This window comes from Triticum aestivum, chromosome 5A (assembly GCF_018294505.1).
Source record: "Triticum aestivum cultivar Chinese Spring chromosome 5A, IWGSC CS RefSeq v2.1, whole genome shotgun sequence".
Classification (NCBI taxonomy): domain Eukaryota; kingdom Viridiplantae; phylum Streptophyta; class Magnoliopsida; order Poales; family Poaceae; genus Triticum; species Triticum aestivum.
Window position 1 is genome coordinate 103,264,276 of NC_057806.1, and position 72,089 is coordinate 103,336,364.

Below are 72,089 nucleotides of genomic sequence, written 5' to 3' on the forward strand. Positions count from 1 at the left end.
GAAGTGCATCATTTCTCCGTTCGACGGCGCCGAGGCAGCACGTCCCGATCTGCGGTACACACGGTTCTCTCTGACCAAGCTCCGGTGCGGCAGGGCCTATGCCACCTGCTCACAGATTCCGCCCGCCGCCGCTCACCTAGTTACATCCCGACGACCTCCAGGTATCCCCTCCGGCCTTGCTCCACTGCCCGTTTTCCCACGTCGCTGCATGTGGATCTTCCATAGTTCTTTGCCCAAAACATCGCTCGTCCGGCGTACTTTCCATATTGCATTCTCGTCCTCACACCGTTTTAGACAAACAACCGTGTTGTTATTTTCCCTTAGGACAAGGAATATGCTTCTTTTTTGTCGTCGCATGTGTCATCAACTGTTATTGGCCAGTAATTGTTTCCTTTCTACCTCTTTTTTGCAATCAGGGCTATCCATTTCACGTCGTTGCTATTCCGACCTTTTGGTGAACTGCACAAATCACTTTTTTCTTAAGAGTGTTCTGTGGAGTTGTACTAAAATGTCACACGGGCAACATCTCTACATTTCAGTGCGACTGCACAAAGGGAGATTGGTTTTGCTCTATCCTCCTCATCCAACTCCGAGCCTAATCTTCTCCAACTAGTTAGTCTTAAGAGAGACTGCAAAGGTGACCGGAATCACACTTGATATCGTAATCACACTTGATATCTTTGTAACAGCGACGCTCAGCTCTATTTTAGTGGAACTGCACAAAATGATCGGAATGTTGCATGCTCCAGACAGCTACATTTTTTCCCAACATGCCTTGTTGATTTAGACAGAGCTGGGGGGACGTTGCTGCCAATGAAAGCATGGATCAATTTTAATTTAACACCTTCTCACAACTTTGTCTTCAGTTGTCATGTAATTATTAGCTCTGATCTGCTAATAATTGACATGCATTAGCAAGGAAGTTAGTTTTTTATTGTTTCTGAAAGAGCATCGATGGCAAGACATGCGAAACAAAAGCTGAAAGCTCACACCATTGTACAATTTCATGTCGCTGGAAAATTATTTGTATAGTACGTAAAGTATGTAAACAAATGTGTTGACACACAAACACGTCACGTGTACCCTCGACGCCGGGGGTGATGCACTGCAGCTCATGTCGAAGGAGACCAGACCGACAGTGCGATACGCAAGACAGCCGACGGGCGCTTTTGCAGACCCGAAACCCCACACCCCCGGGAGGAACCCCGTCAGGGAGTGCGGAGGCTATGGGCTGCCCTAGGTCGATTCGCTCGCCCCTAGAGCCTCGGGATTCGCAGCTCTCGAACACGAAGAACAGTGAAGAACGAGATAGAAAAACGGTGGAGAGATAAAACGTAGATGAAAAAGTAGTATATTGATTTGTTCGATTGTGTGTTGTTCAATCGGCCGTCACCCCCAACGTATATAATAGGTGGCTGGACTTCCCGTACAAGTAAAGGATTCATCTAGGCTTTCCTTACAAGAAAAATTACATCAATTCACGTCCTAGAGTCCTAATTCTATTCCAACTCGGATTCAGTCTGAATCTGGCCCAAACTCTGTCTTCCTTCTTGCGCGGGCCGCCGGTCTTGCATATGATCTCCGATCGAGACGGCCCAAATATCAAACTTGTGCGCCTCGATGATACGAACAATTCTCATGTTGATCACTTTTTCAAATAAGGCCATCTTGAATACTTTTCGAGGTCATCTTTATCTTCTAGTCGGACTCGGTCTTGCAGTAGACTGGATTATCCGAGTCTCGTAATGAATTTGTAGGCTATATATTATCTCTGATGATGATGACTCCAAAATCAAAGTTTACCGTCTTGATGATACGCACAACTTCTGTATTGAACACTTATTCATCCAAGGTCATTTTGATAAACTTTCGAGCACATGTTCAATTTCACTCGGACTTGAGCTCATCCACTCGGATATTAGATACTTTCACTCGGATCGTCCGATTGGACTTTTTCACTCGGAAGACAATCTTTCACTCAGATGACTATATTTCCACTCGGAAGGCACTATCTTATTCAATCGGCAAGTTTCCGTCCCGATGGTAATCTTTTCACTCGGAATATTTTCACTCGGACGACGATTTCACTCGGATGATCATATTTCACTCGGGTAACTATATTTCCACTTGGATAATAATAAGTTCATCCGGTCAGCAAACTTCCACTCGACCGGGAAATTTTCACTCGACCGTAAACTTTCACTCGGATGGTAAACTTTTCACTCGGATTTCCGACTGAAAACATAGCCTGATCTTGATTTATCTCTCCAGGCCTCATACGATCTCGGATTGAGACGAATTATATATGAAAATCGATCGGCTCGACGAGACGAAACTTTTCCGTGTTGAAGGTTTTTCGATTCAAGGCCTTCTTGATGGCCGAATTACTCGCGCAACCTATCAGACAAGTGTCTGGCACCTCGCGCCATATTTCCGTTGAGGTTCGGTCTGCAGTATATTGCCTCTAACTTTTGCATATGAACTCGGATTGAGATGATTTATATATCAAAATCAATTGCCTCGACGAGACGAAGAAAATTCCTTAAGAGTGCTCCTTCATCCGAGGTCATATTGAAGACGTGATTGGCCAAAAAAACCACTCGAAACATTGAATTATGCCACTCGGAGTATAGTTTCGGTCCGTAAGATAAAGTCGAATGAATATAACCGAAACATCAAAGTGGTTCCAGTCGGTGACGTGAATATTTTTATGCTGAAAACTCGTTCACTCGAGACCATCTTCATTGCAATCTGTATCTTGCCAAAATCAGGTGTCAACACATGCCCCCCTGTTTTTCGGCAAAGCTTGCACGCCGAAAAATAATATGCATAGTGTTTGTTCTAAGGACGATATCAACACTCAATCGGCCATTTATTTTTCTCAGGGCGATAATTATGTATCGGCCATGTTTGTGCTAAGGGCGATAATCGTATATCGGCCATTGCCTACTTAGGCTTCCTGCCACACACTCGGGTGGTAGTTCTTCAAATATTTGCCATTGAGAGCTCGAGGTAACAATGCCCCTTGTATTGATTCCACCAAATATGAATTTCTGGGAACAACTCTTGTAATTCTAAAAGGACCTTCCCAACTTGGAGACCACTTCCTGAATTTTCTATCCCTTGAACCAATTGGTAGAATCACTTTCCAGACGAGATCACCAACTTGAAAATTCTTCAACTTAACTTTCTTATTGTAAGCTCTTGCAACCCTCAACTTGTCTCTCTCTATGGACTTCAAAGCAACCAAACGTTTATCAGCAACCTCATCAATATTGTCCATCATCAAGTTATAAAAGTCTACTGCCGATAAATCGTTTTGTTTGGCTATTCTCAAAGCATTCAAATTTACTTCCACCGGTAAAACAGCCTCCTGACCATATACTTGCTCATATGGAGTCACTTTCGTAGCACCATGCCTTGAGATTCTATGTTCCCATAATGCCTCAGACAACAAGTCATGCCATCTCCTTGGATTATCCTCAATCTTCTTATTGATGAGCTTGATTAAAATTTTATTGCTAGACTCAGCTTGTCCATTAGCTTGGGCATAATATGGAGAGGAATTGAGCAACTTTATGTTATAAGATTCGGCAAACTCCCTGACTTGGTGTGACATGAAAGATGAACCTTGATTTGTAGTTAACGTTTGAGGAATACCGAATCTATGAATAATGTGCTCGGTTATGAATTGAATTACCTCTGTATGTGTCATGTTCTTGAGAGGTACTGCTTCAGACCATTTAGTGAAATAATCAGTTGCCACCAATATGAACCGATGCCCTTTTGAGGAAGACGGATGGATTTGTCCAATGAAATCTAAATACCAACCTCCGAAAGGCCACGGTTTGATAATAGGATGTAACATAGTAGTAGGAGCCAATTGAATATCACCAAACTTTTGACAAGCTTCACACCCCTTATAATATCTGAAGCAATCATTAATCATAGTCGGCCAATAAAACCCAGCACGTCGCAATAACCATTTCATCTTGGGAGCCGACTGGTGAGTGCCACAAATACCTTCATGCACTTCTCCCATAGCAACTCTTGCCTGGTCCTCGTCCAAACACTTTAGAAGAACATCATCGACGGTTCGGCGATAAAGACCATCATCTCTTATTGTATACTTGAAAGCCGTATGCCGAACAACCCTGTCCACCCTTTCACTCGGATTGCACAAGTAATCAACAATGGGCTTCCTCCAGTCGGGATTGCCACCTGCACTAGACTTTTTGTTAATGGCCGAATCAGTGGGTTCAGGTTCGGCCTCTCCCATATTGGCAAGACAAGACATCGGTCTTTGAGAGATATGAAACATGCCATGATCAACATGATATCCGGATGCTTGTTGTGCCAATTCATTTGCTTTCCAATTGTCATGTCTAGATATATGAGCAATGCTAAAGCAATCCAAAGTAGAAATTATATCTAGACATCTATCAAGATAAACATTAAGTGATTCGTCCAAACACTGAAAGACTTTGGATATTTGCTGCACCACTAGTAACGAATCACCATAAGCCTCAATATGTGTAGCACCTATAGCAAGTAACATCTCTAGGCCGAATAACAATGCTTCATATTCGGCTTGATTGTTTGTGCAAAAATATTCTAAGCGGCATGAGGCTTCAAAAACAGCACCATGAGGAGATATATAAACAATACCAACACCTTGGCCATTGCTACAAACTGAACCATCAAAGTATAATCTCCATGGTACTAATGAAACAAGGTCCATATCAACATCATGCTTGTTATTAACCCGATGTTCAACAATGAAATTAGCAACAATTTGGCCTTTCATGGATTTTAGAGATTCATAAGCCAAATCATATTCAATCAAAGCATAAGCCCACTTTCCAATTCTACCACTAAGAATTGGCCTATGCAACATGTATTTAATGACATCGGTTTGACAAGCTACTACACAAACACTTGGCACTAAATAATGTTTCAGTTTTGTGCAAGCATAATATAAGCATAGACATAATTTCTCAATAAATGTATACATTGTCTCTGCGTCCAATAAGCGGCGGCTCAAATAAGTGATGGCATGCTCTTTTCCTTCGGTCTCTTGAGTTAGAACAGCACCAATAACTCCTTCCTCTGCTGCAATGTAAAGTCTTAAGGGTTCCCTATGCTTGGGTGCTCTCATCACCGGAGGAGTGCACAAATAATTCTTGATCATATCAAATGCTTCTTGCTGTTTTGCCCCCCCCCCCAAGTGAAATCAACATCATTCTTTAACCGAAGGATAGGAGTAAATGCATCAACTTTCCCTGATAGATTAGCTATGAACCTTCTCAAATAATTGACCTTGCCAAGGAACTTTTGCATATCTCTCTTGCGTGTTGGAGCCTCCACTTTCTGTATAGCCTCTATCTTTTTGGGATCAATCTCTATACCATCTTCATGAATAATGAAACCCAAAAACTTGCCTGCTGACATGCCGAAAGAACACTTCAAAGGATTCATTTTCAGTCCATACTTTTTCATTCTTTCAAAAGCTAAACGCAAATCGGCGAAGTGAGATTCAAAAGCATCCAATTTGACAACAATATCATCAATATAAACTTCAAGTATGACACCGAGTAAATCATGAAAAATCAAATTCATAGCCCTTTGATATGTGGCACCAGCATTTTTTAATCCGAATGTCATCACTGTCCACTCGAATAAACCAAGGAAACCAGGGCATCGAAAAGTTGTCTTGTACATGTCCTCTTCGGCCATAAAAATTTGGTTGTATCCGGCATTACCATCTAGAAAGCTAATAACCTTATGTCCAGAAGCATCATTAATAAGCATATCGGCTATTGGCATAGGATACTCATCTTTGGGTGTAGCCCTATTCAAATCTCTGAAGTCAATGCACACCCTCAACTTACCGGACCCTTTCTTCTCCACTGGGACAATGTTAGAAATCCACTCGGCATATCTGCAAGGTCGAATGAAATTAGCATCAAGGAGTCGACCGATCTCTTCCTTGATCCGGTCATATGTTTTCAGATTAAATTTTCTGGCCGATTGTTTATAAGGTCTAAAACCGACCTTTATAGGCAACCGATGTTCCACTAGCTCTCGGCTTAATCCTGGCATCTCATGATATTCCCATGCAAAGCAACAAACATATTCTTTCAATAGCTCGATTAACTTAGCCTTACAATCGACTTTCAAATTTTTGTTTATAAATGTCGGTCGAGTGACTGAACCATCTCCAATATCTACCTCTTCTAACGGATCGGCTGATGTAAAACCTTGTCCAAGTTTATCCATGTCGTCCAACTCCTCTATAGACTCATACATATCGTTCTCATTGGACCGATACTTTACAAGACGTTTTTGTAACCACTCGGAATTAGGATCCATTTAAACATATCATGCCTTGGAGCCGATTGCATTCACTCGACTTTAAAGAGACGGGCACAAAACCATTCTTGGTTGCGCTGAGAAAATCAAATTCTGATAAGTCACGTCCCGTCAAGCAAGTAGCATTGGGATGTTGCTAATCCACCGATGCATCAGCCAAAGCAACACAGGCCGAGTTATCCGCGTGAATAACTTCCACTTCATCATCAACCCACTGATCAAAAACTGGTGCATAGTAGATGGCACGCACTGGTTTGCATGAACCCAATCGCGGCCTAGTATGACGTTGTAGTTACCTTGCACCTCAGCGACAAAGAATGCAGTAGCCAAAGTTTTGCTTCCGACTGTAAGCTCCACATACATCACACCTTTGGCTTCAGTTTTCTCTTTTCCTTCAAATCCATTGAGCACCATATTGGTCTTGATCAATTCTTCATCAGGCAAACCCAATCTCTTGAAGACCGAATAGGGCATAAGATTTACCACAGCACCACCATCAACAAGCATCTGAGTGAGCGGCGACCCATTGATATGACCTTTGAGATATAATGGTTTAAGATGCGTTACTGGTTCTTTTGGCTTCTCAAATATTGTGTTTTTAGGGCCAAAATCCAGCTGAGCCACCTCCCCTTCTTCATCTACAGCACGAAACTCAGCAGGTAAGTAGTACACCATATTGATATCCATACCTTCATGAACCGGCGTATACTCATAGTCCAACATATCAGCCTCCTCCTCGAGTGCATCCACCGATTCTGAAATTTGTCCGAGTGAAGGATAAGTAAGAAGTGTCGCAGACGATGTCATATTTGTTGCATCGTCCTCCTTTGGTGATGTAGGTATTGCTGTGATAGATGTAGAAGCTGCTGTATCTTGTATTTGTTTAGGCCTCCACACTTGTTTTAGTGGAACCATGGGTCGAGTGTCATTGAACAACTTATCCCTTTGTTTCTCAGCCTCCTGTTCTGCCATCTCTCGACTCCTTAACCCCTGTAGTTTCCTCTTTTGTGTCTTTGTTAGCCCTGGAGGACACCACTTTGGCTGAGTGTATTTAGGATCTCTCGTCTTTACCTGGCTGGTGCTTGCCTCATGGTCATTAGCCGAGTTCTTTGGCGCGATAGCAAGTATCGGCTCAGTCGGATTGCTATGCACAATCGGCTGATGTATGGCAAATGTTTCGGTGCCCAAGATAAGTGAGTCGACATCCATTTTCTCCTTGCCTTTTCCCAACTCAACTGCTGCAACACTTGGTGATTTAACATGCCATTCTTTTTGACTTTCCAGATGCATGAAATTTCCACTCGGGCGCACCTTTTTACTCTGATGGAATCCACTCGGATGGATATCACTCGGATGGAATTCAGTCGGATGGAATCTACTCGGCCACATTTTTTCACTCGGATAGCTTCCACCTGGGTGCATTCTTACACTTGGATAATTTCCATCCAGTCGCATGTTTTGACCAGCCGACCGATAGTTACCGATGTTCAGTCGGCCTCTATATGAATAGTCAAGTCGATCCCAAACAGATTGCGTATGCTCTTCTGGAAACGGCACCCTTGGTCCACTCGGTTTCATATACTGACTGAACATATCAGCTGATGGTGACCTTGGTCGCTTCAGATGAGTCGGCCGATTAAAGCTAGAACCGGCCGACTGGTTGGTGTACTTGGACAACAACATATCAAAAGTTGGCTTGATCCACTTGCGCTGTACTTTAACTTCATTCCTTTTCCACTTGCCAATTTCTGGACTCTTGGGCTTGACAAATCTCACACGAGCATTTTCTTGCACTTGCAGTTGCCCCCCGAGTGTAGGATTCTTGATGGTGATTTTGATCACTTCCTTGCCATCGGGTTGCTTACCAAGCACAACCCGTCTCCCCAAGACCTTGTTGTCCTCCTTGTCTTTCCTGGGCTCACCAACAATGACATTAGCTTTATTAGCATATTCGGCTACCTCCGGCCGAATGAGTAGCTTCTTGCCCTCCAAATCCATGGTATTCATTGGAAAAGGCTGTTTATCAACTTGCATCTCAGAAAAGTTCAATCGTCCATCATTAATGGCCGATTGTATCTGTCGTCGAAAAACATGGCAATCAGTAGTAGCATGAGAAAAAGAATTATGATACTTGCAATAAGCACGCCGTTTTAGCTCTTCAGATGGCGGTAAAGTATGAGATATTCTAATAATCTTAGCCTGCAGCAAAGCATCAAATATTCTATCACACTTAGCAATGTTAAAAGTAAACTTCATCTCTTCATCACGATTCTTATGAATCGGTTTCAGATCATTGCAAGTAAAGGGTTTGGCCTTAGATGGTCAAACAAATTCAGTAGCAAAAACATCACCCTTATCGTCCGAGTGATCACTATCATATTCCACCATATTCATCTTCGGACGATCGGCTTTGTATCTATGTACTTCTTTGAGGTCTTTGCTTCGGCTTTCCTGAGCCAAAGCCCTTTGTAAGACTTGGTTGATATTTAAAAACTCGTAGCCTTCTAGCTTTTCTCTAATGGGAGTTCTCAAACCACTCAGCACTAGGTTTGCCAAGTCCCTCTCGGTTATCACCGAACTAAAACACCGGTTTTTTGTTTCTCTGAATCTCTTGACGTAATCGGGGACCGATTCATCATGCTTCTGTTTAACTGATGTCAAATGTGACAACTTGAGTTCATTGTCGCTGCTATAAAAGTGATCATGAAACTTCTGCTCTAGCTGCGACCAAACCCAAATGGAACCATGTGGTAAAGAAGAAAACCATGAAAATGCGGTACCAGTTAATGATAAAGGAAATAAACGCACTTTCAATTCATTCAATGAGCCTGCCTCACCCAATTGTGCTAAATATTGACTAAGATGCTCCCATGTGGTTTTTGTGCCCTCTCCATTGAACTTAACAAAATCTAGAATCTTATATCCCGGAGGGCATTGGATGGCATCAAAGTACTCGGGGTATGGCTTTTGGTAAATCCGATTCCGAGGTAACTCAACTCCAAAATTCTCTCGAAGCATCTTAGCCATCTCTTCTATAAGATTAGCTAGACCATCATCCATAGTGGACGATGAAGCTTGTGGCAGTGGCATAAGAGGAGTAGGGTTACTAGCTGTAGGTAGGAATTGCGGCATGTATGTCAACCCATAATTTGGTAGTGGTCGAGTGATTGTAGCTGTAGGTAGAGTTTGGTTCGGCGTTGCCACCGAACCTGTCATGCTCATAATAGGATTAATGGGTGTAGCCACAATCTGATTTGTTTGCGTAGGATAATAAGTCATCGGCATGGGAGGCACCGATGCAATAGGTAAAGCCAGATTAGGGTTTTGCACACTAGAAGCTACACCATTATTACCACTAGCCGATTGAGATATATTCTTTTGAGCATTAGTATTTTCTATGAAAGTTTGATAGAATAGATTGTTACCATCAGCAATACGACTCTCAATCTCAGCCCACTACTTGGGAGAAAAAGTAGTACTCACAGAGGGTTTAACCTGCTCGGCTTGAAGAGGAGGGAACTTGATTTCTTCAATCGGAGTGATGTTGCCTTGGCGATCTTTCTTGAGTTTTGCAAGGAACTCCTGCAGGTCCTTCTCCTCGCGTGCCTTCTTGTACTCCTCATAGACTTGGCGATGATCGGCCGATATCTCATCAAGACTAGGCTTAATGATGTTATCGGCATCTACCTCAGATGGCTTGGGAAGATCGGACATGGTGGATGATGACGATTGATCTTCGATCCCCAGCGGAGTCGCCAAAAAGTATGTTGACACACGAACACGTCACGTGTACCCTCGACGCCGGGGGTGATGCACCGCAGCTCACGTCGAAGGAGACCCGATCGACAGCGCGATACGCAAGACAGTCAACGGGCGCTTTTGCAGACCCGAAAACCCCACACCCCCGAGAGGGACCCCGTCAGGGAGTGCGGCGGATATGGGCTGCCCTAGGTCGATTCGCTCACCCCTAGAGCCTCGGGATTCGCAGCTCTCAAACACGAAGAATAGCGAAGAACGAGATAGAAAAATGGTGGAGAGATAAAACATAGATGAAAAGTAGTATTTTTATTTGTTCGATTGTGTGTTGTTCAATCGGCCGTCACCCGCAACGTATATAAGAGGCGGCTGGACTTCCCGTACAAGTAAAGGATTCATCTAGGGTTTCCTTACAAGAAACATTACATCAATTCACGTCCTAGAGTCCTAGTTCTATTCCAACTCGGATTCAGTCTGAATCTGGCCCAAACTCTGTCTTCCTTCTTGCGCGGGCCGCCGGGCTTGCATATGACCTCTGATCGAGATGGCCCAAATATCGAACTTGTGCGCCTCAACGATACGAACAATTCTCATGTTGATCACTTTTTCAAATAAGGCCATCTTGAATACTTTCCGTGGTCATCTTTATCTTCCAGTCGAACTCGGTCTTGAAGTAGACTGGATTATCCGAGTCTCGTAATTAATTTGTAGGCTATATATTATCTCTGATGATGATGACTCCAAAATCAAAGTTTACCGTCTTGATGATACGCACAACTTCTGTATTGAACACTTCTTCATCCAAGGTCATTTTGATAAACTTTCGAGCACATGTTCAATTTCACTCGGACTTGAGCTCATCCACTCGGATATTAGATACTTTCACTCGGATCGACCGATTGGACTTTTTCACTCGGAAGCCAATCTTTCACTCGGAAGACTATATTTCCACTCGGATGACTATATTTCCACTTGGATGACTATATTTCCACTCGGAAGGCACTATCTTATTCAATCGGCAAGTTTTCGTCCCGATGGTAATCTTTTCACTCGGAATATTTTCACCCGGACGACAATTTCACTCGGATGATCATATTTCACTCGGGTAACTATATTTCCACTTGGATAATAATAAGTTCATCCGGTCAGCAAACTTTAACTCGACCGGGAAATTTTCACTCGACCGTAAACTTTCACTCGGATGGTAAACTTTTCACTCGGATTTCCGACTGAAAACATAGCCCGATCTTGATTTGTCTCTCCAGGCCTCATACAATCTCGTATTGAGACGAATTATATATGAAAATCGATTGGCTCGACGAGACGAAACTTTTCAATGTTGAAGGTTTTTCGATTCAAGGCCGTATTGATGGCCGAATTACTCGCGCAACCTATCAGACAAGTGTCTGGCACCTCGCGCCATATTTCCGTTGAGGTTCAGTCTGCAGTATATTGCCTCTAACTTTTGCATATGAACTCGGATTGAGATGATTTATATATCAAAATCAATTGCCCTGATGAGACGAAGACAATTCCTTAAGAGTGCTCCTTCATCCGAGGTCATATTGAAGACGTGATTGGCCAAAAAAACACTCGGAACATTGAATTATGCCACTCAGAGTATAGTTTCGGTCCGTAAGATAAAGTCGAATGAATAAAACCGAAACATCAAAGTGGTTCCACTCGGTGACGTGAATATTTTTATGCTAAAAACTCGTTCACTCGAGACCATCTTCATTGCAATCTGTATCTTGCCAAAATCAGGTGTCAACAAAATGATGGAGGCCTGATAGCATTGCCAGAAGCCTCTTCATCATCCGGGTCCATGTGCCATGCACAAAATTATACTCCTTCGTTCCTAAATATTTGTCTTTTTACAAATTTCAAACGGGCATATTTTAGAGTGTAGATTCACTCATTTTGCTTCGTATGTGTACTCCCTCCGTTCCTAAATATTCTATTCGTCTTAACAGAGATTTCAACAAGTCACTACATACGGAGCAAAATGAGTGAATCTACACTCTAAAATATGTCTATATACATCCGTATGTGCCAGTCCAATTGAAATCTCTAAAAAGACAAATATTTCAGAGAGAGAGTAGTCACTCATTGAAATCTCTAGAAATACAAATACTCCGGAGTATATTTAAGAACCGAGGGGGTAGTGCACAACCGCATGGGAGACTCAGCCCGGTCGTTGTGCCGCATTAATAGTGAGTAATGAGCAGTCAAATCATAAGCCCCACCTTTCCCACTGTAAGTTACTCTAAAGAAGAAACCATCAATACGCTCTTCTTTGAATCCGCTCATACTACTCCATCCGTCACTGTTTATACAGTGCGCTTCAGAAAAAAGGAAAAAATCTGTGGGACCAAGGCGATTAGCGATCGGCCTGAGAAATAGCATTGGTAGTTATAGCACGGCGTCTATTACTAGAGGGAATAATGCGTACACACATGCATGTAGTGCTTCCACCCCGGGTACACACATGCATGCACTCCGTAGTAGTACAATACATGGAGAGAAAATTGTGGACTTGATTGCGGTTACCATGCCCTAATTAATTAAGCATTATACCAAACCCGTCTAAAGTCTCTCTGGTGGTGGAAATGCATTGAGAGAAATGCATCATAATGAAGCGCGCCCTGTAAAATGTGACGGAGGTTGGAGTAGTATGAAGGTGCAAAACCAAGTACGCGTACTACTGCGCTTGGCTCTTCGCCCCTTCGTGAAGTCGAACAATGATGGTACTCCGCATGTTGGGTACTACAGTGTATGCCTCTGACAATCTGACACCAAATGGACTGATGCATGTCCACCGAGGGTAGGTTGCATTAGTCAAAAGGCGTAAGCGAGCTTCACCCTGTCCTGCAAGCTTCTCCTTGTTCTGCGAGTTGACGGGACACACCAAAAAGTAGTGCTAGTCCATACTCCCTCCTTTCCGGTTAATATGGCTTAATCTTTTTTGTGGGTAAATGAGAGAGCTTTATTCATATATAAGCATTCTTAGGACGATCAGCCAAGACACTGGTCACTAGGAAGCGAGGTACCCCGCAAAAAAAGTAGGAAGCGAGGTGTTTCATCAAGCCAGCTCTCGGCCACATTCAAAGTGCAGCAAGCACGGTTTGCACGAAGATGCGCCGCAAGGTTTGCTAACCTGTTTACATGCTGAATAACAAAAAAGAGGAAATATTACTGAGCGCTACTATTTGTAACATGATATGAGCCAGAATTAAGCAAGAATTGTGGCGAGTGTTCCATGCAATCAACTTCCATTATCACATGCGAGAACCCTCGAAGAGAACCAAATGTGTTGAAGATTGCTTTATCACATTTTAAAATTATAATAAGAGTGCAGACGCTCCTCCATCCGGTTCCTAGTACTAGTATAGTATGTACCTTTATGGACTATAGTAGTAGTACTAGTAAACTTTGCGCTTGGCTGTTCGGGAAGTCGAACAATAATAGCACTAGTAGTATAGTGTATGCTTCTGGAAATCTAACACCGAATTAACTATTGCACGTCCACCGCCTGAGCGAGGGAGAGCTTGCATTAGTCAAAAGTTTCTCCTTGTCCTGCGAGCCACCGCGCGCAAGCTTCTCCCGCCCTGCAACCTTCTCCTCATTCGGCAAGTTGACGAGACACAACAAAGTAATGCTAGTCCATGCTGCCTCCTCTCCGATTAATATGGATTAATTTCAAACGAGATAAATACACTGTCTGTCACTGTATATTTGTAAAAATACAGTCAGTGGACTTCATAATACGCTCATTGCGCTCAATATATATATTTTTCGGTGTTCATACGGTCACTAGCTCACCCTGACAGAGTATGTGTGTGCATGCACGTGTAGGTTGAGCACTTGAGCGTGACCGTGTGTGTTCCGTCGTGTGCTCGAACATGCATGCATTAGGGCGCCGTGCGCGTTTTTGCGTCCATGTGTACGCGTGACTGTTGCATACACGTAGGGGGAGTACGTGTAGGGGCCACTAAGGAGCAGTCAAATCACACAGTAAGTTAGTTGGAAGAAGCAACCATCATTTCACTCTTGAATGACACGTGCACAATTTAAAATGGTTGATATGTAGAGAAAAAGAAAACCACTATATATACACTAGCAGGAGCCTAAGCTACAAGCCTGCTTGCTTAGGTTGCTCTCTTCACAAGCATAGAACGACGGTCCTGATCCCGCAGCTGGGGGAAGGAAAAATGTTCTGCGTAGACGCGGTCGACATCGGCGAGGGAGAAAACCCACAGTCAGTGCGTCCCAATCGGGGGTCACTGCGGTATGGGCCGATGCCGCGTCCCAACCGCCCTTCCCGATATTGGAAGTGCTATGGAACAACCGCGGTACAGCCCGACGTCCCAGGTAGTCCATCTTCCTTTTGGAGCCGGCTTGCTCCACTGCCGTAGCTCCATCTCCATGTCGATCTTTCTCTACTTCTACCGGCTTCTATTTGTGATGAGTTTATGTCTCATGAACTAGTGCTAGTACTATTATTCTAATCACACTTCTTCAATATCTTCACCATCAAGGATGCTCAGGTCGATTTTAGTGGAATTGCACAAAAGCATCGTTTGATCCATGGGTGCTAGTCGTCTTTCCTTCCCGACATTGGAAGTGCTATGGAACAAGAGGTACCAGAAGGTGGAGAACAAAAGAGTGTTGCTTCTATTGTTGCTGACATTCTCACCAAAGAATCTCCCTCTAGCACATTCTTTCGACGGGTTCTACCTGGCCAGGAAATTAAATCATGTTTAGGGTTTAGGGTTTAAGTCGTAGTGACCCCATCAGTACTTTTTCTATCGTACACGCTCTCACAACTTTTTTCTTTAGTTGTGAAGTAAATATTGGCTATGATCTGTGAATCATTGAGATGCATCAGCATGCGTGTTAGTTTTCCTTTGTATTTGATGGAATGTTGTAATGGGGCAACCTTGTAATAGGAATGAAAATGGAGTGGAAAAGTTTCCGTTTTTCTGGAGAAAAAATGGAAACCGAGAGAAACCAACGTTTCGTTTCGTTGGATCGCGCCATCGAGCAAAACCAACGCTTAAATCACGTCTGTCGTGTTCGTGTCTCACCCTCCTCCACGACTCAACCCCACACGGTCGCTCGGCATGCCACTCACCGCAAACCGAGTAGTATACCATAACTTTCCCGCCTTTTTGTCAATGGATCGCGCCATGGAATACTAGCACTACTGGAAGAGATTGACGAGTTGGGGGAGGATAGCTAGCTGTAGCACGGACTCCCAAGAACTTACTGCTGGAAGAGATCGCGCATGTTGTACCCGGCTATTGCGACCTTTGAACGCGGAGCAGCCACGTGCACCCGGAAGCGGCGTGGGCAACGCTCTCTTGGTCGGTGTGCCGCAATCAATGCGGGCGCCAGTGAGAGGTCGCGTCCGCTCTGGCTGGGCATGAACGCGGCACTGACCGTTTCGGACGGGAAGCACGCGCGGGTGATGAAGAGGGTTCGGGTTGGTCAGGACCGTCCGTGGCAGCGGTCCGGACGTGCGCAAACAAGAGATGATGTACGTTAATATTGCTGCGTATATAATTAACAACGTAAATAATGTGCCAGTTGGACAAATATGATTGGAGATGGAGATGGAAATGGAATTTTACGTAAACACGGATATGCATGTCTATGTCTATGTGTGTGTGCGCGAATACTCTCGCGACCTAGAAGCGGGGACGTGTTTTTGATCGAGTTTTCTTTCTTGGTACGTTAGAGAATCAGTTTGTCTAATTCACATCTAGATGTTATTTAAGGATATCACATCTAAGCTCCCACAAGTATATAATGTAGCAACAAGAAACAAAAAAAACTAGGAAAACACCACAAACAGAGTGGACATCAACTTATATGTGACATAACTATGTCACATCTAGATGTGTCCTAGACAGACCCTTAAAAAATTGTCCGCCAGTTTTCGTTTCTTTTTTCCGAGCACGCGCGTATTCTATTTAAAACCACTTCTATGGAGAGATTTTTTTACTCCATTATAGCCTCTTGTTTGATAGAGTTTCTCGCGTCTCGCTCTCTCACCCTCTCCATATCAAAACAAGATGACAGTGTCCACTCTATCTCTCTCCTCACCGGTGGTCACAGATCCGGCCGAATCCCGTCCGCTGCGGGAGGTGAGGAGGTGCGGCGTTGACGTTGTCGCCGTCGGCGACGGAGGAAGCCGATGCACACCGTCCTCTCGGAGCCGGCGCTGGCGCGGACCAAGATCCTCCGCGCCCTTGTTCGCTGCCGTCGTGTGGGCAGATCCCACCCGCCCGCGTAAACGACATCTCGCCCACCTGAGGTATAACTTCTTGTACTGGTCCAGCTCCCCAGGTCGTTGCGTGCGGGTTTTCTTCTATGCGACTACTCCCCAGCTCCCCATGCATATTAGCTAGGGTTCGTCGACTGGTCCAACATCACCTACTAGTACTATTATAGAGGAAATGCCACTCAAAAGGTTGTCCTGATTTATGCCTCGGTGGAGGTATACATGTTGTTTCGACAAAAAGTACATGGTGGTTGTGCGGTCATTGTCCATATGGTGGTAGTACTATCACTGGTTAAATGAAGAAATGCTTTTTTTCTCGGGTATCCTGGTTTAGTTCCCATCAAGATAATTATGATGCTTCTATTTGTTGGTGTACTTTTCATTAATTCTTACTGACAATTGAGATGTCGTTGCTAACCCTTTTTTATATTTTTGGAAACAGCTATGTGTGTCTCCATACCCGGGCATGTCTTCCTCAATTTTAGTGGAACTACACAAAATTGGATGGCCATTGTTTTTCCGCCTCACTGTCCTCTGCCACGTGGTTCTTCCTTCCTCGAGCTTGATTACTAAGAAGAAACAGACCACGGTGAGGATTTGTCAAACTTCTTAGGTGCCTCACCCAAACTTGATGCCAAATGCATGACGCATCACCACGATGACCTATCGATGGTCATGGTTGCGCCTCATGGTTGCGTCGGCTGGTGAAGCTGATCGATTTTTGACGAAAAACAAGTTGTCTTCCATCATTGCTCTTTGCTTGTTACGCACAAAGATGATATTGAAGGAAATATGCCCTAGAGGCAATAACAAAGTTATTATTTATTTCCTTATATCATGATAAAAGTTTATTATTCATGCTAGAATTGTATTAATCGGAAACATAATAGATGTGTGAATACATAGACAAACAGAGTGTCACTAGTATGCCTCTACTAGACTAGCTTGTTGATCAAAGATGGTTATGTTTCCTAACCATAGACAAAAAGTTGTTATTTAATTAACGGGATCACATCATTAGTTGAATGATTTGATTGACATGACCCATTCCATTAGCTTAGCACCCGATCATTTAGTATGTTGCTATTGCTTTCTTCATGACTTATACATGTTCCTATGACTATAAGATTATGCAACTCCCGTTTGCCAGAGGAACACTTTGTGTGCTACCAAACATCACAACATAACTGGGTGATTATAAAGGAGCTCTACAGGTGTCTCCAAAGGTACATGTTGGGTTGGCGTATTTCGAGATTAGGATTTGTCACTCCGATTGTCGGAGAGGTATCTCTGGGCCCTCTCGGTAATGCACATCACTTAAGCCTTGCAAGCATTGCAACTAATGAGTTAGTTGCGGGATGATGTATTACAGAACAAGTAAAGAGACTTGCCGGTAACGAGATTGAACTAGGTATAGGACACCGACGATCGAATCTCGGGCAAGTAACATACTGATGACAAAGGGAACAACGTATGTTGTTATGCGGTCTGACCGATAAAAGATCTTCGTAGAATATGTAGGAGCCAATATGAGCATCCAGGTTCCGCTATTGGTTATTGACCGGAGACATGTCTCGGTCATGTCTACATTTTTCTCGAACCCGTAGGGTCCGCACGCTTAAGGTTACGATGACAGTTATATTATGAGTTTATGCATTTTGATGTACCGAAGGTTGTTCGGAGTCCTGGATGTGATCACGGACATGACGAGGAGTCTCGAAATTGTCGAGACATAAAGATTGATATATTGGAAGCCTATGTTTGGATATCGGAAGTGTTCTGGGTGAAATCGGGATTTTACCGGATTACCGGGAGGTTACCGGAACCCCCCGGGCGCTATATGGGCCTTAGTGGGCCTTAGTGGAAAAGAGAAGGGGCAGCCCAAGATCGGCCGCGCGCCCCTCCCCTCCCTTGGTCCGAATAGGACAAGGAGAGGGGGCCGGCCCCCCTCTCTCTTTTTCCCCCTTCGCGAGTCCTATTCCAACTAGGATTGGGGGGGGGGGGGTCCTACTCCCAGAGGGAGTAGGACTCCTCCTGGCGCGCCTCTCCTAGGCCGGCCGCACCCCCCCTTTAGTCCTTTATAGACGGAGGCAGGGGAACCCCAGAGAGACACAAGTTGATCCACGTGATCTTATTCTTAGCCGTGTGCGGCGCCCCCTGCCACCATAGTCCTCGATAATATTGTAGTGGTGCTTAGGCGAAGCCCTGCGACGGTAGTACATCAAGATCGTCACTACGCCATCGTGCTGATGGAACTCCTCCCCGGCACTTTGCTGGATTGGAGTCCGGGGATCGTCATCGAGCTGAACGTGTGCTAGAACTCGGAGGTGCCGTAGTTTCGGTGCTTGATCGGTCGGGCCGTGGAGACGTACGACTACATCAACCAAACGCTTCCGTTGTCGATCTACAAGGTACGTAGATCACACTCTCCCCTGTCGTTGCTATGCATCACCATGATCTTGCGTGAGCGTAGGAAATTTTTTGAAATTACTACGAAACCCATCAGTGGCATCCGAGCCTAGGTTTTATATGTTGATGTTATATGCACGAGTAGAACACAAGTGAGTTGTGGGCGATATAAGTCATACTGCTTACCAGCATGTCATACTTTGGTTCGGCGGTATTGTTGGACGAAGCGGCCCGGACCGACATTACGCGTACGCTTACGCGAGACCGGTTCTCCCGACGTGCTTTGCACATAGGTGGCTTGCGGGTGACAGTTTCTCCAACTTTAGTTGAACTGAGTGTGGCTACGCCCGGTCCTTGCGAAGGTTAAAACAGCACCAACTTGACAAACTATCGTTGTGGTTTTGATGCGTAGGTAAGATTGGTTCTTGCTTAAGCCCGTAGCAGCCGCGTAAAACATGCAACAACAAAGTAGAGGACGTCTAACTTGTTTTTGCAGGGCATGTTGTGATGTGATATGGTCAAGACATGATGCTAAATTTTATTGTATGAGATGATCATGTTTTGTAACCGAGTTATCGGCAACTGGCAGGAGCCATATGGTTGTCGCTTTATTGTATGCAATGCAATCACGCTGTAATGCTTTACTTTATCACTAAGCGGTAGCGATAGTCGTGGAAGCATAAGATTGGCGAGACGACAACGATGCTACGATGGAGATCAAGGTATCGCGCCGGTGACGATGGTGATCATGACGGTGCTTCGAAGATGGAGATCACAAGCACAAGATGATGATGGCCATATCATATCACTTATATTGATTGCATGTGATGTTTATCTTTTATGCATCTTATCTTGCTTTGATTGACGGTAGCATTATAAGATGATCTCTCACTAAATTATCAAGAAGTGTTCTCCCTGAGTATGCACCGTTGCAAAAGTTCTTCGTGCTGAGACACCACGTGATGATCGGGTGTGATAGGCTCTACGTTCAAATGCAACGGGTGCAAAACAGTTGCACACGCGGAATACTCAGGTTATACTTGACGAGCCAAGCATATACAGATATGGCCTCGGAACACGGAGACCGAAAGGTCGAGCGTGAATCATATAGTAGATATGATCAACATAGTGATGTTCACCAATGAAACTACTCCATCTCACATGATGGTCGGACATGGTTTAGTTGATTTGGATCACGTAATCACTTAGAGGATTAGAGGGATGTCTATCTAAGTGGGAGTTCTTTAAGTAATATGATTAATTGAACCTAAATTTATCATGAACTTAGTACCGGATAATATCTTGCTTGTTTATGTATGATTGTAGATAAATGGCCCGTGTTGTTGTTCCGTTGAATTTTAATGCGTTCCTTGAGAAAGCAAAGTTGAAAGATGATGGTAGCAATTACACGGACTGGGTCCGTAACTTGAGGATTATCCTCATTGCTGCACAGAAGAATTACGTCCTGGAAGCACCACTGGGTGCCAGGCCTGCTGCTGGAGCAACACCAGATGTTGTGAATGTCTGGCAGAGCAAAGCTGATGACTACTTGATAGTTCAGTGTGCCATGCTTTACGGCTTAGAACCGGGACTTCAACGACGTTTTGAACGTCATGGAGCATATGAGATGTTCCAGGAGTTGAAGTTAATATTTCAAGCAAATGCCCGGATTGAGAGATATGAAGTCTCCAACAAGTTCTATAGCTGCAAGATGGAGGAGAACAGTTCTGTTAGTGAGCATACACTCAAAATGTCTGGGTATAATAATCACTTGATTCAAATGGGAGTTAATCTTCCAGATGATTGCGTCATTGACAGAAATCTCCAATCACTGCCACCAAGCTACAAGAGCTTCGTGATGAACTATAATATGCAAGGGATGAATAAGACTATTCCCGAGCTCTTCACAATGCTGAAAGCTGCGGAGGTAGAAATCAAAAAGGAGCATCAAGTGTTGATGGTCAACAAGACCATTAGTTTCAAGAAAAAGGGCAAAGGGAAGAAGAAAGGGAACTTCAAGAAGAACAGCAAGCAAGTTGCTGCTCAAGAGAAGAAACCCAAGTCTGGACCTAAGCCTGAAACTGAGTGCTTCTACTGCAAGTAGACTGGTCACTGGAAGCGGAACTGCCCCAAGTATTTGGCGGATAAGAAGGATGGCAAGGTAAACAAAGGTATATGTGATATACATGTTATTGATGTGTACCTTACTAATGCTCGCAGTAGCACCTGGGTATTTGATACTGGTTCTGTTGCTAATATTTGCAACTCGAAACAGGGACTATGGATTAGGCGAAGATTGGCTAAGGACGAGGTGACGATGCACGTAGGAAACGGTTCCAAAGTCGATGTGATCGCGATCGGCACGCTACCTCTACATCTACCTTCGGGATTAATATTAGACCTAAATAATTGTTATTTGGTGCCAGCGTTAAGCATGAACATTATATCTGGATCTTTTTTGATGTGAGATGGTTATTCATTTAAATCAGAGAATAATGGTTGTTCTATTTATATGAGTAATATCTTTTATGGTCATGCACCCTTGAAGAGTGGTCTGTTCTTATTGAATCTCGATAGTAGTAACACACATATTCATAATGTTGAAGCCAAAAGATGCAGAGTTGATAATGATAGTGCAACTTATTTGTGGCACTGCCGTTTAGGTCATATCGGTGTAAAGCGCATGAAGAAACTCCATACTGATGGACTTTTGGAACCACTTGATTATGAATCACTTGGTACTTGCGAACCATGCCTCATGGGCAAGATGACTAAAACGCCATTCTCCGGTACTATGGAGAGAGCAACAGATTTGTTGGAAATCATACATACAGATGTATGTGGTCCGATGAATATTGAGGCTCGTGGCGAATATCGTTATTTTCTCACCTTCACAGATGACTTAAGCAGATATGGGTATATCTACTTAATGAAACATAAGTCTGAAATGTTTGAAAAGTTCAAAGAATTTCAGAGTGAAGTTGAAAATCATCGTAACAAGAAAATAAAGTTTCTACGATCTGATCGTGGAGGAGAATATTTGAGTTACGAGTTTGGTATACATTTGAAACAATGTGGAATAGTTTCGCAACTCACGCCACCCGGAACACCACAGTGCAATGGTGTGTCTGAACGTCGTAATCGTACTTTACTAGATATGGTGTGATCTATGATGTCTCTTACTGATTTACCGCTATCGTTTTGGGGTTATGCTTTGGAGACGGCCGCATTCACGTTAAATAGGGCACCAGCAAAATCCGTTGAGACGACGCCTTATGAACTATGGTTTGGCAAGAAACCAAAGTTGTCATTTCTGAAAGTTTGGGGCTGCGATGCTTATGTGAAAAAGCTTTAACCTGATAAGCTCGAACCCAAATCGGAGAAATGTGTCTTCATAGGATATCCAAAGGAGACTATTGGATACACCTTCTATCACAGATCCGAAGGCAAGACTTTTGTTGCTAAGTTCGGAAACTTTCTAGAGAAGGAGTTTCTCTCGAAAGAAGTGAGTGGGAGGAAAGTAGAACTTGACGAGGTAACTGTACCTGCTCCCTTATTGGAAAGTAGTGCATCACAGAAAACTGTTTCTGTGACACCTACACCAATTAGTGAGGAAGCTAATGATAATGATCATGAAACTTCAGAACAAGATACTACTGAACCTCGTAGATCAACCAGAGTAAGATCCGCACCAGAGTGGTACGGTAATCCTGTTCTGGAAGTCATGCTACTAGATCATGATGAACCTACGAACTATGAAGAAGCGATGGTGAGCCCAGATTCCGCAAAATGTCTTGAAGCCATGAAATCTGAGATGGGATCCATGTATGAGAACAAAGTGTTGACTTTGGTTGACTTGCCGAATGATCGGCAAGCAATTGAGAATAAATGGATCTTCAAGAAGAAGACTGACGCCGACGGTAATATTACTGTCTACAAAGCTCGACTTGTCGCAAAAGGGTTTCGGCAAGTTCAAGGGATTGACTACGATGAGACCTTCTCACCCGTAGTGATGCTTAAGTCTGTCCGAATTATGTTAGCAATTGCCGCATTTTATGATTATGAAATTTGGCAGATGGATGTCAAAACTGCATTCCTGAATGGATTTCTGGAAGAAGAGTTGTATATGATGCAACCGGAAGGTTTTGCCGATCCAAAGGGAACTAACAAAGTGTGCAAGCTCCAGTGATCCATTTATGGACTGGTGCAAGCCTCTCGGAGTTGGAATAAACGCTTTGATAGTGTGATCAAAGTATTTGGTTTTATACAGACTTTTGGAGAAGCCTGTATTTACAAGAAAGTGAGTGGGTGCTCTGTAGCATTTCTGATATTATATGTGGATGACATATTACTGATTGGAAATGATATAGAATTTCTGGATAGCATAAAGGGATACTTGAATAAGAGTTTTTCAATGAAAGACCTCGGTGAAGCTGCTTACATATTAGGCATAAAGATCTATAGAGATAGATCAAGACGTTTAATTGGACTTTCACAAAGCACATACCTTGACAAGATTTTGAAGAAGTTCAAAATGGATCAAGCAAAGAAAGGGTTCTTGCCTGTGTTACAAGGTGTGAAATTGAGTCAGACTCAATGCCCGACCACTACAGAAGATAGAGAGAAGATGAAAGATGTTCCCTATGCTTCAGCCATAGGCTCTATCATGTATGCAATGCTGTATACCAGACCTGATGTGTGCCTTTCTATAAGTCTAGCAGGGAGGTACCAAAGTAATCCAGGAGTGGATCACTGGACAGCGGTCAAGAACATCCTGAAGTACCTAAAAAGGACTAAGGACATGTTTCTCGTATATGGAGGTGACAAAGAGCTCATCGTAAATGGTTACGTTGATGCAAGCTTTGACACTGATCCGGACGATTCTAAATCACAAACCGGATACGTGTTTACATTAAACGGTGGAGCTTTCAGTTGGTGCAGTTCTAAACAAAGCGTCGTGGCGGGATCTACGTGTGAAGCGGAATACATAGCTGCTTCGAAAGCAGCAAATGAAGGAGTCTGGATGAAGGAGTTCATATCCGATGTAGGTGTCGTACCTAGTGCATCGGGTCCAATGAAAATCTTTTGTGACAATACTGGTGCAATTGCCTTAGCGAAGGAATCCAGATTTCACAAGAGAACCAAGCACATCAAGAGACGCTTCAATTCCATCTGGGATCTAGTCCAGGTGGGAGACATAGAGATTTGCAAGATACATACGGATCTGAATGTTGCAGACCCGTTGACTAAGCCTCTTCCACGAGCAAAACATGATCAGCACCAAGGCTCCATGGGTGTTAGAATCATTACTGTGTAATCTAGATTATTGACTCTAGTGCAAGTGGGAGACTGAAGGAAATATGCCCTAGAGGCAATAATAAAGTTATTATTTATTTCCTTATATCATGATAGAAGTTTATTATTCATGCTAGAATTGTATTAATCAGAAACATAATACATGTGTGAATACATAGACAAACAGAGTGTCACTAGTGTGCCTCTACTAGACTAGCTTGTTGATCAAAGATGGTTATGTTTCCTAACCATAGACAAAGAGTTGTTATTTGATTAACGGGATCACATCATTAGTTGAATGATCTGATTGACATGACCCATTCCATTAGCTTAGCACCCGTTCGTTTAGTATGTTGCTATTGCTTTCTTCATGACTTATACATGTTCCAATGACTATAGGATTATGCAACTCCCGTTTGCCAGAGGAACACTTTGTGTGCTACCAAACGTCACAACGTAACTGGGTGATGTAAAGGAGCTCTACAGGTGTCTCCAAAGGTACATGTTGGGTTGGCGTATTTCGAGATTAGGATTTGTCACTCCGATTGTCGGAGAGGTATCTCTGGGCCCTCTCGGTAATGCACATCACTTAAGCCTTGCAAGCATTGCAACTAATGAGTTAGTTACAGGATGATGTATTACAGAGCGAGTAAAGAGACTTGCCGGTAACGAGATTGAACTAGGTATAGGATACCGACGATTGAATCTCAGGCAAGTAACATACCGATGACAAAGGGAACAACGTATGTTGTTATGCGGTCTGACCGATAAAAGATCTTCGTAGAATATGTAGGAGCCAATATGAGCATCCAGGTTCCACTATTGGTTATTGACCGGAGACATGTCTCGGTCATGTCTACATTGTTCTCGAACCCGTAGGGTCCGCACGCTTAAGGTTACGATGACAGTTATATTATGAGTTTATGCATTTTGATGTACCGAAGGTTGTTCGGAGTCCCGGATGTGATCACTGACATGACGGGGAGTCTTGAAATGGTCGAGACATAAAGATTGATATATTGGAAGCCTATGTTTGGATATCGGAAGTGTTCCGGGTGAAATCAGGATTTTACTGGATTACCGGGAGGTTACCGGAACCCCCCGGGAGCTATATGGGCCTTAGTGGGCCTTAGTGGAAAAGAGAAGGGGCAGCCCAAGATGGGCCGTGCGCCCCTCCCCTCCCTTGGTCCGAATAGGACAAGGAGAGGGGGCCGACCCCCCTCTCTCTTCCCCCCCCCTTCGCGAGTCCTATTCCAACTAGGATTGGGGGGGGGGAGGAATCCTACTCCCAGAGGGAGTAGGACTCCTCCTGGCGCGCCTCTCCTAGGCCAGCCGCACCCCCCCTTTAGTCCTTTATATACGGAGGCAGGGGAACCCCAGAGACACACAAGTTGATCCACGTGATCTTATTCTTAGCCATGTGCGGCGCCCCCTGCCACCATAGTCCTCGATAATATTGTAGCGGTGCTTAGGCGAAGCCCTGCGACGGTAGTGCATCAAGATCGTCACCACGCCGTCGTGCTGGCGGAACTCTTCCCCGACACTTTGCTGGATCGGAGTCTGGGGATCGTCATCGAGATGAACGTGTGCTAGAACTCGAAGGTGCCGTAGTTTCGGTGCTTGATCGGTCGGGCCGTGGAGACGTACGACTACATCAACGAAACTCTTCCGTTGTCGATCTACAAGGTACGTAGATCACACTCTCCCCTCTCGTTGCTATGCATCACCATGATCTTGCGTGAGCATAGGAATTTTTTTGAAATTACTACGAAACCCATCAGATATCCTTCGTCAGTTCACCTTGGTTGCGTTGGAGACGCAATCGTCTTTCACCTTGGTGCATTTTTCGCTAGGGTTTTACGACAGGTGGGCCCAAAATGTGGCTGGCTCACCTGTCATATAGCGAAAAGCAGGTGCAGTGAAGGCACCGGAGCTCAGTCCGTACTACAGTAGTATATATATAAGCAGGAGCCTCAGCGCTTGTTCTCTAGGGTTTGCACTCTCCACATGCTCGCCGCACAACATATATGTTACTCCCTCCATTCCGAATTACTTGTCTTAGATTTGTCTAGATACGGAGGTATCTAGCACTAAAATGAGTCTAGATACATTTGCTAGGGTTTGCTATATTCACAGTCTCCCACCCTCTCTTCACCAGATCTAAACAAGACTGCGTTGGCCTCTTGTCTCTCTCTCTCTCTCCCCTCATAGCTGGTGAAGGAGGCATCCGTATCCCGCCGCACCGGGAAGGGGAGGAGGTGCAGCGTTCATTCTATCGCCTTCGGCGAGGGAGGCAATCCACTATCGGCTGCGCTGTTCTCTTTCACCCAGCGCCTGTGCAGGAGGGCCACTGAACCCTTCTTCCTCGCTGCCGTACTTAGTGTGGGAAGATCTAGCCTCCCGCCGCACGCCTTGCCACATCCCGACAACCCTAAGGTATCAGTTTCTATGAAACCGTTGTTGCTCTAGCTGCATGTGGATCTTTTTCAATCTGTAGTCGAATCTAGGTCTTGGTTCAAAGTGGAATGAAGGGTGGGGTGGGCTAGAGCAAGAATCTAGGACGTGGTTCAATGAGGAAAGGAGGGGCGGAAAGTAGTATAGATTGGCTATCCAGCCACTTAGTAGGTCGAAAAGGGAAAAAGGGGGTAACCCAGTACACACATCTGTAAGGAACCGATCTCTTTGTTGAAAAGGGAAAGAAACTGGGGGGTCGGGTAGTTTGTGCACGACTAGAGTTGCTGCCCTCACATAGGAAGAAGGTTCAAAGAGAACAAATATGGGACCAGCGCATATATGCTGCTTGGCTACATACTCTGCATCACCCATTTATACGCGTGGGCGCACATGGTGCTGGCATGTCCCATGCAGCTATTTTGCTGTTGTTAATCTCAGAATTAACTACTGATCTGTTTTAAAAGAATTTCTCTGTTAATATGAATCAATGCAATCATTTTAGAAATGCTACTGTCCTATACTTTGTTTTCCATCAAGATAAGGTAGATGCTTCTTTTTGTGGCCGCATGTTTCATCCTCCTTTATTGGCCAGTAATTGTTTTCTTTTTTGCCTCTTAAAATAGGGATATCTATTCAACTTGTTGCTATAGAAAAGTTAAATCTCACACCGACAACTTTGCTTGATTTCAGTGCAATTGCACAAAACTTGATTGGATTTCCTATTCGTGTTGGTAGATTCGTATTTTATGTTGGTCGTCTCATGAAAGGTCAGTACAGGCCTTCATCCACATGATTGTGCAGTGTGCTTTGAGATGATGTGCTACTGGTATTGGTACTGTTTTAAATAAATGATGAATTGAAGCTATTGTATTATTGTCTTTTCGCATTAGGTAGTGAACAAAAATGGGAGCAACCCAGACATGATGCTTGTTGCTTTGTTACAACAAATTCAGCGTCACCCCCTTTATAAGCCAGTAATTGATGCCACTCTCAGAATTAACTACTGAATCATATTTCAAAACTAGAACACTTGTTAGGGATTGGCGGGATTACCATTTTTGTGGCCGAATGTTTCATCCTCCTTTATTAGCCAATAATTGATTCCTTTTTTGCCTCTATTTATATAGCGATATCTATTCAACTTGTTGCTATTGTGACATTTTGCTTCGCTACACGAAACACTTTGCTTGATTTCAGTGCAACTGCACAAAACGGGATTGGATTTCCTATTCGTGTTGGCAGATTCGTACGTGATCTTGTGTGCGTCATGACAGGTTGGTACTTGCCTTCATCCACATGATCGTGCAGCGTGTTTTGAGATGTTGTGCTACTTGTATTGGTACTGTTTTAAATAAATGATGAATTGAAGCTATTGTATTGATGTCTTTTCCCATTGAGTAGTGAACAAAAATGGGACCAACCCAGACATGATGCTTGTTGCTTTGTTACAACAAATTCAGCATCACCCCCTTTATAAGCTTTGTCGTTCTTTATACATGTTGAAACAAGGCATTGTTGATATTGTCTCAGTCATATTAATGAATCACACTGATGGAGAATTGCTACTCTCCTGCTTTGTTTCCCATTAAGATAAAGTAGATCAGTAGATGCTTTTCTTCTGGGAGTACAAGTCATCAACCGTTATTTCTTAGTAATTGTTTCCCTTATACCAATTATTTCTTACAGGGATATCAAAATTAAAGCTTGGTTTTATTCCGACTTCGATTTTAGTTGAACTGCACAAAAGGAGCCAATGTGTAAGGCAAACTACTGCATTACTGGGTCTAGTTGGTCGTTCCACTTTGCAGAAAGAAGTAGTCACTGTTTGCACTACATTACAGAAGGAATGACCGAGAAGCTTTAGGGAGTATTATTAGACACCGGTGACATGACTAGTCTATAGAGACCATTGGCAATTTAACAATACATGGAGTGCCCTGGGCAAAAAGTGCCCAAACAAGTATAAAAGCTACGACAGGACTCCATGATCATAGGCATTACATATTTTGAATGGGAAAAGCTTGTAAAAGTTTAATCATTGATGTTAGCAAGAAGACGTTAGTTTAATATATTGGAATTGGAAAACCTTGTCAAAATTTGCTCATTGATGTTAGCCAGAAGACAAGCATTTGATATTTTTGAGTGGGACGCCCATGCTGTGAGCAGCGTCGAGTGTTTTTTCCTATTCCTGTGTTCAGATTAGAAGTAAATAGTTACTCTGCTAAGATATTCCTGTGTTAAGAGTTTGTTCTGTATATTGTCGATGTAATGCCAGGCCTTGTGTTTCATTGCAAAGTTGAGCTTGGAATGTTGTGGCATGCGGCATCACGAGCTGTTCACCGTGCCTCCTGAGAATAATGCTTCGTATTGTTTTGCATGTCGATCTAATGCCAGTGATTTGCTTGTTAAGAAGATCATCCTCTTCTGTTGTTTCTGTGCTTAAGAAGTTCATCGTCTGATGTTTCATTCATAGCCTATACGACAAGTCGGGTAGGTTAGACGTGAAACCATATGATCTTCTGACCAACTCATGATATTAGGCGATGATTGGATTGTCGTTTTCCAACCAAAACCACTTGTAAAACTGAAGCTTGTAAATTAAAGCAGATGATCTCGGGCGAAGGCGCTTGGTTGGTTGATTTCTACTAGTAAAATATCAGAAGTACTTGACACATGATAAAAACGTTGAACGACACTCGGACGATTGCTAATCCAGCCGTTAGCTGTTGTTTCAGCCTTGCCCATGGATGGCATGATACGCACGTCGTGCATGTATCATCTGGTAATGTCGTCCATATAGCAGTGGTCGTAAAATATACACTGGTCTCTCAAATTACACGCGTAACCCACTGGTTTTACTTACAGACCTCGGGCCCTCGGTTTCATTACGCCTGTATTTTACGCGTTGTTTTCCATGGCGAGTAAATTACACTTGTATGTTAATACATGTTTGAAATAAACCAGAGCTCCCAAGCGCGGCCTTACCGTTTCATGCCGTCTCAGTTTCTCGGAGGTGCTCATAGGTGTCCGATGATCCTGGCTTCGTGAATGAGTAGCGGGCGCTGTATCAGACCATCCGTAGGGCCCGCGAGGCCCTCTCCGTTGTCCTTCGAGTTATTGCGCTCGCCATGGTGCCGAGCATTGTTAACATCGTCAACAAACATGAGGATTCCAGAGATGACTTTATTTTGACTGGATGACACTAGGGACCCACTAGGGCCATAGCCGTACGTACGCAAGTGCCTCCTTATTATGTACAACTATATGTTTTTTGCTTTCTCCTGGTTTCGTGACATCACGGTCCCACACCATTGTCAACTTATGTAGTCAATATAAACGAGAGAATTGCACAAGGTGCGGCTGACAGCTGGTACCAAGCAGCTCGAGCAGTATTTGTGTTTTTGAGGCGTGAGCACTATAGAGTTTTTCTTGGCGATGATTTCGTTGTTGTTCAGAGGAGAGCAGGGTATTAACTGGGCGGGCTGTGGCCCGTCTAGCCCAGGCCAGATGAGGGGGTCCTGGATTGGGGGGTCTCCGAACAGCCGGACTATATCCTTTGGGCGGACTGTTAGACTATGAAGATACAAGATTGAAGACATTGTCTCATGTCCGGATGGGACTCTACTTAGCGTGGAAGGCAAGCTAGGCAATACGGATATGTGTATCTCCTCCTTTGTAACCGACCTTGTGTAACCCTAGCCCTTTCCGGGGTCTATATAAACCGAAGGGTTTTAGTCCGTAGGAAAACAGATAATCATACCATAGGCTAGCTTCTAGGGTTTAGCCTCTCCGATCTCGTGGTAGATCTACTCTTGTACTACCCATATCATCAATATTAATCAAGCAGGACGTAGGGTTTTACCTCCATCAAGAGGGCCCGAACCTGGGTAAAACATCGTGTCCCCTGCCTCCTGTTACCATCCGCCTTAGACGCACAGTTCGGGACCCCCTACCCGAGATCCGCCGGTTTTGACACCGACATTGGTGCTTTCATTGAGAGTTCCTCTGTGTCGTCGCCGTTAGGCTTGATGGCTCCTACGATCATCGATAGCGATGCAGTCCAGGGTGAGACTTTTCTCCCCGGACAGATCTTTGTGTTCGGCGGCTTCGCACTGCAGGCCAACTCGCTTGGCCATCTCGAGCAGATCAAAAGTTACGCCCCTGGCCACCAGGTCAGGTTTGGAAGCTTAAAATAGACGGCCGATATCCGCGGAGACTTGATCTTCGACGGATTCGAGCCCCTGCCTTGTGCGTCACGCGGTCACGATGAGAACGATTTAGCTCTACCATCGGACAGTGTTCAGGAGGTCGCACCGGCAGCCGCTCTGACCCTCAATTTGGAGCCAGTTGCGCCGTCCATGGACGGGTCGATGGACCCCGCCACGGAGGCCTTATCCTCAGCGGCGATTGAGCCGAATATCGACCTTACCCTGCACCAGAGCTGTGTTGTCAAACTGCCGGATCCTTCTCCAGCCACGGATTCCGAACCGCCTGTGCTCGTTCCTAGCGAATCCGATTGGGCGCCGATCATGGAGTTTACCTCCACAGATATTTTTCAGCAGTCGCCCTTTGGCGACATACTGAACTCATTAAGGTCTCTCTCCTTGTCAGGAGGATCCTAGCCGAACTATGACCGGCAGGATTGGGATGCGGACGATGAACAAATTCGACGCCCACCCACCACCCACTTAGTAGCCACTGTCGACGACTTAATCGACATGCTCGACTTCGACTTCGAAGACATCGACAGTATGGACGACGATGCGGGAGACGAAGAGGAACCACTGCTAATAGGGCACTGGACAGCCACCTCATCATACGATATATACATGGTGGACACACCCAAAGAAGGCAATGGTGACAAGACAACGGAGGATGACCCCTCCAAGAAGCAACCCAAGTGCCGACGTCAGCGGCGTCGCTCTAAGTCCCGCCAAAGCAAAACTGGTGATACCGGCACAGGAGATAATACCACTCTGGATAGTGCCGAAGATGGCAATAATCCCCTCCAGCATGATTTAGGGCAGGAGGATGGAGAGGCCAGCCCTCCTTAGAGAGCGGCAGACGAGGGGGATGATAATTACACGCCTCCCTCCCAAGACGAGGCAAGCCTTGACGATGACGAATTCATCGTGCCAGAGGATCCCGTCGAACAAGAGCGCTTCAAGCGCGGGCTTATAGCCACGGCAAATAGCCTTAAGAAAAAGCAGTAGCAGCTTCAAGCTGATCAAGATCTGCTAGCTGACAAATGGACTGAAGTCCTGGCGGCCGAGGAATATAAACTTGAACGCCCCTCCAAGAGTTACCCAAAATGCAGGTTGCTACCCTGACTGGAGGAAGAAGCGTATGACGCGGCTGATCGGCCACCCCGTGGCCGCGACAGAGAGGCATTCCAGCCAAAATCTTAGCCCGCACCCCGACGCCATTCAAATAAAAAGGCATGTGGAAATACGCCAGACCTGCGAGACGTATTGGAGGAAAAAGCAAAACATGCAAAATCGATCTATGGATCACGAGGGTGCGCCACTACGCGAGACGATAATCGTCACGCTGGATACAGTAAAAGTAAATCCGGCCGGGCCGAGCACAATGGACAAGAATCATTGAAGCTGCGTCACGACATTGCCCAGTACAGAGGCACCGCACACCCCTTATGCTTCACAGACGAAGTAATGGATCATCAAATCCCAGAGCGTTTTGGACCCGTAAATATAGAATTATACGACGGCACAACAGATCCTGCGGTATGGATCGAGGATTTCCTCCTGCAGATCCACATGGCACGCGGTGATGATCTACACGCCATTAAATACCTCCCACTCTAACTCAAAGGACTAGCTCAGCATTGGCTCAATAGCTTGCCAGCAGAGTCCATTGGCTGTTGGGAAGATCTGGAAGCCACATTCTTCGACAACTTTCAGGGCACTTATGTGCGACCACCAGATGCCAATGACTTGAGCCACATAATTCAGTAGCCAGAGGAATCGACCAAACAATTCTGGACACGGTTCCTAACAAAGAAAAATCAAATCGTCGACTGTCCGGATGCAGAGGCCCTAGCAGCTTTCAAGCACAACATCCGCGACGAGTGGCTAGCCCGGCACCTTGGTCAGGAAAAGCCGAAATCTATGGCAGCCCTCACGACGCTCATGACCCTCTTTTGTGCGGGAGAAGACATCTGGCTGGCTTGCAGTAATAACATATCAAAGAACCATGGTACTTCGGAAACCAAGGACGGCAATAGCAGGTCACGTCGCAACAAACATAAGCGCCGCATTAGCAGCGATAATACCGAGGATACGACAGTCAATGCCGGATTCAAAGGCTCTAAACTTGGTCAGCAGAAAAAGCCATTCAAAAGAAGCACTCCGGGCCCGTCCAGTTTGGACCGTATACTCGATCACTCGTGTCAAATACGTGGCACCCCCGACAAGCCAGCCAACCACACCAACAGGGATTGTTGGGTGTTCAAGCAGGCCGACAAGTTAATTGCCAAAAACAAAGATAAGGGGCCACATAGCAATGACGAGGAGGATCCCCGGCAACCGAATACCGGAGGACAGAAGAGGTTCCCCCCCAAGTGCGGACGGTGAACATGATATACGCAACCCACATCCCCAAGAGGGAGCGGAAGCGTGCGCTCAGGGACGTGTATGCTTTGGAGCCAGTCGCCCCAAAGTTCAACCCATGGTCCTCCTGTCGATCACCTTCGTTCACAGGGACCACCCCACTAGTATCGTCATGGCGGGTTCGCCGCACTAGTCCTAGACCCAATCATTGACGGATTTCACCTCACTCGAGTCCTTATGGATGGCGGCAGCAGCCTGAACCTGCTTTACCAAGACACAATGCACAAAATGGGTATAGACCCCTCAAGGATCAAACCCTCAAAAACGACCTTTAAAGGCGTCATACCAGGTGTAGAGGCCCATTGCACAGGCTCAGTCACACTGGAAGTGGTCTTCGGATCCCCGGATAACTTCTGAAGTGAAGAGTTAATCTTCGATATAGTCCCATTCCGCAGTGGTTATCATGCACTGCTCGGGCGAACCGCCTTTGCGAGATTCAATGCGGTACCGCATTATGCATACCTCAAGCTCAAGATTCCAGGACCTTGGGGGGTCATTACAATTAATGGAAACATAGAGCACTCTCTCCGAATGGAGGAGCACATTGCGGCCCTCGCATCGGAAGCGCAAAGCAGCCTCTTAAGGCAATCCACTAGTTCGGCGTTTAAGGACCCGGACACCTTCAAGCGCGCCCAGAGTAATCGGCAATAGGACCGCCTGGCACGTTCTGAGCTTGCATAGCAATGCGGCCCCCACCCCGGTCCCAGCCAAATGGCGAAATTCGTGCCACGTGTACATAATTATGCATTAAAATACCATGGGCACAGGCGGGGAGGGGGGAACGACAGCAGCACGCTCCAGGACGCGGCTTAAACCGCACTAGGGGCTTCTCGCTTTGGTATTTTTCTCTTTCAGGACTTTAATCTCTGGAAACCTGTCCGGCAGTATGATTGTCGAACACATGATGCAGCAACCAAGGAGGCAGAAAGCTACGTCACACCACGGAACTCCCAGGTGGATTACGATAACGAGTGAGATATTTGCTTTAATATTATTCCGCAGCTTGCCCTTGGAAGGGACATGTCAAACAGTCCTACTTTTTGCTTATCGCACTACTTGTATCATTCTAAAGACTATTATTGCATTCTTCTTTATATATATATATATATATATATATATATATATATATATATATATATATGTTCATTCGTGACATCCAGCACCCGTACACTCTGGTACGGCCAATACGCTAGGGGCTTAAGCATACCCCATAATACAGCGTGAGAAGTCCGAACACTTTCAACAGTGTGGCACCCCGAATTTATAGCATTATATGCATCAGCTCCGAATCTTGTCTTGGGTCAATAGTTGGGTTTGCCCGGCTCCCATGTTTTGGTACCTTACGTTCCGCTATATTGTCTAAGGTAGCACTGGGAGAACTACTCCGATTGTGCCCCGGTTCTGCTGTAGAGAAAGCTAAAACTGACTGTCATGATAAGGCGAGAGACTGGTCGCTGTTCGAGAGGTTTTCGAGTCCTTAAAGACTTATCCCGCTTAGAGCGACGAGTCGGCCCTGTCCGGCTTAAGGCGTGTATCGCGCCCCAGATTCGGCCTTCCGAATACTAGGGGCTTCACCGAAATTTAAAATTATAGAATTCTATGGCTAAGTGAGAGTGATAACGCATTATAGTCCGATTGCCTTGTTCGTTGTGTTGAGCACCTCCCTCAAAGGACCCAAAACTGGGAACAAGGGTGCTCAGGTTTATCCCGAACACCGCAGCACTCGTGGCATGGGGGCAGAAGCCAACGACTAGCCATCTCTCAGATTTGATAAACGGCCGAAAAGAAGGTAATATTTTAAATTCAAACAAGCGTTGCATAGCGCATATGAACAAGTTTTCATAAATACAGGATTACACGAACGAATTTACTCGAATATTGTATCTTTGGTATAGTTGTCCGCTACGAGACGGGCACCCTTCATGACACCCTCATAGTACATCTCAGGGTGGCGATGCTCCTTGCCCTACGGCGGCCCTTGATCAGCTTCACGGCATCTAGCTTGGCCAATTGCACCATCACACAGGAGAAAGCCCAGCGTGCACCTTCGATGCAGACGGACCGCTTGACGACTTCCAGCCGTGGGCAGGCATCCACAAGCCGCCTCACCAGGACGAAGTAGCTGTTCGGAAGGGCGTCGCCAGGCCACAGCCGGACTACAAAGCCCTTCATGGCCTATTCGGCCGCCTTGTGCATCTCGACCAGTTGCTTCAGCTGGTCGCTCAGAGGCATCGGGTGTTCGGTCCCAGTATACTGAGACTAGAACAACTTCTCCGTTGAGCTTCCCTCCTCGGCCTGGTAAAACTATGCGGCATCCAACACGTTGCGGGGCAAATCTGCGAATGCTCCTGGAGAGCTCCGGATCCGGGTAAGTAATAGGTAATTTACTTTGACATGCTTGCTTTGCATATAGAATGCCTTACCCGCCGCTATCTTCTTCATCGCATCAATCTCCTGGAGGGCCTTTTGGGCTTCGGCCTTGGCATTCTTGGCGCTCTCAAGGGCCGCGGCAAGCTCGGACTCTCGCGTCTTCGAGTCAAGCTCCAATGCCTCGTGCTACGTCACGAGAGCTTGGAGCTCTTGCTGCACCTTGCCCACCCGCGCCTCTTGTTTTTCCCGCTCGGCACGCTCCCGGGCCACTTTGTTTTCGGCCTCGGACAACGCTTGCTTCAGGGCTGCCACTTCGGTCGTGGCCCTTGGCAAATTCATGATGATCCTGTCATTTTGCAATCGCATATTATATATATATATATATATATATAGACTAGGTATTACTTACCTTTGTTCTCCTCGAGCTGCCTCTTAGCAAGGCCGAGCTCGTCCTTGGACCCTTTAAGGTCCTACTTCAGTGTGGCGACCACCACAGTTAGTGCATCAGAGGCCAGCTGCGAAGCCTGCATACGCATATTGACATACTTATATTAAACACATGCGATATTGTTTGATCCTCCGTTCGGCTTTTCTTTGTGAACACCGAATAGGGCATCAGGGGCTACTGTCTATGCGGTAATATTTCTCCTATATTACAAACACTTACCTCAAAGCCTGTTAGAAGGCTAGCACAGGCTTCAGTCAGTCCGCTCTTGGCGGACTGAACCATCTGGACCACCGCACTCATAATAGTGTGGTGCTCTTCGTCGATGGTAGCACTGCGAAGCGCTCCCACCAGATTGTTCGGTGCCTCTCTATGGACAGAGGTCACCAGCACAGGCGTCTTGCCCCTTTTGGAAGGAGGCCGCCTGCCCGAGTCCGGAACCGCTGGGGGTTCCGGCGCGGTGTTCGGCTGAGGGCCGAACTCAGAGCCCTCGGGAGCCTTGCTCCCTCTGCTCCCGGAGTCTTGAAGGTCGCCTTGAGGCGCCTCTGGGACTGTCTCCCCTCGACCCGGTGCCTCTTGGGACCATACCTCGGCATTGTCCGTAGGGCCAGGGGAGGTGGCGGTCGGAAGTGGATCGCTATCCATATCCGACGAGCCCAGGGAGCCGTTCGACGATACGTCGATATAGGCTCGTGGCGGTCTGCATAGTCATAATTCGGCGTTAGGAAAGGCAGTGCGACAAAGGTATGCTATGAGTTGCTCTGGCATCCGAATACTTACGACTTCGCCAAGGGCTTGTCCCTGAGCAGCCACTCGTCTTCGCCTACGACGGCGGTGGTGGAGTAGTCCAGAAGGAGAGTCCTTCCCTTCTTGGACCCTTCGGCCTCCCCAGTTGGGGCGGCCTTCCTTTTCTTGTCTCCCCCGGCTGGAGGGGGAGCATCTTCATCTTCCTCCTCGTCTTCGGGAGTGAGCGCATCACAGATTTACCAGGAAATGAGTCCGATACCACCTGGCGCCGGGAACTCTTTCGGGTTCCCTTGGCCTTCTTGGTCTTCTCCGGCACCTTGTAAGGAGCCGGAGTCAGTATCTTCGTTAGGAGAGCGTCTGCTGGGCCTTCACGGAAAGGAGCCGGACAGTTGATCTGTCCGGACGTCTCCTGCCAGTCCTGTCAAAGGTACGTGAGCTTAGATCCCGCATAGAGTCAAACTATGAAAAACGAGTATCTTGTAAGAGGTAAAACAGCTTACCGCACTGGCTTGCCGCTTCGCGCTGAATCCGCGATCCTCGGTAGTGGGAGGGGGAACCTCGGCACCCTTGAATAGCACCTTCTAGGCATCCTCGTGTGTTGTGTTGAAGAGCCTGTTCAGAGTTTGGTGATGTGCCAGGTCTAACTCCCACAAGTTGAAAGCCCGTTGTTGACACGGGAGGATCCGGCGGATGAGCATGACCTGGACTACGTTGACGAGTTTGAGCTTCTTGCTCACCATGTTTTGGATACATGTTTGGAGTCCGGTCAGCTCTCCCGAACTACCCCAGGACAAGCCCTTCTCTTGCCAGGAGGTGAGCCGCGTGGGGATGCCAGATCGGAACTCGGGGGGGCGCTGCCCATTTAGGGTCGCACAGCTCGATGATGTAGAACCACCCCGATTGCCACCCCTTTCTGGTCTCCACGAAGGAGCCCTCGAGCCATGTGACGTTGGGCATCTTGCCCACCATGGCACCTCCGTACTCCACCTGGCGGCCGCTCACTACCTTCAGCTTGACATTGAAGGTCTTCAGCCATAAGCCGAAGTGGGGCTTGATGCGGAGGAAGGCCTCGCACACGACGATAAACGCCAAGATGTTGAGGATTAAGTTCGGGGCCAGATCGTGGAAATCCAGGCCGTAGTAGAACATGAGCCCCCAGACGAATGGGTGGAGAGGGAATCCCAGTCCGCGGAGGAAATGGGTAAGGAACACTACCCTCTCATGGGGCCTGGGTGTAGGGATGAGTTGCCCTTCATCTAGGAGCCGGTGCGCGATGTCGTCGGGCAGGTATCCAGCTATGCTCGGCTTCTTGATGTGTCCCTCTGTGACGGAGGAGACCATCCACCTGCCTCCCGCTCCGGACATGGTTGGTGAAGGTTGAGGTGGGAAGTGCGGACTTGGGCGCTGGAGCTCGAGTGTGCGAAAATGGATGAGCAAAGGAGCAAGAAGGCGTGAATGAAAAGGTGAAAACTTATCCCTTTATATGGGCGGCCGAAACTATGCGCCCCCACTAGCCTGGTAAAACTCGCTTATCCCCCAAGTGCCGTAATCGATGGCGTGGTTGGGTTACTCACGCCCGTATTGATGAGAATCCTGTAATAAGGTGGAACACGATCTCTGCTTTGCCAAGACGTGTCAAGGAACTGCCTCGCGTTATGTGCGGGGCTAGTAAAGGGAAACGGTTCGAATAATTACTGAGCCATGGCATAATGTCATGTTGCCAAAACGCGTCAGTAGATTAGATTTGCGGAAATATTATTCTCTCTACGGTGGTATCTGGAACTTATTTTGCAGGGTCGGACACTATCCTTGTATTCAAATTCTTCCATGATGTATTCGGAGGAGGAACCCGCCTTGCAATGCCAAAGACAATACTGCGCGCTGGACTCATCGTCATTGAAGCCTGGTTCAGGGGCTACTGAGGGAGTCCTGGACTGGGGGGTCTCCGGATAGCCAAACTATATCCTTTGGCCGGACTGTTAGACTATGAACATACAAGATTGAAGACTTTGTCTCGTGTCCGGATGGGACTCTACTTGGCATGGAAGGAAAGCTAGGCAATACGGATATGTATATCTCCTCCTTTGTAACCGACCTTGTGTAACCCTAGCCCTTTCCGGTGTCTATATAAACCGGAGGGTTTTAGTCCGTAGGAAAACAGACAATCATACCATAGGCTAGCTTCTAGGGTTTAGCCTCTCCGATCTCGTGGTAGATCTACTCTTGTACTACCCATATCATCAATATCAATCAAGCAGGACGTAGGGTTTTACCTCCATCAAGAGGACTCGAACCTGGGTAAAACATCGTGTCCCCTGCCTCCTGTTACCATCCGCCTTAGACGCACAGTTCGGGACCCCCTACCCGAGATCCGCCGGTTTTGACACCGACACCAGATATCCAGCCCAGATACTAATTTTTTCAAGATGAAAATGGCTAGCCTAGCTATACGTCTTTTTGAGGAATACCCACGCAAGGTCAACTTGTTACTCTCCGCCCCGCTGGGCTGCAAATCTTTCATTGGGATGTAATTATAAATGGGATGTAATTATAAAAACTAGGCAGTAACTATAAAAAAATGGACCAAACACGAAATTAGTTTATAAAATATTATTTATGTATTTTGAAAATCTTAAATTTTCATTGTTGCACGCGCAATGTTTCGTTGGATTTTTATGTAATACAAATTTATATTTAATCTGACTAGAAATTTCGGGATAAAAATATTTCGGAGCCCATCAAAATGTGGGAAATTTTATTGAATTTTGTCTTCAACGGTCGGTTGAAATTATTAATCATTGTCCTAGCTAGAAAATGGGCTGTACTTTTAACAAACTGTAAATGGGTTGTTGTAAATTCCATTAGAATTCCAAAATGGGTTGTACATTCTTACAAAACGCAAATGGGCTATAAGTTCTCTGCCACACACTTGTGGGCCTACTAAGTGACGCGTCCCCTAAAAAATAAGTTGACGCGTATGCAAGGCTTTGCCAACTTATTATAGTCAACACATAGTTCTAGCAGCAGTGGCCGTTGGATGTCTATCCAACGGATGTCGTGATTCTTCTTCAATCTCGGATATTCTTAGCTTCAGCCGCCCAAAAAATGATTCCTCCCCCTGACAGTTGGAGCGTACCAAGGGCTTTGTCAACTTAGTCAATAATAAACGTTTCTAGCTTTAGTGACCGTACGATGTCCATCCAACGGCCGTAGTGCTTCTTCAACCTTTGGTCTTCTTGGTCCAGCCGCCCAAAGCAGCGCCAGTCGTGCCGCCTGCTCCTGCCTCCCGTGGCCGGCTGTGCTATCGCGGAGGCCTCACCGCCCCCATACTACTCCCACCGCTGGCCAAGCCATCCCTCCACTCACCCACACCCCCTGTTATTCTGCAGCGACGGCAGCCTCACATCGCAGCCGAACCAGTGAACCCTCGTACTCCTCTCCGCGCGGGCTTCCGCTGCTGCGTCTTCCCCGGCTCCGCGTCATCCCCTTCCCAGGCCTCGCCGTCGTCCAGACCACCACCCTGGTGCTCTCGGCGCGGCGTGGTCAACGTGGTCAACGACCGACTTCCATCGGAAGAGTACTGTACATGGAGAGGCTGACAGCTGGGTCCAGGAGACCGCAAGGAAGTGCCTCCTTATTACACGCAAAATAATTATTCCTCCACCTTACAGCAGGGACCCACCGGACGGGCCACCTTATTTCACGAAAAAAACGTTTCCCCCCTGACTGCTCGGACCCACCGGACGGGCCAGCGTATTTCGCGAAAAAAACGTTCCCCCGCTGTCAGCTCGGACCCACCGGAAGTTCCTCCTTATTACGCACAAAAAAATGAATACTCCCCTGCTAGCTGGGACCCACCATGGTGGGAGGCTGACTTGTGGGCCTACTAAGTTGACTGGGACAGGGGCCTTTGTCAACTTTAGTCAATATGAACGATTCTAGCTCCAATGACCGTACGATGTCCATCCAATAGCCGTAGTGCTTCTTCAACCTCTGGTCTTCTTGCTCCAGCTGCCCAAAGCAGCGCCGGTCGTGCCGCATGCTCCTGCCTCCCGTGGCCGGCTGTGCTACCGCGGAGGCCTCACCACCCCCTACTATTCCCACCGCTGGCCAGGCCCTGCGGTGACGGCAGCCTCACACTGCAGCCGAACTAGTGAACCATCGTACTCCTCTCCGTGCGGACTTCCACTGCCGCGTCTTCCCCGGCTCCCTGTCGTCCCCTTCATAGGCCTCGTCGTCGTCCACCGCCCTGGTGCTCTCGGTGCGGTGTGGTCAACATGGTCAAGGAACGACTTCCATCGGACGTGGACTGTACGTGGAGAGGCTGACAGCTGGGTCCACGGCCACAGCAAGGAAGTGCCTCCTTATTACATGCAAAATAATTATTCCTTCACCTGACAGCGGGGACCCACCGGACGGGCCACCGTATTTCGCGAAAAAAAACGTTTCCCCTGACTGCTAGGACCCACCAGCTACACCTTCGCACGCAAGGAAGTGCGTCCGGGCAAAAAAACAAAACGATTTGCCCCCCTGACTGCTGGGACCTACCAGCTACATCTTTGCACGCAAGGAAGTGCCTGACAGTCAGGCCCCAGCTGGTCGAAGCGTACGTAGCATTGTCATTCTAGTCGCGAACGTGTACGTACATATATACTGGTCAATGTAGAGGCGCGCACGTGTCTTAGTAGAGGCGCGCACGTAGCATGTACACGTCAGCGGTCATGGTGCAAGAAAGAAAATACGACCACGTATGTGTACATGATTATGCTAAGCAATATGACAATGATGAATGTGTCATGATAAACGGAATGGTGGAAAGTTGCATGGCAATATATCTCGGAATGGCTATGGAAATGTCATAATAGGTAGGTATGGTGGCTGTTTTGAGGAAGATATAAGGAGGTTTATGTGTGAAAGAGCGTATCATATCACGGGGTTCGGATGCACCAGCGAAGTTTGCACCAACTCTCAATGTGAGAAAGGGCAATGCACGGTACCGAAGAGGCTAGCAAGGATGGAAGGGCGAGAGTGCGTATAATCCATGGACTCAACATTAGTCATAAAGAACTCACATACTTATTGCAAAAATCTACAAGTCATCAAAAACCTCGGCACTACGCGCATGCTCCTAGGGGGATAGATTGGTAGGAAAAGACCATCGCTCATCCCCGACCGCACTCATAAGGAAGACAATCAAATAACACCTCATGTTTCAAATTTGTTGCATAACGTTTACCATACGTGCATGCTACGGGACTTGCAAACCTCAACACAAGTATTTCTCAATTTCACAACTACTCAACTAGCATGACTTTGATATTATTACCTCCATATCTCAAAACAATCATCAAGCATCAAACTTTTCTTAGTATTCAACACACTCATAAGAAAGTTTTATTATTAATCTTGCATACCAAGCATATTAGGATTTTAAGAAAATTACCATGCTATTAAGACTCTCAAAATAATCTAAGTGAAGCACGAGAGAACAATAGTTTCTATAAAACAAATCCACCACCGTGCTCTAAAAGATATAAGTGAAGCACTAGAGCAAAACTATGAAGCTCAAAAGATATAAGTGAAGCACATAGAGTATTCTATCAAATTCCAAATCATGTATGGCTCTCTCAAAAGGTGTGTAAAGCAAGGATGATTGTGTTAAACTAATAAGCAAAGACTCAAATCATAAAAGACGCTCCAAGCAAAACACATATCATGTGGTGAATAAAAATATAGCCCCAAGTAAAGTTACCGATAGAAGTAGACAAAAGAGTGGATGCCTTCCGGGGCATCCCCAAACTTTGGCTATTAGGTGTCCTTAGATTATCTTGGGGGTGCCATGGGCATCCACAAGGTTAGGCTCTTGCGAGTCCTTGTTCTGTAATCCATCAAATCTTTACCCAAAACTTGAAAACTTCACAACACAAAACTTAAAGTAGAAAACTCGTGAGCTCCGTTAGCAAAAGAAAACAAAAGACCACTTCATGGTACTGTAATGAACTCATTATTTATTTATATTGGTGTTAAACCTACTGTATTCCAACTTCTCTATGGATTATAAACTATTTTACTAGCCATAGATTCATCAAAATAAGCAATCAACACACGAAAAACAGAATCTGTCAAAAACAGAACAGTCTGTATTAATCTGTAGCTAGCGCAAGATCTGGAACCCCAAAAATTCTAAAATAAATTTCTGGACGTGAGGAATTTATCTATTGATCATATGCAAAAAAATTAACTAAATAGCACTTTCCAAATAAAAATCACAACAGTTCTCGTGAGCGCTAAAGTTTCTGTTTTTTACAGCAAGTTCAACAAGACTATCCCCAAGTCTTCCCAACGGTTCTACTTGGCACAAACACTAATTAAATACAAAAAACACAACCAAAATAGAGGCTAAATAATTTATTTATTGAATAACAGCAAGGATAAATATTGGGTTGACTCCCAACAAGAGCTTTTCTTTTTCTTTAAAGCCTTATAGCTAGGCATTGATAATTTTAATGATGCTCACATGAAAGACAAGAATTGAAGCACAAAAAAAGCATCATAAAGTATGTGACAAACAAATTTAAGTCTAACATACTTCCTATGAATAGGCATCTTATAGGCAAACAAATCAAGGCAAGCAAAAACTAGCATATGCAAGGAAGTGGAAAGAAACAATAGCAATCTCAACATAATGAGAGGTAATTTAGTAACATGAAAATTTCTACAACCATATTTTCCTCTCTCATAGTAATTACGTCTAGGATCATAAGCAAATTCAACAATATAGCTATCACATAAAATATTCTCATCATGATCCACATGCATGCAAAGTTGGCACTTTTCCGAAATAGTGGGATTAAGATTAACTAAAGTCATGACTTTCCCAAACGCACTTTTATCAAAAACTTCATAAGATTGAAAATTCTCCAAATATGTGGGATTTAAAGTTGACATTCTTCCAAACCCACTTTCAGTATTATTGCAAACATTATAATCAATCTCATATTCATCATGGGGCTTAAATAAATTTTCAAGATTAAAAGAAGAATCACCCTAATCATGATCGTTGCAACAAGTAGAGGACATAGCGAAACTAGCATCCCCAAGCTTAGGGTTTTGCATATTATTAGCACAATTGACATTAATAGAACTAGCGGAGTCACCCACGCATTTGCGCGGCTAGATTGACTATATATATTGTTATGCTTGGTACTATTTTTCCCTCTTGACTATATGCCATCTTGCTCAAATATTATATTATTTAATTTCCACTAATTATATCATATAAATATATTCTAATCAAAAGGCGAGGACCAAGAAAACATGGTTTGATTACTGCATGCATTATAGTTCCAGTTTGTTGATAAAACATATTGTTGTGTGTGAGTTTGAAATACCAAAGAAAACCATATATAAATTCTTTATCAATCTTCACTTTTTTCCAGTTTGATCCACTCCGCATCCCTTGTTAGTTATCTTCACACCAATATGTTTTCAAGAAATTTCCAACCAAGAATTAGCTCTAAATACAAATGGCTTCTATGCAAACAAATTATTCCATTTTTCCACCCAAGCTTATCACCGGTTGCATTTTTCCTTGGCTTTCTTGACCGACATGTTATCTTGATTTACAAAGTTTTTTTCTGTTGTTGTCTGAACCTTCTACCATCAGCCATTCTTTGTGTGTATTTTATTGCCAAACCTTGATCATCGAATGTGGTGCCTTCTTTTCCAATCCGTCTTTACTATTTCTTCTACCATGTTATTTTATTGATTTTAACCATTCTTTATAAGTTTTTTTTACTATGGTAACTGGTAGATATATTCATGTATGGTGCTTCTGTGATCCCTATTCACCCCATCGACTGATTTCTTACATGCATGGTACTGCCATGCATCTAAAACCTCTCGCATGTGCATGCCCTTCATCAGATCGTGTGAAAATACAAGAGGAACAAACATATATAAACTATTTGAATCAACTTGATACCTTCAGCTCGAACAATTTTTTGATGGAACTGCACTCTAAACCTGAGTCGATGTCCAAGATCAGAAAAAATATATCTGAATCCAATCCATGCAAACCGCCAAATCGTATATTGTTGTATGTGGCATGTCGCACCGGCACCTGTGTTTGTCGTCTTTGGGGTTGCCCTCTATCAAATAACCTCATGGCCTTTTGGCATTGTCGCCTCTTGCTAGATCGATGGCGCCATATGGGACTCTTGTTGGACCGTGCCTAAGTCTTGGGGCCTGATTTCATGGCTGTTCGGCATGGTATACCATGTTGTGGCTCAAAATGCATTGTCTGTTCGTTTGTTGCATCTTCGCTTCTTGAACTCATCACATAATTTATGTTGAGCACCAACAGGGATTGTTGTCATCTCAAGATTCATTTGAAAGTGTTAGGGTTGGTACTGTTCATGAACCTTGAGATATATTCTACGACTCCTCGTTCATGCAGAAATTACTCATATGTGATGCTTGCTCATTGATTGATCTGATTAAAGCAGCAACATGACTTATTTATCAGAAAGAGATCATACATAGGTGTATCAGTGAATTAGCTTTTTCTGTTGTACGAAGTATTCCTAGTGTACACTGTACACCATGCATATATCCTTGGTGTATCAGTGAATCTCCACCATTGATTTTCTATCACTAATAATATAATATATTGCTTGATGCATATTGATATACGTATATGTTCTCTCTGATCCAATCGACTAAATTTTATGCATTTTACATTTGACAATAATTCTTCGTCGTTCCAGATGACATTTTAGTTTACATTAATGTAGAGTCCAATTTGTTGTTTTTCATTTAAAATTGCTTTGTTGCATTTAGCTATTCAGTCTGCAATTTTTTTTTCTCTGGAAATTATTATGTTAGAAAGCTGCATAGGTAGACTGAGTTAGATTATACAGTAAGGAGTTTTGGGAGGAACTTTACAATCAACTATAATTATATTTTACCCTAAAAAACTATAATTATATTCTTACTGTATATATAAGTATACGTGTGCACAGCCGTGGCGGTGGTTGATTGCCCGGGTTGTACTATCCATCTAGTACACGTTTTGACAGCTGCATGTGGCACATCCGAGGTGGTGAAGTTTTTTTTTGAGAACCGTGGTGGTGGCTGATTGATCCGATTGAGACTTACCTTTTTCTCTAGACCGGATGAGTCCTGGGTCTATCCATCTTTTATGTGTACGCCTGATGGTTGTATGTGGCCTGTCGTGCCTATGCACGTACACGTGACATAACAAATCCCAAGAGTTAAAAATATGATTTCTCAAGAATATATTTTCAGTGTATATGTGATCAAATGAGTTGTTTCTCATTTGTTTTAAATAATATAATAATTAATAGATTTCTTTCATCGAAACAATATAATAAAATATATGCTTTGCACCTTTTCCGTCGTAATACATGAACGTGGCAGGCATCCTATGTTCCCCTTTTTCTTATATACTTCTCCTTGACCGATACGGATTTTCCTTTGCCGTTTTCATCCTAGCACGTGAACGTGACAGGCTTCCTATGTTTCAAAAAAGGCATATACACAATATTTGTATGTAGCGTTAACATCTTTAAATATTAGCCTTTAATCTCCAAAATTAATGGTTGAGATAATTTAGTATATGTGGATCACCGTGATGGCTTATTTGTCTTCTGTCTTAATAACATCATTGCAATCATGCTTTCTATTCAAAGATCTATCGTGAATCACTTCATAAAATACTTCATCACAATTTTCAGATTCACGAATTTCAAGCAAAACTTCATAAAGATAATCTAGTGCACAAAACTCACTAGCAATAGGTTCAACATAACTGGATCTCTTAAAAAGATTAGCAAGCGGATGAGGATCCATAGATCTTAGATTCTCTGTTTAGTAATAAATAAACGACTATTCCAACCATACGAGCAAACAAGAAACGGCCGAAAAGAGGCAAATAGAGAAAGAGAGGGAGGATAGAGAGAGAGGGCGAATAAAACGGCAAGGGTGAATTGAGGAAAGTAAAACGAGAGACAAATGACAAATAATGTAATGCGGGAGATAGGGATTGTGATGGGTACTTGGTATGTTGACTTTTGCGTCGACCTCCCCGGCAACGGCGCCAGAAATGGCTCGTTGACGGGAGATAAAATTTTAACTTGACTTCGCGTGAGCCTCCCCGGCAACGGCGCCAGAAATTCTTCTTGCTACCTCTTGAGCACTGCGTTGGATTTCCCCGAAGAGGAAGGGATGATGCAGCAAAGTAGCGTAAGTATTTCCCTCAGTTTTGGAGAACCAAGGTATCAATCCAGTAGGAGGCTACGCTCGAGTTCCTCGTACCTACACAAAAACAATAGCTCAACGCAACCAACACGCTTAGGGGTTGTCAATCCCTTCACGGTCACTTACGAAAGTGAGATCTGATAGAGATGATAAATAACATTTTTTGGTATTTTTGGTATAGAGATGCAAAGTAATTAAAGTAAAAGCAAAGCAATAATAAAGTGATGGAGATTGATATGATGAGAAAGAGACCCGGGGGCCATAGGTTTCACTAGTGGCTTCTCTCAAGAGCATAAGTATTCTACGGTGGGTGAACAAATTACTGTTGAGCAATTGACAGAATTGAGCATAGTTATGAGAATATCTAGGTATGATCATGTATATAGGCATCACGTCCGAGACAAGTAGACCGAAACGATTCTGCATCTACTACTATTAATCCACTCATCGACCGCTATCCAGCATGCATCTAGAGTATTAAGTTAAAAATAGAGTAACGCCTTAAGCAAGATGACATGATGCAGAGGGATAGTTTCATGCAATATGATAAAAACCCCATCTTGTTATCCTCGATGGCAACAATACAATACATGCCTTCCTGCCCCTTCTGTCACTGGGAAAGGACACCGCAAGATTGAACCCAGAGCTAAGCACTTCTCCCATGGCAAGAACAACCAATCTAGTAGGCCAAACCAAACTGATAATTCGAAGAGACTTGCAAAGATAACCAATCATACATAAAAGAATTCAGAGAAGATTCAAATATTATTCATAGATAGACTGGATCATAAACCCACAATTCATCGGTCTCAAAACACACCGCAAAAAGAAGATTACATCGATTAGATCTCCACAAGAGAGGGGGAGAACATTGTATTGAGATCCAAAAAGAGAGAAGAAGCCATCTAGCTACTAGCTATGGACCCGTAGGTCTGAAGTAAACTACTCACACTTCATCGGAGGGGCTTGGATGATGATGTAGAAGCCCTCCGTGATCGATGCCTCCTCCGGCGGAGCTCCGGAACAGGCCCCAAGATGGGATCTTGTGGATACAGAAAGTTGCGGTGGTGGAATTATGTTTTTGGCTCCGTCCCCGGTCGTTTGGGGGTACGTGGGTATATATAGGAGGAAGAAGTACGTCGATGGAGCTTCGAGGGGCCCACGAGGCCTAGGGCGCCCCCTACCCTCGTGACCACCTCGTGGCTTTCTTGACGAAGGGTCCAAGTCTCCTGGATCTTATCTGATGAGAAAATCACGTTTCTGAAGGTTTCATTCCATTTGGACTCCGTTTGATATTCCTTTTCTTCGAAACCCTAAACAGGCAAAAACATCAATTCTGGGCTGGGCCTCCGGTTAATAGGTTAGTCCCAAAAATAATATAAAAGTGGAAAATAAAGCCCAATAATGTCTAAAATAGTAGATAGTATAGCATGGAGCAATCAAAAATTATAGATACTTGGAGACGTATCACACACCCACATAGTTTCTTTTGTTGAGCTTTCATACATTTATAGCTCTAGTGCATCCGTTGCATGGCAATCCCTACTCCTCGCATTGACATCAATTGATGGGAATATCCATAGACCGTTGATTAGCCACGTCAATGTGAGACTTTCCCCTTTTCTGTATTCTCCACACAACCCACATCATTATATTCTATTCCACCCATAGTGCTATGTCCATGGCTCACGCTCATGTATTGCGTGAAAGTTGAAAATAGTTTGATATTACTAAAGTATGAAACAATTGATTGGCTTGTCATCGGGGTTGTGCATGATGAGAGCATTTTTGTGTGAAGAAAATGAAGCATAGCCAAACTATATGATTTTGTAGGGATAAGCTTTCTTTGGCCATGTTATTTTGAGAAGACATAATTACTTAGTTAGTATGCTTGAAGTATTATTATTTGTCAATATTAAACTTTTGTCTTGAATCTTATGGATCTGAATATTCTTGCCACAATAAAGAAAATTACATTGATAAATATCTTAGGTAGCATTCCACATCAAAAATTCTGTTTTATCATTTACCAACTCAAGGACGAGCAGGAATTAAGCTTGGGGATGCTTGATACGTCTCCAACTTATCTATAATTTTTGATTGTTCCATGCTATTATATTATCAATCTTGGATATTTTATATGCATTTATATGCTATTTTATATGATTTTTGGGACTAGCATATTAACCTAGAGCCCAGTGTTAGTTTCTGTTTTTTCCTTGTTTTTGAGTTTCGCAGAAAAGGAAAACAAACAAAGTCCAATTGACCTGAAACTTCACGGAACTTATTTTTGGACCAGAAGAAGGACATGGAGTAAAAGAGTTGGGCCAGAAGAGTTCCCGGCTGCCCACGAGAGTGCAGAGTGCGCCCACCCCCCTGGGCGCGCCACCCTACCTCGTGGACAACCCGGAGACCCCCCCTGACTTGTTCTCGATGCCAAAACCTCTTATATATACTGAAACCTCCAGAACATAACCTAGATCGGGAGTTCTGCTGCCAGAAGCCTCTGTAGCCACCGAAAACCAATCTAGACCCATTCCGGCTGCCTGCCGGAGGGGGTGGGATCCCTCTCTGGTGGCGATCTTCATCATCCCGACGCTCTCCATGACGATGAGGGAGTAGTTCACCCTCGGGGCTGAGGGTATGTACCAGTAGCTATGTGTTTGATCTCTCTCTCTCTCTATCGTGTTCTTGATATCGCACGATCTGGATGTATCGCGAGCTTTGCTATTATAGTTGGATCGTATGATGTTTTCTCCCCCTCTACTCTCTCTTGTGATGAATTGAGTTTTCGCTTTGAATTTATCTTATCGGATTGAATCTTTAAGGATTTGAGAACAATTGATGTATGTCTTGCATGTGCTTATCTGTGCTGACAATGGGATATCACGTGATCTACTTGATGTATGTTTTGGTGATCAACTTGCGAGTTCCGTGACCTCGTGAACTTATGCATAGGTGTTGTCACATGTTTTCGTCTTGACTCTCTGGTAGAAACTTTGGGGCACTCTTTGAAGTTCTTTGTGTTGGTTGAATAGATGAATTAGAGATTGTGTGATAGATATCGTATAATCATACCCATGGATACTTGAGGTGACATTGCAGTATCTAGGTGACATTAGGGTTTTTGTTGATTTGTGTCTTAAGGTGTTATTCTAGTACGAACTCTATGATAGATTGAACGGAAAGAATAGCTTCGTGTTATTTTACAACGGACTCTTGAATAGATCGATTAGAAAGGATAACTTTGAGGTGGTTTCATACCCTACAATAATATCTTCGTTTGTTCTCCTCTATTAGCGACTTTGGAGTGACTCTTTGTTGCATGTTGAGGGATAGTTATACGATCCAATTATGTTATTATTGTTGAGAGAACTTGCACTAGTGAAAGTATGAACCCTAGGCCTTGTCTCCTAGCATTGCAATGCCGTTTACGCTCACTTTTATCATTAGTTACCTTGGTGTTTTTATATTTTAAGATTATAAAAATCTATATCTACCATCCATATTACACTTGTATCACCATCTCTTCGCCGAACTAGTGCACCTATACAATTTACCATTGCATTGGGTGTGTTGGGGACACAAGAGACTCTTTGTTATTTTGTTGCAGGGTTGTTTGAGAGAGACCATCTTCATCCTACGCCTCCCACAGATTGATAAACCTTAGGTCATCCACTTGAGGGAAATTTGCTACTGTCCTACAAACCTCTGCACTTGGAGGCCCAACAACCTCTACAAGAAGAAGGTTGTGTAGTAGACATCTAGATCTTTTCTGGCGCCGTTGCTGGGGAGGTTAGCCCTTCAAGGTATATCTTTAGATCTCGCAATCGAATCTTGTTGTTTCTTGTTTTATCACTAGTTTAGTCTGTAAAAGAAAACTACAAAAAAGTGGAATTGAGGATGCCTCATATGCTTCATCTTTTTAATGTCTTTCGTGAGAATAAGGATTCTGATAATTGTGCTCAAGTGCTAGAAGAAGAATGCATTAAAATGTTTGGCACTAAATATTTGAATGATGAGCATGATTGCAATGTTGTTAGTATGAATTCATTGAGTATCCATGATGCTAATGATATGAAAGGCCACAAGCTTGGGGATGCTATGTTTGATGAAGATGATATTTTTTGTCCCCCAAGTTTTGATGAGCAAATTTATTTTGATGGTAGCATGCCTCCTATTTATGATGATTATATTGATGAAAATGGGTTTGGAAGAGTGTCAACTTTAGGAAGTAATGATCCGACTATTTTGGAGGGTGTTGAATCTTTTTGTGATAATTATGAAAGTGGGTTTGGAGAGGTCATGACTTTAGTTAATGTTAATCCAACTATTTTGGAAGAGTGTCAACTTTGCATACTTGTAGATCATGAAAAGAATGCTTTATGTGATGGTTATATTGTTGAATTCATTCATGATGCTACTAAAAATTGTTATGAGGGAGGAACATATGCTTGTAGGAATTGCAATAATATCAAGTTTCGTCTCTATGTGCTTAAAGTTTTGAAGTTATCCTTGTTTTGCCCTCCTATGCTAGTTGATTATTGTTCCCATAAGTTGTTTGCTCACAAAATACCTATGCATAGGAAGTGGGTTAGACTTAAATGTGTTAGTAATATGCTTTATGATGCTCTCTTTATGTTTGGATTCTTATCTTTTATGTGAGCATCATTGAAATCATCATGCCTAGCTAGGCGCGTTAAACGATAGCGCTTGTTGGGAGGCAACCCAATTTTACTTTTGTTCTTTGCTTTTTGTTCATGTTTAGTAATAAATAATTCATATAGCCTCTGTTTAGATGTGGTTTGATGTTTTAATAGTGTTTATTCCAACTAGAACCTTTGGGAGGACTTGGGTGAAGTATTTGCGATCCTGCTGTAAAAAACAAAAACTTTAGCGCTCACGAGATTAGCTGCCATTTTTTTACAGGAGAGTGTGATTACATTGATTATTTTTGCATATGATTAATAGACAAATTCATCGGGTCCACCAATTTATGTTAGAATTTTATGAGTTCCAGAAGTGTATGTTTGTTACAGATAACTACAGACTGTTCTGTTTTTGACAGATTCTATTTTCTATGTGTTGTTTGCTTATTTTCATGAATCTATGAGTAGTATCGAAGGGTATGAACCATAGAGAAGTTGGAATACAGTAGATATTACACCAATATGAATTTAGAATGAGTTCACAACAATACCAAAGTGATTTATTTTCTTATACTAACGGAGCTTACGATTTTTTTGTTGAGTTTTGTGTTGTGAAGTTTTCAAGTTTTGGGTTAAGATTCGATGGACTATGGAATAAAGAGTGGCAAGAACCTAAGCTTGGGGATGCCCAAGGCACCCCAAGTTAATATTCGAGGACAACCAAGAGCCTAAGCTTGGGGATGCCCCGGAAGGCATCCCCTCTTTCGTCTTCGTTCATTGGTAACTTTACTTGGAGCTATATTTTTATTCACCACATGATATGTGTTTTGCTTGGAGCGTCATTTCATTTTCTTTTGTTTTGCTTGCTGTTTGAATAAAATACCAAGATCTGAAATTCTTAAATGTTAGAGAGTCTTCACATAGTTACATAATTATTTGACTACTCATTGTTCTTCACTTATATCTTTCGGAGTAGTTTGTCGTTTGCGCTAGTGCTTCACTTATATCTTCTTAGAGCATGGCGGTGGTTTTATTTTGAAGAAATAGATGAACTCTCATACTTCACTTATATATTTGAGAGTCTTTAGAACAGCATGGTAATTTTCTTTGGTTATGAAATTAGTCCTAATATGATGGGCATCCAAGTCGGGTATAATACAATCTTTCATATAAGTGCATTGAATACTATGAGAAGTTTGATAGTTGATAATTATTTTTAGATATGAAGATGGTGATATTAGAGTCATGCTAGTTGATTGATTGTGAATTTGAGAAATACTTGTGTTGAGGTTTGCAAGTCCCGTAGCATGCAAGTATGGTAACCATTGTGTGACAAATTTGAAACATGAGATGTTCTTTGATTGTCTTCCTTATGAGTGGCGGTCAGGGATGAGCGATGGTCTTTTCCTACCAATCTATCCCCCTAGGAGCATGCGCGTAGTGCTTGGTTTTCGATGACTTTTAGATGTTTGCAATAAGTATGTGAGTTATTTATGACTAATGTTGAGTCCATGTATTATACACACTCTCACCTTTCCATCATTACTAGCCTCTTTGGTACCGTGCATTGCCCTTTCTCACCTTGAGAGTCGGTGCAAACTTCGCCGGTGCATCCAAACCCCGTGATATGATACGCTCTGTCACACATAAACCTCCTTATATCTTCCTCAAAACAGCAACCATACCTACCTATTATGGCATTTCCATAGCCATTCCGAGATATATTTCCATGCAACTTTCCACCGTTCCGTTCATCATGACACACATCATCATTGTCATATTGCCTTGCATGATCATGTCGTTGACATTGTATTTGTGGCAAAGCCACCATGCATAATGTCATACATGTGTAACACCCTTGATGAGACTATATCTCCCACGTGTCGAGGCACGACTTAGAGGCATAATCACATTGAAGGCATATGTTGCAAGTTAGGCAATCTTCACAACATCCGATGTAATATGAATAATAAAGGGGAGATAACATAGTTGGCTTACACTCGCCACGCCAATCAAGTACATAAATAACATTACAACATCCAAACACTCATGGCCCGACTACGGCGCCAAAATAAAAGAGAACCCAACATGCGACACGGTCCCAATCACCCCCAACTGGGCACCACTACTGATCATCGGGAAAGGAAACATAGTAGCGTTGAGAGTCTTCGTCGAACTCCCACTTGAGCTCATACGCGTCTCCTGGAGCGGAATCATCAGGCCCAGCATCTGGTGTAATAGTAATCTGTGAGTCATAGGGACTCAGCAATCTCACACCCTCGCGATCAAGACTATTTAAGCTTATATGTATGGTAAGGTAAAAATATGTGGAGCTGCAGCAAGCGACTATCAAGTATGGTGGCTAACTTATTCGCAAAAGAGAGCGAGAAGAGGAGGCAAAGCGCGAGCGAGAAACTAGAGAACAGCCTACGCAAACATTACTCCAACACCGTGTCCACTTCCCGGACTCCGCCGAGAAGAGGCCATCACGGTACCACACTCAGTTGATTCATTTTAATTAATCAAGGTTCAAGTTATCTACAACCGGACATTAACAAATTCCCATCTGCCCATAACCGCGGGAACGGCTTTCGAAAGTTCAATCCCTGCAGGGGAGTCCCAACTTAGCCCATGACAAGCTCTCACGGTCAACGAAGGAATAGACCTCCTCCCAAGACGTTCCGATCAGACTCGTTATCTCGGTTACTCAAGACACTTCGACAGGTTAACACAAGACCAGCAACACCGCCCGAATGTGCCGACAAATCCCGATAGGAGCTGCACATATCTCGTTCTCAAGGCACACTCAGATGAGCCAGACGTCGGGTAGGCCAGCCCAGAGTTTCCCCTGGTAGCCCCGGACATAGCTCAGTTGGACCAACACTCAGGGGAGCACTGGCCCGGGGGGTTAAAATAAGATGACCCTTGAGTCTGCAGAACCCAAGGGAAAGAAAAGGGCTAGGTGGCGAATGGTAAGACCAAGGTTGGGCATTCCTGGAAAAGCTTTAATCAAGGCGAACTATCAAGGGGTTCCCATTATAACCCAACCGCGTAAGGAACGGAAAATCCGGGAACATAACACCGATATAACGGAAACTAGGGTGGCAAGAGTGGAACAAAACACTAGGCGAGAGGCCGAGCCTTCCACCCTTTACCAAGTATATAGATGCATTACGATAACATAGCAATATAATGATATCCCAACAAGTAAATAAATGTTCCAACAAGGAACGGCCTCCATGTTCCAACAAGGAACAAACTTCAATCTTCACCTGCAACTAACAACGCTATAAGAGGGGGCTGAGCAAAGCGGTAACATAGCCAATCAACGGTTTGCTAGGACATGGTGGGTTAGAGGTTTGATGGAAATTTGGGAGGCTTGCAAGCAAGTGGTAGGCATCGTAGCATTGGCATAGCAAAAGAGCGAGCAAACTAGCATAGCAAAGATAGTAGTGATTTCGAGGGTATGATCATCTTGCCTGCATAGTTGTCAGAGTTGACTGGATCCTCGAAAGCAAACTCAACGGGCTCCTCGTTAGCGAACTCGTCTCCCGGCTCTACCCAAACAAGACAAACAAGCAACAAGGATACAATCAACCACGTGCAAACTCAAACAACACAATGCAAAGATGATATGCTATGCGGGATGCAAAATGCAAGATATGACAGGAAAAGCATGAACCTGGCCTCAACATGGAATTCCAAGTGTGCCACTAGAAAGATGAGATGAAATCGCTTGAAAACGATATAAAGAACACCGGAATCGGAGTTACGGTTTGGAAATGGCAAGCGATTCAAAAATGACACCGGTCTGCGATTTACAGCAAGTAGCCATCTAAATGCAATGAGATGAACATGCTACAGCACCCAAACATGACAACAAAATACATGGCAGGGATGCATACAAGATGCTTAACAAAATTCTAGCACTGATCTACGGCCAATTCATCCATTAACAGGTTCAAACAAGCATGGCAAAAATGCATATGGCAAACAGATCTCAGACTTAGTGAAATTAACACTTGTCTGTAATTTCAGATCAGGTAGCCCACTTCGAAGCAACAAAACTACACGCTACAGGATCTGAACATGGCAAAGTAAAGCATGGCATGGAGCTACTCAAAGGGCTTAACAAAAGTCCCTTAGTGACCTTGAGCTAAAATGAATCATAAAATACAATTGCAAGCATGTGAACATAGCAAAAACATAATCAGTTTTCAGACTTAGTGAAAAACTGGCACATGCTAAAATATAACTCAAGTAGGCATGTTTACGAGCTCGATGCACTCACTACGGTGCAAGTCATGACAAGACAAGCATACATCCATCAAGAAGGCACAAAACGCTAGATAGACATGGCAAGAACAAAAGCATAGCATGCACGGATCAACTACAACATCACAGGCAAAATTGCAAACAAGTTGACAATATGCCCAGATTCACAAAGTAGCAAAAGTAGAGCTCGATTGACTCAAGCTAGGGTGCTCCAAAATTGCAAACAAAGACATGGATGGATAGAGCACTACAATATTAACAAAACATCCTTACTGATCATCCTCAAAAGAGGCACGGATCACTAGGAAACAACATGAACATATGGCATCATGAGCTAAACAGATCAAGGACTTAGTGGAATTGCTAAGTCCCTGAAAACAGAATTAGCAAGTGCACCACTTTGCAAGCTTGCACAAGTCACCACACACATCACAAAAATACATGGGTTGCCCCTCTGGAAAGATGACAAAACCCTTAACAAAACACATGTAGAGCATCAGGGCATATCATGCACACATTAATCATGGCAAAAATGACAAAAACCTAAATGGAGTAGCAGATCTGACAATTAACTCAAATAGCCCTCTTCTAACAGCACTTCGGGCATCAAGATGAGCTCAAATGAAAATAATGCAATGTAATGAAATGATGTACTCTCTGAGATGAACATTTTGATATGCTATATGCATGAATCGGAGCTACGGATGCAAAGTTATGGAGCTATGAACATGAGCACTTGGACTGAAAATATCAGGGACTTAGAAAAAAAACAACCCTCAGATCGAGGGTTTGACCGGCTCGCGAACCGAGGCGGCGGCGGGCATTGTTCACGGCCGGCGGATCCGAGGTCGCCGGCGGCCGGCGAGGGCGAGGCGAGGCCGGAGAGGGGCGACGGTGGCGAGCTCCTGCGGCGGCGGCGAGGCGGCGAGGAAGAGGCGGCGGAGTCGGCGGTCCGGTGGGGCGGCGAGGTCGCCGGCGAGGGTGCGGTGGTCGGCGCTAGCTCCGGCGGCGGAGGCTGTAGAGAGAGGCGGCGGCGCGGGCGAAGGAGAAGGCCGGCGGGCGCGCGGGACGGCTCGGCCCGGGAGGCGGCGCGGGAGGGCCCGGCCTGGGCCTTGCGGGCTGGCGGCGGAGGTGGCCCGACGGGACAGGTGGCGGCTTCCTATTGGATTGGGGCAGCGGCGCGGCTCGTTCGACCGGAAACGGACATGTCTGGCGGGCGCGAGGTGGATTTTAGGGTTTCGGGGAGGAAGGAGATCCGAAAATCGGGGTGGGGGGGTGTCTATTTATAGGCATAGAGGGAGCTAGGAGAGTCCAAATGAGGAGCGATTTTCGGCCACGCGATCGTGATCGAACGATCTAGAAGATGGAGCAGAGTTAGGTGGGTTTTGGGCCAAATTTGAGGGGTGTTGGGCTGCAACACACACGAGGCCTTTTCGGTCCCTCGGTTAACCGTTGGAGTATCAAACGAAGTCCAAATGGTACGAAACTTGACAGGCGGTCTACCGGTAGTAAACCAAGGCCGCTTGGCAAGTCTCGGTCCAATCCGGAAATGTTTAATCCCCACACACAAAAGAAAGGTAGAAATGACCACCCGAGGAGAACCAAGCGCCGGAATGCAAAACGGACAACGGGGAAAATGCTCGAATGCATGAGACGAACACGTATGCAAATGCAATGCACATGATGACATGATATGAGACGCATGAAAACGATAACAACACACGAAGACAAATACCCGAACCCGAGATAATAAATTAACTTAACGCCGAAAACAGCAAGAGTTGGAGTACAAATTGGGAAAGTTACATCCGGGGTGTTACAACACTCCACCACTACGAAAGGATCTCGTCCCGAGATCTAGGACTGAAAGAACGCCGGGTACTCAGAACGGAGGTGATCCTCGCATTCCTAGGTAGCTTCACGGTCGGAATGGTGTGACCACTTGACTTTGAGAAATTTGATTGACTTCTTGCGAGTCTTGCGTTCAGTCTCTTCAAGAATAGCAACTGGGTGCTCACGATAAGAGAGATCTTCTTGGAGCTCAATGTCCTCAAAGTTGACGGTGCGGTCAGGAGTCTTGAAGCACTTTCGGAGCAGAGAGACATGGAACACGTCATGAACATTTGCAAAGTTTGAAGGAAGCTCGAGTTGATAGGCGAGGTCGCCTCTCTTGCTGACAATCTTGAAAGGTCCCATGTATCTGGGGGCAAGCTTCCCTTTGATACCAAAGCGACGAGTACCTTTCATAGGAGAGACGCGGAGGTAAACATGATCTCCGATCTCGAAAGCCAAATCACGGGGCTTACTATCATAGTAGCCCTTCTGACGGGATTGGGCTGCTTTGAGGTTATCACGAATGACTTTGCACATTTCTTCTGCCTCTGTGATTAAGTCATTACCCAAAAGCTGACGTTCACCGGTTTCAGACCAGTTGAGAGGGGTACGGCACTTCCTGCCATACAGAATTTCAAATGGGGCCTTGCCCGAACTTGCTTGAAAATTGTTGTTGTAGGAGAATTCAGCATAAGAAAGACAATCCTCCCACTTCATGCCGAAGGAGATCACACAAGCCCTGAGCATATCTTCAAGAATTTGGTTGACACGCTCGACTTGACCGCTAGTTTGAGGATGGAAAGCTGTGCTGAAGTGGATGTTGGTGCCCATGGCCTTCTGAAAAGAATCCCAAAACATCGAGGTAAAGATGCTGCCACAGTCTAAAGAAATCACTTGAGGAATACCGTGCAGAGAGACAATACGAGAGGTATAGAGTTCCGCCAATTGAGCTGCAGTGATCGACTCTTTGATAGGCAGGAAGTGAGCCACTTTGGTGAGTTTGTCAATGACAACGAATATAGCATCATTGCCACGCTTGGACTTTGGAAACCCAGTCACGAAGTCCATTTCAATGTGGTCAAACTTCCATTCTGGAATGGCAAGAGGTTGGAGGAGACCAGCTGGTCTTTAGTGTTCTGCCTTCACTCCTCTGCAGACATCGCATTCATTCATGAATTGAGCAATCTCACGCTTCATTCGAGTCCACCAATAAGCTTGCTTGAGGTCCTGATACATCTTCGTGCTCTCAGGGTGGATGGACAGGAGAGAATTGTGAGCCTCGTTCAAGATCACTTTACGGAGGTCACCTTTGGGTACAACAATACGATCGTCAAAGAAAAGAGTGTCCTTGTCATCAAGGCGGTAGCACTTGTACTTGGACTGACTCTTGGCAATTCCAAACTTCACCTTTTTCGCCATAGCATCAAGAAGCTGGGCTTGGCGAATCTGGTCTTCCAAGGTAGGAGAGACTTGAAGGTTGGCGAGGAAACCTTGAGGAACAATTTGCAGATTAAGTTTGCGGAAAGCTTCACAAAGCTCGGGTTGATAAGGCTTAAGAATCAGACTGTTGCAGTAAGCTTTCCTGCTCAATGCGTCAGCAATCACATTGGCCTTGCCTGGAGTATACTCAATACTCGGATTATACTCTTGAATCATTGCGACCCATCGAGTTTGTCTGAGGTTGAGATTAGGCTGAGTGAAGATGTACTTGAGACTCTTGTGATCAGTGAAAATGTCCACTTTTCTTCCCAATAGAAGATGTCTCCAAGTCAAAAGAGCATGCACAATTGCCGCCAACTCGAGATCATGAGTGGGGTAGTTCTTCTCATTAGGCTTCAACTGGCGAGAGGTATAAGCAACAACTTTCTTCTCTTGCATCAATACTGCGCCAAGACCTTGGAGAGAGGCATCACAAAAGACCTCGTACGGCTTGGATTCATCAGGCGGAGTCAGAACTGGAGCAGTGATCAATTTCTCTTTCAAAGTGTTAAAAGCAATGTCACACTCCAGAGACCAAACGTACTTGACGTGCTTCTGGAGAAGATTTGAGAGAGGCTTTGCGATCTTAGAAAAGTTTTCAACGAATCTTCGACAATAGCTTGCGAGACCGAGAAAACTGCGGAGTTGCTTCATGTTCTGAGGAGGTTCCCAATTCACAATTGCAGACACCTTCTCAGGATTAACGACAATGCCCTTGGCAGAGATGATATGACCAAGATAAAGAACCTCATCAAGCCAAAATTCACACTTGGAGAACTTGGCGTAGAATTGATGTTCCCTGAGCTTATCAAGCACCAAACGCAAATGCTTGGCATGATCTTCCTTGTTCTTGGAGAAAACCAGAATGTCGTCGAGATAGACCAAAACGAAGTCATTGGTGTAGGCATTGAAGATGAAGTTCATCATGCGAGAGAACGTCGGAGGAGCGTTGACGAGGCCAAAAGACATCACAGTGTATTCGTATGAACCAAAGCTTGTCCTGAAAGCCGTCTTGGGAATATCTTGCTCACGGATTCGAATCTGATGATAACCCATACGAAGATCAAGCTTGGAGAATACTTGGGCACCTTTGAGTTGTTCGAACAGCTCATTGATGTTGGGAAGTGGGTATTTGTTCTTGATGGTCTTCTTGTTCACTGGACGGTAATCAACACAAAGTCGGTCCGTTCCATCCTTCTTCTTCACAAAAAGAACACCACAACCCCACGGAGAAGAACTAGGCCGGATGAGACCCATTTTCTCTTGAATATCGAGTTGCTTCTTCAGCTCCTTCAACTCTTCAGGTCTGAGCTTGTAAGGACGTTTGCACACAGGTTCCGTACCAGGCTCAAGATCAATAACGAATTCAACTGGCCGGTGCGGAGGCATTCCTGGAAGCTCTTCTGGAAAGACGTCTTGATATTCGCAAAGGACTAGAATTTGAGAGATGGCATCCAATTCACCCTTCTCATTGAGAGAAAACAGACGGATGGTATCATCACGAGCGGCAAAGACAATTACATCCTCAGACGGATGAGTCAATTGAATCTGCCTGGCAGCACAATCAAGTTGTGCCTTGTGCTTAGAAAGCCAATCCATTCCGAGAATAAGATCAATATCCGAGTTACCAAGAACCACCGGAGAAGAGAGAAACTTGTAATCGCCCAATGTGATAGAAACATCTGGGGAAATAGCGCTTGCATTCATGAATTTACCCAGAGAAACAACAGATAATTGTCTAGGCAAATCTTGTAAAGGCAACTCATGCTTAGAAACAAATGGTCTCGAGATGAAACAATGCGATGCACCCGTGTCAAAAAGAACTTTTGCAGGAATATCATTAACAGGAAGGTTACCCATGATCACATCTGACGAGTCCTCTGCCTGAGCTGCATTCATCAAGTTGACCTTGGCGGACTTGGGATTATGCTTGACCACAGCTGTACTTGCCGATCTGACAGGAGGAGGAGGAAGACGCCTCTGGTTGAAACACTTGTTGGCATAGTGACCCTTCTGTTGGCACTTGTTGCACGTGACCTCTGAAAGCGGACGATGATACGGAGCACTCGATCTTGGAGGTTGAGACGAAGTCTTGTTCTGAAAGCCAGGGTTGGGTGGGTGGGAAGAACCACTGCCACCTTTGCTCTTCTGCTGATACGGTTGACGGAACGGAGGAGGAGGAAGCCAATACTTCTGCTGTTTGGCCACTTGAGTAGAGGAAGAAGAAGTAACATCTCTGGCTCGCTTCTTGGAAGCATCACACCTCAACTGAGCGGCCTCTTGCTTCAGTGCCATGTTGTAGAACTCATCGTACCTCAAGGGCTCAAAGAGAACAAGAGCGAGCTGAATTTCTTCTCTGAGACCACCCCTGAACTGGTATATCATGCTCTTCTCATCAAGTACGTCCTGCTTAGCAAAGCGGGCGAGCTTCTGGAACAACTTGTTGTAGTCATAGACAGACAAAGAGCCTTGCTTCAGGTTGCGGAATTCCTCACGCTTGCTTTCAACCACGCTCTAGGGAATATGATGAGCTCGGAAATCTCGATGGAAATCATCCCAAGTGATAACACGTCCACCTCTGGAGTCCTTGTACTGCTGGAACCATTCTGCAGCTTGATCTTTCAGTTGGAAGGAAGCGAACTTAACAAAGTCCTCAGGCCTGACGTTACTGCACTCGAAATGCTTGCACAGATCCACAAGCCAATCGTTAACATCGGTTGCCTCAAGATAATTGCTGAAAGTCTTTGGCCCGTTAGCAAGGAACTGGTTGAGTGAAGCAAAGTGATTCTAATTGCTGCCTTGATTCCCTTGGTTGCCTTGATTGCGCTCTTGAAGAATTTGCATGATCAACTATGTGTTTGCATTGGTTGCGGCCATCACAGCTTGCCATGCCTCCGAAGGAGGTGGAGATGGTGGCGAATCAGGATTCGGAGTCCTGCGCGTTGGAGGAGCCATCCTGAAGAGGTTGACCACCATTAGCACATTGACAGATAAATATTGAAGCTGAATCCAACGGAATGAAAATTGCAACATATATTCTTCACATCCGAACAAAATGAACGAATGCATTCCTCTTGAAATGGTCACATATCCATAAATTGAGAAGCCATGTAGAATTAAGGTAGAGAAATAAATCAGCAAGGTACGGATCAAGAACGAATAATCGGTAAGAAATCCCAATCTCAAACCAATATCCGTGGAAGAAGAACTAGAGCTACAAGAATTCCCACCTATGAAACTCCCGAACCTTTCCGGTTATGCAATCAGGTGTTGGGGATACAGGGGAAGCATAATATCTCACCCAAACTAGCAATTCGTACATCCAGCTGTATCCGTCCTTCAACACATAACCAAGAAACCTTCGGAAACCATCTACCTCAACCTTCTAAAAGCATCCGTTATACAAGTTATGGCGATACTCCCGAACTCCCGCCCCAGTACTGGATGGCGTCGAGGTTATCTCGCCAACGAACTGCATAAAAGCGATTTTTGATGTCGGCATACTAAACTCAGGTATTCCAGAACTGCAACGATAAAATTATGATGACAACACCTCAGAGCTCAACTCCCCGGGACACTTCCACAAAACCCCTGACAGGAGGCACCAAGACAATGTTCGCATCATAAAACCATCGGAACGATTCCAAGATACCCGTGTGATCCTAAAAAAATTGCAATAAGTATGTGAGTTCTTTATGACTAATGTTGAGTCCATGGATTATACGCACTCTCAACTTTCCATCATTGCTAGCCTCTTTGGTACCATGCATTGCCCTTTCTCACCTTGAGAGTCAGTGCAAACTTCACCGGTGCATCCAAACCCCGTGATATGATACGCTCTGTCACACATAAACCTCCTTATATCTTCCTCAAAACAGCAACCATACCTACCTATTATGGCATTTCCATAGCCATTCCGAGATATATTTCCATGCAACTTTCCACCGTTCCGTTCATCATGACACACATCATCATTGTCATATTGCCTTGCATGATCATGTCGTTGACATTGTATTTGTGGCAACGCCACCATGCATAATTTCATACATGTGTAACACCCTCGACGCGACTATATCTCCCACGTGTCGAGGCACGACTTAGAGGCATAATCGCATTGAAGGCATATGTCGCAAGTTAGGCAATCTTCACAACATCCCATGTAATATGAATAATAAAGGGGAGATAACATAGTTGGCTTACACTCGCCACGTCAATCAAGTACATGAATAACATTACAACATCCAAACACTCATGGCCCGACTATGGCGCCAAAATAAAAGAGAACCCAACATGCGACACGGTCCCAATCACCCCCAACTGGGCACCACTACTGATCATCGTGAAAGGAAACATAGTAGCGTTGAGAGTCTTCGTCGAACTCCCACTTGAGCTCATACGCGTCTCCTGGAGCGGAATCATCAGGCCCAGCATCTGGTGTAATAGTAATCTGTGAGTCACAGGGACTCAACAATCTCGCACCCTCGCGATCAAGACTATTTAAGCTTATAGGTATGGTAAGGTAAAAATATGTGGAGCTGCAGCAAGCGACTAGCAAGTATGGTGGCTAACTTATTCGCAAAAGAGAGCGAGAAGAGGAGGCAAAGAGCGAGCGAGAAACTAGAGAACAACCTGCATAAACATTACTCCAACACCGTGTCCACTTCCCGGACTCCGCCGAGAAGAGGCCATCACGGTAACACACTCAGTTGATTCATTTTAATTAATCAAGGTTCAAGTTATCTACAATCGGACATTAACAAATTCCCATCTGCCCATAATCGCGGGCACGGCTTTCGAAAGTTCAATCCATGCAGGGGAGTCCCAACTTAGCCCATGACAAGCTCTCACGGTCAACAAAGGAATAGACCTCCTCCCAAGACGTTCCGATCAGACTCGGTATCTCGGTTACTGAAGACACTTCGATGGGTTAAAACAAGACCAGCAACACTGCCCGAATGTGCCGACAAATCCCGATAGCAGCTGCACATATCTCATTATCAGGGCACACTCAGATGAGCCAGACGTCGGGTAGGCCAGCCCAGAGTTGCCCCTGGTAGCCCCGGACATCGCTCGGTTGGACCAACACTCAGGGGAGCACTGGCCCGGGGGGGTTAAAATAAGATGACCCTTGAGTCTGCAGAACCCAAGGGAAAGAAAAGGGCTAGGTGGCGAATGGTAAGACCAAGGTTGGGCATTGCTGGAAAAGCTTTAATCAAGGCGAACTATCAAGGGGTTCCCATTATAACCCAACCGCGTAAGGAACGCAAAATCCAGGAACATAACACCGATATGACGGAAACTAGGGTGGCAAGAATGGAACAAAACACTAGGCGAGAGGCTGAGCCATCCACCCTTTACCAAGTATATAGATGCATTATGATAATATAGCAATATAATGATATCCCAACAAGTAAATAAATGTTCCAACAAGGAACAGCCTCCATGTTCCAACAAGGAACAAACTTCAATCTTCACCTGCAACTAACAACGCTATAAGAGGGGGCTGAGCAAAGCGGTAACATAGCCAATCAACAGTTTGCTAGGACATGGTGGGTTAGAGGTTTGATGGAAATTTGGGAGGCTTGCAAGCAAGTGGTAGGCATCGTAGCATTGGCATAGCAAAAGAGCGAGCAAACTAGCATAGCAAAGATAGTAGTGATTTCGAGGGTATGATCATCTTGCTTGCACAGTTGTCAGAGTTGACTGGATCCTCGAAAGCAAACTCAACGGGCTCCTCGTTAGCGAACTCGTCTCCCGGCTCTACCCAAACAAGACAAACAAGCAACAAGGATACAATCAACCACGTGCAAACTCAAACAACACAATGCCAAGATGATATGCTATGCGGGATGCGATGCGGGATGCAAAATGCAAGATATGACAGGAAAAACATGAACCTGGCCTCAACTTGAAATTCCAAGTGTGCCACTGGAAAGATGAGATGAAATCGCTTGAAAATGATATAAAGAACACCGGAATCGGAGTTACGGTTTGGAAATGGCAAGCGATTCAAAAATGACACCGGTCTGTGATTTACAGCAAGTAGCCATCTAAATGCAATGAGATGAACATGCTACAGCACCCAAACATGACAACAAAATACATGGCAGGGATGCATACAAGATTCTTAACAAAAGTCTAGCACTGAGCTACGGCCAATTCATCCATTAACAGGTTCAAACAAGCATGGCAAAAATGCATATGGCAAACAGATCTCAGACTTAGTGAAAGTAACACTTGTCTGTAATTTCAGATCAGGTAGCCCACTTCGGAGCAACAAAACTACACGCTACAGGATCTGAACATGGAAAAGTAAAGCATGGCATGGAGCTACTCAAAGGGCTTAACAAAAGTCCCTTAGTGACCTTGAGCCAAAAGGAATCATAAAATACAATTGCAAGCATGTGAACATAGCAAAAACATAATCAGTTTTCAGACTTGGTGAAAAACTGGCACATGCTGAAATATAACTCAAGTAGGCATGTTTACGAGCTCGATGCACTCACTACGGTGCAAGTCATGACAAGACAAGCATACATCCATCAAGAAGGCACAAAATGCTAGATAGACATGGCAAGAACAAAAGCATAGCATGCACAGATCAACTACAACATCACCGGCAAAATTGCAAACAAGTTGACAATCTGCCCAGATTCACAAAGTAGCAAAAGTAGAGGACGATTGACTCAAGATAGGGTGCTCCAAAATTGCAAACAAAGACATGGATGGATAGAGCACTACAATATTAACAAAACATCCTTAGTGATCATCCTCAAAAGAGGCACGGATCACTAGGAAACAACATGAATATATGGCATCATGAGCTAAACAGATCAAGGACTTAGTGGAATTGCCAAGTCCCTGAAAACAGAATTAGCAAGTGCACCACTTTGCAAGCTTGCACAAGTCACCACACACATCACAAAAATACATGGGTTGCCCCTCTGGAAAGATGACAAAACCCTTAACAAAACACATGTAGAGCATCAGGGCATATCATGCACACATTAATCATGGCAAAAATGACAAAAACCTAAACGGAGTAGCAGATCTGACAATTAACTCAAGTAGCCCTCTTCTAACAGCACTTCGGGCATCAAGATGAGCTCAAATGAAAATAATGCAATGTAATGAAATGATGTACTCTCTGAGATGAACATTTTGATATGCTATATGTATGAATCGGAGCTACGGATGCAAAGTTACGGAGCTTTGAACATGAGCACTTGGACTGAAAATATCAGGGACTTAGAAAAAAACAACTCTCAGATCTAGGGTTTGATCGGCGCGCGAACCGAGGTGGCAGCGGGCACTGTTCACGGCTGGTGGATCCGAGGTCGCCGGCGGCCAGCGAGGGCGAGGCGAGGCCGGAGAGGGGCGACGGCGGCGAGCTCCTGCGGCGGCGGCGAGGCGGCGAGGAAGAGGCGGCGGGGTCGGCGGTCCGGTGGGGCGGCGAGGTCGCCGGCGAGGGTGTGGTGGTCGGCGCTAGCTCCGGCGGCGGCTGTAGAGAGAGGCAGCGGCGCGGGCGAAGGAGAAGGCCGGTGTCAGGACCCCGACTCGATGTCACATCGATCTAGCCGGTAACACCTCATATCACTTTGTGTCCTCACGCATGGTATCCCCACAGGTGTCGCCTTACCTTTGCCGGGACCGTTTGCGCCTTTTGGCTCACGTATATGATAGTGTCGCTAGCATCCACATGATAAGGAGCCCGGGCTGACATGACTAGTCGTAAACCCAAAGTGGCACAGACTTACAGGGACAGGTATCCATGACCCAGCTTCGAACGTGTCGGTCATCAGCAAGTGGGTCCGGGCTGTAGCACTGGGCTAGCAGGACTCCGGTAAACCGGGCTGTAGCGGGCTAACAGGACTCCGGTACTCAATGCGTGACATTTCCCCGAAGGGACAGACACCGGAACGAAGAAGGACACATGCCGGCCAGCCTAAGTGTTCCAGAGCAGTAGCAAGCTACCATGGCTCAGCGGTAACACTAGGAGACATTTCCCGGTAAGAGAGGCTACTAAAGATAAACAACTAGATAGTCAGATCCCACACATACCAAGCATTTCAATCATACACACAATATGCTCGATATGTGCAAATACAACAAGGCATCACAACATGACTCTACGACACAAGTACTTTATTTAAGGCTCAGAGAGCCATACATAACATACACAAAGGTACGGGTCACACGACCCAGCATTCAAGTCATACAGTCATACAAACTAGCAGTGGAAGTAACTTGTCTGAGTACAGACAACTAGAAAAATAGAAGAGGCTTGGAAAGCCTAGCTATACTACGAGGTCCTTCACAAGCTCAGGATCACCACCTGGGCCTTAGCCTAGTCATTGATGTCAACGTCTACGTAGAACCCATCAGAAGGGGTTGCAGCGTCTTCTGTAAAAATGTAAATTATAGCAACATGAGTACAAAGGTACTCAGCAAGACTTACATCAGATCCTACATACATGCATATTATCAAGAAGGGTTGGTGGAGTTATTGCAGCAAGCCAGCTTTGACTCTTGGCTAGGCTAACCTACGAGACTCCAACTTGAAATGGTTTTGCGCACACGAGTCCGCTACTCACCACTTCAATACACTACCGAGGATTCACCTCCGTCTTCCCGCGGAAGAGCCCTCCTCGGCACTCACACTTATCTTGCATCTTTTAGTAGTTTCCGTTTACTTGTCTATGAACTGTATAGGCAACCAAGTAGTCCTTTACCGCGGACGCGGCTATTCGAATAGATCATGATAACCCTGCAGGGGTGTACTTCTTCATACACGCTCTCACCACTTACCGTCGTTTACACGACATGTACTCGGCAACCTTCAAGCGGAAGCCCAACATGGGTGTCGGCCACGACCTACCTAATCACCTAAGCCTCCAGTCCAGGTTTATCGCCTATCCAGGTTCCATCCGTAGGGAGTTCGACCGAGGTTTCCCATACGGCCCCCGAACGATGTGAACAGGGTTCCCGAGATACCTAACGGGTATTCGGTACACCCGGCCACGTACCTACCGCATCACAGCCCACCCCTACGGTCAGCACTGTCCACGGCCTCCAGTAGGCTACAAACACCAGAAACTACTTGCAACTCTTGGACGGAGAACTAGGGTGAATAAGAAGCCGAGAGGGTCCATTGGTTTCGGGCCCAATGCATGGTAGTAGTTGATTCTTAAATCACACATACAGATCTTAGTGCTTAAGGTCGGCTTCAATGAAACAACCCACCATGTACTCCTACATGGCCTCTCATCAATACCTTTACCAAATCGTGTTCACCACACCACTCTCATTACCGACATAATCATTTCACTCTAGCCCATCACCCAGATGAACCAGACCTGACACGACTCTAAGCATAGCAGGCATAGCAAGGTAGGAACAACACATACATATGGCTCAATCAACTCCTACACATGCTAGTGGGTTTCATCTAGTTACTGTGGCAATGACAGGTCATGCAGAGGAAGTGGGTTCAACTACCATAGCACACAGCAGTTTGAAACGCGTTGTCTTAATGCAGTAAAAGAGAGCAGGAGCGAGAACATGGGATTGTATCGATATGATCAAATGGTTGGTTGCTTGCCTGATGGTTCGATGCACTGATACGGTTCTTCGTTAGGGTAGTCACAATACTCCTCGGAGGCAGAACCTGCCGCAAAGAACACCGATACACAACCATCACCAAACAATGTGCAACAATATGATGCATGCATGAAACATAGCAATATGAGTGTGTTGGGCTAATGCAACTAAGACCAGAAGGGTTTGAACCAATTTGAATCGAAGATTCAAATTTCAAACTCAAACATGGCCCTTTAAAGTGTTTTTCCTTGTTCTGTATTAAACATCAGGTTAACTTGTTTAATCATGCATGAAAATAGTACAGATGGATAGATTGGAATTTTCTGATCATTTTTCATATATAATTTGTCTGATTTGGAGTTACAGAATAAAAGTTATGAATTTTTAAAGTTTAAACTATATTTTGGAATTTCCTATATTAGATTAATTCCAGAAAATCAATTATTGCGTCAGCCTGACGTCAGTGTGATGTCAGCAGGTCAACGGAACATGTCCAGGTCAAACCTGACAGTGGGACCCGCGTGTCAGGGTGATTAATTTAATTAAAGTTTAAATAAAACTAAACCTGTTTAATTAACAGGGCTGGGCCCCACCTGTCATTGACTCAGGGGAGTCAACCAGGGCCCACCCATGGTCAAACCCGGGTCGGCTGCACCGGCGTTTAGCCGCCGGCGAGCCCGACGCGGCGGCGGAAGTGGTTTTGGCTGTTTCGGCCACCAAATGGGTCGCGGAGACCACCGGAGTGGAGATGAGGACGAGCCGCAGCTCTTGGTGGAGTCCGTTGGGGTCGGGGTGGCCGGAGTTGGCACCGGCGACGACTTTGGCGGCCACCGGGGTTCGGCCGAAGACGAACTTGACGCTAGAGGGGTCAGTGAGGCGCGGGGAGTAGCTAGCTAGGTGCTACGTGACACGGTGAGTATGATGGACACCGTGGAGTGGTCGGAGGGTGACCGGGAGCACGTCGGCGACGAGCTCCACGGCGGTGGGTGCAGTTGAGCTCCGGGAGGTCGCTACACGGCTCGGGAGCAAGAAAAGGAGGGGGAAGATGGCTAAGCTCACAGTGAGTGCGACGAAGCCCTTGGTGCGGTCGGAGATGGATCGGAGCGACGACGGCGTTGAAGGGGATCTCCGGCGACGGCGGTTCGGGCGAGGTCGTTGCGGTGGACTCGGGCATTGCGAGCGCTCGGGGCTCGGCTTGCTCGATGGAGTGGACAGCGGCGGAGCTCCTGGACACGATGAGAGGACGCACGGGCGGCGGGAAGCACGGCTACGACGAAGGCACGACGATGGTGGCGTCGGTCAAGGCGGGGGAGCGCGAGGGGGAGGAGCTGGAGAGAGGAGGGGGTGTCTGGGGGGTTCGGGGGAGCGAGGGAGGCTGATCCACGACGTCACCGGGCGCGGGGAGCGGCGAGGCGGCGAGCAGGTGCGTGGCGCGCGCTGCGGTCACCGTCGGGCACCTGCCTGCCTGCCTGGCCGGCAAGCAGCTCGCTGGAGCGGCGCTGGGCTGGGCCGGCAGGTGGGCCGGGAGCAGGCGTCAGGTAAGTTTTTTCCATTTCTTTCTGTTTCTGTTTTTTTAATACTTCTGCAACTTTGTTGAATTAAATAAAATACTTAGGCAACTCCTAAAATCACCAAACTACTCCTGGTCCATAGTTGGATTATTTCCAACATGAAACATTTTAGTTTGGAGATATTTGAGCATTTAAATATTTTATATAATTTTAAATGCCCAAATTCAAATATTTATGATTTAATTCAAAAACCCTAAGATGGCGTAGGAAAATGTGCATCACTTTTGGCAGAGGTTCTGAACCAAGACAAAAATGATGGGCATTTTAGAAGGGCATTTCAGGTTCATTGAAAAAGTTTTTAGTAAACCCTAATTGGTTTCAGAGGGGACTGGGGGTTCTGTCATCCCCATTTCAGGTTTCTGATGAAAGAGTAAACATGATGCAACACTCTAATGCATAGCTAACTAGGATGTGACAACTCACCCCCACTCAAAAGAATCTCGTCGTGAGATTTGGGTTCCTCCGGAAAGAAGGCGGGATACTCAAGTCGAAGACGATCCTCCCTTTCCCAAGTTGCTTCATCCTCAGAATGGTGCGACCATTGTACTTTGAGAAACTTGATATTATGACGTCGAGTGGTACGCTCGGCCTGATCGAGGATACGAATGGGGTACTCTCGATATGTAAGATTATCTTGGAGATCAAGCATTTCGTGGTCCACTCCACGGATAGGATCCGAGAAGCAACGCCTGAGTTGAGAAACGTGGAAGACATCGTGGACTCCGGAGAGGTGCGGAGGTAGTTCCAACTGGTAGGCAACTTCTCCTCGTTTAGCGAGAATGCGAAAAGGTCCAATGTAACGAGGAGCCAATTTGCCTTTGATACCGAAACGATGGGTTCCCTTCAGAGGGGTAACCCGAAGGTAAGCCTTCTCGTCAACCTCGAAAGTCATAGCCTTATGTTTTCGGTCATAATGACTCTTTTGACGAGATTGGGCTGTTTTCAACTTTTCACGAACGATGCGAACTTGCTCTTCTGCTTCCTGAATCATATCCGGGCCAAAGAATTGTCTTTCCCCGGTCTCTGACCAGTTAAGGGGTGTTCGACACCGTCGTCCATAGAGAACTTCAAAAGGGGCTTTTACCCAAGCTAGATTGATAGCTGTTGTTGTAAGCAAATTCGGCAAATGGAAGGCACTTCTCCCAATCCGTTCCGAATGAGATAACAGAGGCTCGAAGCATGTCTTCTAGAATCTGGTTGACGTGTTCCACTTGACCACTCGACTGAGGGTGGAAAGCGGTGCTAGAGGAGAGACGGGTTCCCATAGAATTTTGGGAACTTTCCCAAAATCGAGAGGTGAAAAGACTTCCTCGATCCGAGTTAATTTCCAAAGGAACACCATGGAGAGACACTATCCGGGAGATGTATAAGTCTGCCAATTGACTAGCGGTTATACTCTCACGAACAGGTAGGAAATGGGCTACTTTGGAAAGATGATCGACAACGACGAAGATAGCATTATTCCCTGTCTTGGTCCTGGGAAAACCGGTAATGAAATCCATACCAATTTTATCCCATTTCCATTCAGGAATAGCTAAGGGTTGAAGGGTGCCAGCAGGCCGTTGATGCTCTGCTTTTACATGACAACAGACGTCGCAATTAGCAATATACTGAGCAATTTCTCTCTTCATCCTAGTC